The following is a 72089-nucleotide window of genomic DNA, read 5'->3' on the forward strand; positions in this document are numbered from 1 at the left end:
AGGTAGAGCTTTTGTATGGAGTCGGTTTCCTCTGGGTGCTCAGGTTTCATCGACTAAAAACATGGAGCAGTCTGGTCCCATCTGTGTGGGCCCAGGACTTTACAGGAGACTCGTTATGCAAAATTGACTTCAAAGAGCTTTAAACCATTTTATATTGTTCCATTTTGTCATTAAACCTCTCGAAGTTGTATTTATTTATTCTCCTGTGGACAAGAAGCCTTTGCTCCGTCAGCCCAGGCCTTCGCCGCTCCCACTTACTTACATACTTTAATGGCACACATTTTAAGAATTCCTTTGTTCGCCATCGTGAACTCTCTAAAGATGACGGAACGTAAAGGGGCCGGCGCAAATCAACGCAGCAGTTGGAATTGGAATTTAAGACGTCCAAAATTCATGATAATCCACGGGCATCATAGAGTAGAACTATTTAGAAGACAAAAGCACTCTAGGACCTTAAGCAACGTACTTTCCCTCTACACACAATAACAGTTGTCTGATTTTGTCACAGAGCGCTGCTTTCACAAGAAAAGAATCAAGTACTTAAGCTTAAAAGCAATACATAATGCTTATTTTACTGGTGCATTGGTGCGTTTCTAGCTCCTCACTCTGTTGGGCATGATCTTCCCACACAGCCACCGACCACTTCACACAAACACATTGATATTCCTCTTGTTTCTGGTGAATTGTGACAAACACCAGTTTGTGCAGATTTCCATGTGTGGCTTTATGAAGTTGTGTCGAGACATGAAGCAATCAAATATTCTCCTCCCACCCGCGGCCCAAAGGTATCAAAGCAGTGCAATATTAAGCTGCCCAAACTCAATTTCAAACGTTCCGATGGGAAAATGGCATTCCCTAATGGAGGAGGGAGTGAGAGGGGCCGATCCTCCGTGGCACAGCTGGAGATGGGGCCCTCCACTTGAGCGGCTGATTTGGGCGACGCGGGTGGGCTTGAGACAGGTAATCTGGTCCAGCCATTAGCGCCTGTTAAGTCCCTGGGTCTCCGTGTCACACCTTGTCCATCAGTCTGCATTTGGAGGAACATGCTAGACTTTCTTCTCTCGCCAAACCAATTCTTCTTTTGTGAGATGGTACGATGGTGGTTTAGATGAAAAGTAGGCTGCGTTTAAGTGCTGTTTAAACACAAATCAACTGAAAAGCGAGATGAGAAAATACAAACACACTCTAACAATCGCACAATCACCTCTCAAGCCTTTTTCTTTGTTGAAGAGCTGAAGATCTAGCAGTATTTGCTACTTTCAGAAGAATCCATGAGCACTGGCACTGCTCCAGGCCATCATGTTTTTGTTTTTTTTGGATCGGAATAGATTGTCAAGATCAAGGAGGTCCAATGAGCATGAACCCAGGCGGGGGGGCTACACCTTGTCCCACATGCCATTTTATTTCAATTGTATTGCTTCAAAAACATGCCTGGAGTTGTTTTGCTACATTCATACGTTTAAGCAATTAAATTATGCAAAAGTAAATAAATAAATGAACATTAAAACAACTACACAATGAGAAGGTAGAACATTAGACTGCTTATTCATGCGGGGAAATAAAACACCGATCCAGGAATTTTTTGATGAGGTGAAAGCCATGTTAGAAAGTTTAAATGATTGTGTAATACAGGGCCGTTAATTTCATTTCATTTGTTTTATTCATCCATGCATATTCAAACGCGCATTTCAGCAAAAAAAACAATTAAGACCATACGTGTGAACAGGAGCATGAAGAAGACAATGCACACAATTACACGCCCCTTTTAACCAAACAAAACAACTAAACATACAGATGGACACTACTCAGCCACATTAAACATCATTCATGCGTTTAATTAAAAGCTAAATCAATCATACAGTGTTATCATCGCTACAGCAATATGTCGATAGCTGACAAATGCTCTGTGTCACAGGCTTTTATGTCCTTGTCTAAACCATTCTATAGCCCAACCTATTTGGCCTCAGTCAGGTCGGGAAACGGCACATGAAAATGTCCTTTCCTTCTTTTGTCGTCAGTAATGAATGTATAGAGATTACACGAGAGCTCTAGTCACCTTCATCTTTCACATCATTATGAGGATTTTTAAATGAATGAGATTGTCCAATTTCATGATGCTTGACTTCCCAAAAAGATCATTTGTGTGCTCTTTATTACTCTTGTAGTTGATAATTGGAATTGCTTTCTTTTGAAGCAGATACACAACTGTATTATGACAATTTTAGGCATTGCCCCATACTTCAGCACAATATGAAAAATATGTCAATATAAAAAATTTACAAAGTCTATAACAGATGTAAAGAGGTCTGAGCTAAATCGTATCTTAGACCATGAAGAATCCCAATGCGTCTATTGCACTTTTTTTTCTTCTGTTTTTCTAATTTAACTAATGACGTTACAATAATACTCCCAGAAACGTTACTTTGACTACTTCCTCAATACAAACATCACTGATCATAAGATGTATTTCACCTTGCTGTTTTTGCACCAGAAATAAAATATTTAGTTTTCATTAATTAATTAATACATTCATTAATTCATTCAAAACATTGTAACAGAAATAATATTTTTTTTGTAGTTCCAGTCCCCATTTGAAGTGTGTTTTTACAGAGGAGGAACTAGGGACTGGGGCCACACTTTCAGGGCAGATGCTTTTCAGTCAGACCAGCAACATCTTTTTTACTCAAATGTAACTTTATATTTATATTTTAACATTGACTTTAGACTTTTAGACACTTAGACCAACTTTATTCATCCGTAAGTGACTTTGACAGAGTTGTTTCAAAATACAATTCTCAATTAGTAAATAGAAACACAAATTCTGAATACGGTAATTGTGTTTTAATGTTTATTTCATTGTTTGTTTGAACTTTTTGTGAATCACAGATTTATGTACATGGTTTACACTGCTCAAAACGAGAAGGTTGGACTCAATTTAAATGAATGTTATCGTCAGTTAGACCCACTTTGAGCCACTGTTGCTTTGTGAACATAAGTAAAGGGGAACTGGGTGGTTCCTCTGACTAACTAGGGACTGTGGGATTATAGGGCCTCTGTACTGTTATGTTAATGCAGCAGCAGAACCGTCAGCCACCTCTTTTCCTAATATTAAAACAGCTTTACGTTTCAGATCTGGGAACTCTTTCACCATGACTTTCGTACCTTCCCTGCTATGTTGTACTTTCAAATTGCCCTAGTCACTCCTGCGGTCTCTCGTACTTGTACAGCAAAGAAAAGTGGCTCCAAACTCAAAGTGAAGGAAACCCACAGGTGCTCAACAGCCTGTCATAACAGCCACTTAGCATCCAGGCAATTGAGCATCCAACGGCAGCGCGGCACGGGCTCGTTCACGCTCGGGTTTTTATTTGTGAGTGTTGCTAAATTTAGACGTAATCAGCCCCAGAGTCATGTAAACAGAGAGCTATATTAGGTGTGCGGTTCTGGAGCAGAGCCAAGTGCAATGAAGACGGAAGCTTCAGGTGCAATCACAGGAAGGAAACACATCAGCGCAGTCATCCAGAGGAGTGGAGTGGGGATGGATTTGATTTAAGGTTATGTTCTCGTTTTCTGTTTGATACTGGAACATTCATTCATATTTATGGGGTTGGTATCTTCATACTTCTTGTCTTTGCTCCACTTGAAGCAAACCCCGGTGAGCTTAAGAGGAAAGTGTTTTTGATTTGTGAACATATTGTACTATTGAACCTGATTTACACCAAACAAGCTGATTCTGGTCCACTTGAAATCAGAGGTCTCAGAGTAGTTCATTTCCAACCTGCAACGCTGTTATATGCATGAAGTTTCCAAAAGCATGTCAGGGACAACACCCTGGTAAAAAAAATTTGACTACAGACTATAAAACAAATAAATGATGGGCCAGTATTTTATTAGTATTAGTTATATTCAAATGCAGTTAAAGCTGAGGTACATAATTCATTCATTTATGATTGTATTATTTTTACATATAAACAGAATAATACACAGAACATGAGATAGGAGGGAACATACAATTTATACAAACACATCCAAATAGTCCTGTATGTTTAGCCTGGCATATGTGGCCCAGTAAATACTTTCAGTCCAGTCCTTGATCGTCAGTACATTTTGTCAACCATTTTTTGGGATGTTTGTGTCAATGGCAGGAGTTTTAAAGCCCAGTGAGATGGTAGAGTATCTGATTTCCAAACAGTGAAGTAGGGAAGTCTAACTCATTCCTAGCTCTCACAAATCCTTTGATACATCACTAGTATTCACACTGTTTTAGCACTAGCCCAACTTTAGATCAGCTTTTTCAGACACAAAATGGAATCAGGGGTGATATCCCTATACAACCAATCAGCTCGCATCCCAAAGCGTCACATGGCTCTTTTTTACATGGTTGAAAAGATCAAATGTTTGGATGAAGACTGTGTGTGAAGATCAGTTTTTCTTCATAAAGTTCTGTGGTGGAAACAGAATTGACAAAGTATGATAAAATAAACTAAAAAAGTTGGGTGTCCCCATTTTAAAGACCTGTTTGGAAAGATTAGTCCAATCGTTTTGGACTAAAGAGTCAGCCACATCGAAACCTGCATCTCTACAATAAAATCATGGCTCACTCTCAACTTCCTCAAACTGAACAGTGACAACACAGAGCTCCTCCTCATTGGCACCAAATCCACTCTCAATGAAACTGGTCCCTTTTCACTCAGCATCGACACCTCGACCATCACCCCCTCTACCCTGGTACGCAATCTCGGTGTCATCATGGACCCCACCCTCTCCTTCACTCCCCATGTCAGCCACATTGTCAAGACCTCATACTTCCACCTCCGCTGCATCGCCAAAATCCGACACTGCCTCACCCTCCCCGCTGCTGAATCCCTCATCCATGCCTTCATCTCCTCCCGCCTCGACTACTGCAACTCCCTCCTCACTGGCATCTCCTCCCATTCCCTCCATAGACTCCAAATGGTCCAAAACTCCGCTGCCCGCCTCCTCACCCACACCCGGTCCCGTGATCACATCACTCCCGTTCTCCGCTCTCTCCACTGGCTCCCCATCAAGCAGCGCATAAACTTTAAAATACTCCTCCTCACCTTCAAAGCTCTTCACCACCTTGCCCCCCCCTACCTGTCTGACCTCCTCATCCCCCACCGCCCCTCCCGAGCTCTCCGATCCTCCTCCTCTCTCACCCTGACTGCACCAACATCCCGACTCAAAACTTTTGGCGACAGAGCATTCTCCCGAACAGCACCCCGACTCTGGAACTCCCTCCCCCAACCTGTCCGCCACTCTCCCTCACTCACAACATTCAAATCCCGCCTAAAAACATACCTCTTCACCCAAGCCTATGACCTCCCCTACCCCAAGCCTCCTCTACCCCATTGCCTACTCTTCTACCCCCTGTTACATCCCCATCTTTTTCTCTCTACTTCTTCTGTCTTGTTCATTTTATCTGTATATTAATGTGTATTGTACGTGTTGTCCCCCCTGTCTGTAAATACCCCCCCTTTTTTATTATGTTCAGCGTCTTTGGGTCACTGAAAAGCGCTATATAAATAAAAGTTATTATTATTATTATTATTATTATAAAGTGATGTACAACTCTTTGCTCTCGTAACCCATGACCTTCGATCACGCTGGAGCATCATTTGTGAAGTGAAGACGTGTTTAAGACAGTATTTATAACACAACGGCTCCGTGCGCACAGAACGCCATGTGCTTTCTTCTCTTCCCTCGCTTTTTTTCATTTCAGCGACGTGAATCAAAGAGCATCTATAAGGACAGAACATGCATTAGGTGGGACTAATTGCGCTGACGTTTACACCATATTAAGTTAAAGCAGAGGAGGAGCTTGTGTGCATGCGGTGCAAATATCCTGAAATCTTGAATCCCTCAGCATAAAAGACTTTGGATATTATTGCCATTTCTCCTTGCATATCATTGCGCCGAATCACCAAAGCAAATATAGTTTGTGGAATGGATTATGCTCACTCACAATGGCCATGTCTAGCTTTTGTAAGGAATACTGTTTTGACTGAGACAAACGCTCACAGCTATTGTCAGGATGAGAACATGTAAAACTCCATGTTCGCGCTGGCTGCTGCAGTGTCTGTCACAAAGGCTGTCAGAAGGAGAGCGCTAATTGCACTTCACACTTGTGTTTGCAGCACAGTGTCTAATAAACTCAAGTGTCAATCTAAAAAGTCATTTAGAAATACTGCACTTCTGATTACATTCAACAATGGGGCTCCTCCAGAAGTGATCGGCTTATAGGAAATTATGGAGCAAATATGATTACTGAGTGGGAATGAATAAACTTTCCGACTGCAACAAGGCACAAGTGAAGGATTGTCTCTTTATGGTGCGAGCCACGTTTGATATGCAAATAAAACATTAAAAGATTAAACACATTTAAAAAAGACACTAATTAGTTATTTCAGAAGCTTAAATATACTATCTATATAGGATTTGTTTTTCAGTATGTCATAAACATCTGTGTTCCCAGGAAGTAAACACCTTCTAAGCCAATTATCCAATCAAAAAGCACTATGCGCCTCTCACTTTGGATTGTCATAGCAAAAGAAAATGTAATAATGTCAACTGGACAAATGTGTTTATGGTGAAGACTCATACAAGTAGCTTTTGGTAAGTCACAGTCTTACTCCTTACTTTAGTTAGACGACAAAGACAGAACCTCGTCAGATGAACTGAAGAAGCTGCTTGGACGAGTTGTTGTGACGTGCCCTCTGCTTTTGACCTATGATCATTCTACCGAACGTTACCTGTCACATTTAGTGGGTGTCCACGGTGCAGCTGTGCTATAAAGTAACCATTGGCCATTTAGATTCCTTTAAGTCTTGGACAAAACAAACAATTCAGTACATTCAATTTATTTGGGTAAAGCCCAAAATCACAACAGCAGTTGCCTTGCGGGCTTTTGAAAAACACACACAAAGGGTTAGAAAAGAGAAGAGAGAGAAGGTGAAGGGCAGAGGGGTCCAGGTCCACGTGTCAGGATCGGGGCAGCTACAGTTCAGTCATCACTGGAGCAGCAGCAGCATCTGAAAAAGTCTCCAAGGGGGCGTGGACAACATGTGAACACCAATGAACAGAAACAAGTGAACTAAAATATTGAATATTGTTGATAGGGAAGTAGTCAGAAGCAGAGTATAGTGCTCAAGCTGTAATACTTCCCCCAGCATAGTTACTCCTAGGGCAGCATTGCTGGGAAACTGTTTTTATTTCTGTCCCTAACTGGCCTGACCATAAGCAATTTCAAAGAGGAATGTTTCAAGCCTGTTATTAAATGAAGATACTGTGTCGGCCTCTTCAACATAGACAGGAGCTGATTCCATAACACAGGAGCTTGGGAGCTAAATGCTCTACCTCCTACTGTGCTTTTAGAGACTCTTGGGGCCACCCAAAGGCCAGCATTTTGAGAACAAAATGCTCTTTTTGGATGTCAGAACAAAGAGGTGTGCCTTATCCAGATCATATAATCCATATTCATATTTTCAAAATCAACTTTGCTGAACTTATAACCTTGTTACAACAGTGTGTCCTCATCATTAGTTTACTCAAAGTTGTATTTTGATTGATTCCTGCATGTTTGAGTTAATCCTGTATTGTCCTGCAACGGAGGCTTGAGTGCTCAGAAAACTCCTGTTTCACTTACCCCCTATCCCCTATCCCCACCCACATCCCTGTACTTGATGTTAGTTGTAATTATTTGACAAATTAAGACTGAGGGGAAAATGTAGGGTAATACAATAAAAACACATAAATGACAATCTGCTGCTCGTTACAGTCAAACGTCACTATGAAGAGGCGGGGTTTATCAGTTTTGAACAGGAAGTTAATGGACCTGTTTGTATAATACATCATTGGACCAATATTGTGATTTGCAATGAATACAATTTAAAATAACGATCTACATATGTTATAGTTCAATACTAAGCACCTGAAAAAGCATAATATGTTGCCTTTAAAACAGCGCAGCTTTCTGTTGCTATGAACAACACTAAGCCCTCTGACTGGCCAATTAAGAACCAATCACCAACAAAAGGTCAATGAGGACAAAACAGTTTGATGAGATTTAGTTAAACATGAGAGCTTTTTTAGTAAAGGGCCCTTCAATCACATCAGCAGTCATTCATTTTTTTACCACAAAAAAAACATACCGGTATTCAGCCATATTTGCGCTAACTAGAGACCAATTCCACTAGTCAGGATTAAAAAATATATATATATTTAATTTTGAATTTGTAGAACATTGCATGAAATAAAAGTAGAAATTGACCTACGCACAAAGATGTTTTTTACTTCACCAAATTGATTTATATCCAAAATAATAACTTCAGAGGTTGTTTCCCCATAAATGTCTCTCTTAAATAGCTGAGAATCAACAATTTTGAAGGTTCATTTAGGATTTTTGTTTAAATATGATTAATCTTCCGCATTCATCAGCAGTGTCTTGCCTCAACAATCATGTTGTTTGATTAATTTATGAAAAACTATATAATTATGAATTTGATGACTCCTTGATGTCACTTGTCACTGTCAATCCTGTGTCTTTATTGTCTCGCTTTTTATGCCAATTCCCCCTGAGATTTCCTACTTCTTTTGTGTCGAAAACTCAGTGACAGCTTGACAATTTTTCTCCCCCTTCTATTTTTATTTATTTATCTTTATCGCAGACTTGAGGATTCGTGTTTGGCTCGTTTTCCAATGTCCCTTGTAACGTTGTTGTGTGTGTTTTTCTGGCTCTTGCTCGGTAACATCTGTCACGGCGAAGCGAGGACTGAGCGCCACAGACTGAAGGTGTGGGAGGAAGACGCCCACGGACACGCTCCTCTCTCGTTTTTAGGGTGCAAAGGGGTGCAAAGGGAACGGGTGCAGGTTGAACATCAGCTGTCTGTGCCCCGGTTTGTGGAGGGCCAGATGGTGCAGCCGGAGATACATGGCCAGCCTCTCCACACGTCGTCATATATGCTAAATTATGGACGAGCAATAAAGTCCGCCTAATCAGAACTTCTTTGTGAAATGGGGGGCTTTTGTGTTGGTCAGAGCTTAGTTTAGGTTTGTGGTGTCCAATATAGAGACCTAAGCCACGTGTAACTGGCCCTGATCCCCCAGACTGGTTTCCCAGACTGGTTCCCCAGAACGTAGGAGCAGACTCCCAAACACACCATATGTTTTCTTAATTAATATAATCCTGAATTATACTTTTTCTTCATAAGGCCAATCTTAGAAATTCTCAAAAATGTGTTTATAAATGTGAAACTGTGAAACTACTTCTAGTTTTTTTTTCTTCACTTTTCTGGATTCCAGCATCCTGTTTATAGTGTCATTTTGAGCATGTTTCACGGTTTAAAAATTATACTTTTCTGTTTTGGATTCACTCTGAAATTATGAATAATGATTAAAATGCATTAATGCCGTTTTGACCAAACTCTTTTAGATTAGATTTTTTACGAGTGCGGACCAGTGGAGGGGAGAGATCTCGAGTTGAACAATGTGCACCACGTGATGAAAATTAAGGTCAGGCAAAATATTCCACCTCCAAAGAGGCGAGGCCAACCCAAGCGTCCGTCACCATGAAGGGCAAGTGACAATAACCCTGTACATTTACCTGAATGAAACGTGTGGCCAGATTTATTGTGAAATACTATGTCTAAACTTGTAACTAGTTGCACTTTAAAAAAGGCTAATTATTTAGAATTGTGGGGAAAATAGACATTTCTTAAAAGCTCAGTATCTTAACTTTTTGGCCAAATACCTCAACTAAACTAAAAGCATGTTGTTGTATTAATATTGGTCATTTTATTTAACTGAAAAAATGTTTTTTATTTTTCTTTACAATGTGCAGGCTTGCATCTCCACAAACCTGACTCATACTTGGCTGGTGGAGGAGCCTCCTTCTGCTTATTTTCATGGAAATGTTGTTCCTTCCGCAATAATATCTCACAGTATTACATAAAACATATATATCACCATGTAGACTGTTCAAAAGTATGGCTTAAAGGTTCTATTTCCATGGAATCATGCCAGTGACCTCCTGAAAGTTATATAATGTTGCTTTAAAGAAAATAAGTGTCATATTTAAAAAGAGACTTTTTTTTTATCAATTGACATCACTATTATGAACACAAACTAATCAAATAAACACATCATATTTGAACCCTTTCTACTACATACAAACTTATCTGAATGATGCAGGCCTCTGCAGTGGTGCTAGTGATGCGATCAGATGCACATTAACTGCTGTGTTAAGCTTTAATGAACAATAGATTAGCACATTAGCATGCACAGCACAGGCCGTAACAGGCATGATAAGGGATTTTTCTGCTGATCTCACCTCAACATGGCCGCTCTCCAGAGGGCTGTTTTGGCCTGCTTCGATGTTTACAATGCCATTCATCACCCAGACAACATTTGTGAGCAAACCAGCATGTATACACAGGCTGGCTTCCATGTGCACACTCCAACATACTTCAAAATTACATCCTTTTTTGAGTGGAGCATCTTGACCTTTGAACTCCCAATCACTCACCGCTGTAGTGCTTGAATAAGAATTTAGGTTCAAGTCCTCTTTATGTCTCCTAAATATGTCCGCTTGGCCAGGATTTCCCCCTTTTTCAGAGGTTGTCATTGCAAAATAGTTGCCTGAACAAAAAGCCACTTTACTGTGACTGAAGTGTCTTATACAGGGACACATTAACATTAACACCACCTAACGGCACAGAACGGCACATTGTTGTCCAGCCTGCCTCTTATCCCGCTGGAATACCTCGAGCGTGACGAACCGTGGGGCCAGGAGTAACTTCAATGACTTGGCATTGAGGAAACCTCTGTGATAAAAGCAAACCATTTACTTCATTGAAGAACAGCTGCTCTATTCCCCACTGTTCAACAACTATGAGCCAACGCAGACTTTAGTCAAATATTGTGCCAGATACAGACACAAAGACATGAAGAAGTGTAAAGTTATCCAATGACCTAAATGTGTATACTTTAAGAATGCTAATGGACAGAACAATTGTTTACTCTCTGGCAAAATGCCACTTCAACAGATGTCTTTAAGACTCAACTTGAATTAATTGTGTTTGAAATACACATAAACTGACATGAAGCATGTTTAAAGAAGGGTGTTTCCCATTGAATTGTGTTTTCCTCCATCATGACGCTCTGCTGTGGGCTGTCCGGATAGAAATGAGAGCGCTCCTTTGCCAAAGACGTCTGTTGCCGATTACACTCTGCAGATCAAGCAGACACACACTGCCAACAGGATCATACATTCCGCTGGTTTCCTACATGTGAGAGGCGGATTGGTGTGATTCAAACCATTTGCACATTGCAGGTATTACATCCATATTAAAGACCTCCAGATGACACTCCAGTTGATACAAGTATCAAATGCTTTAAGCGACAGACTGCATGATGTGAACTGGATGTTCACTGCCCCCTCACCAGTGAACATCCAGGGAAGGGACATTGAGAGAGTGGACTCATACAAGTACCTGGGTGTTCATCTGAACCACAAACTGGACTGGACTCACAACACAGACGAACTGTACAGGAAGAGCCAGAGTCGGCTCTACCTCCTGAGGAGACTCAGGTCTTTTGGAGTGACAGGGCCACTCCTGAAGACCTTCTACGACTCTGTGGTGGCATCAGCCCTCCTGTACGGTGTGGCCTGCTGGAGCAGCAGCATCACAGAGAGGGAGAGGAAGAGGCTGGACAGAGTCATCAAGAAGTCCAGCTCTGTCCTGGGCTGTGCTCTGGACTCGGTGCAGGAGGTGGGGGACAGGAGGGTCCTGGCTAGATTCACATCTATGCTTGACCATGAGTGTCGCCCCCTGCAGGACACTCTCTCCGCTCTGGAGAGCAGCTTCAGTGAGAGACTGATCCACCCTCGCTGTGGGAGGGAGAGGTTTCGCAGGTCTTTCCTTCCTGCTGCTGTCAGACTTTATAACAAACACTGTTAGTCCTACTGTGCAATTACTGTTGTGATTCATGTGCAATTACTGTGCAATTCATGTGCAATTCATGTGCAACTACTGTCGTGACACATATTCATGTGCAATTACTGTCGTGATCACATGCAATGGTATTTGTTTATTTATTTTTATCTTTATTATTTTCCCCTCCATCCCTTGTTGGGAAATGGGAGGTTTTTTTCTATAGGAGTTTTTGTTTATAGATCTTCTACTGAGAGTGTTTTTCAAACTTCCTATAAGTGATCTGTTCTTTTCTTCTGTATCTACCTCTGTATCTACCTGCGTTGCATCAATGAAATTTCCCCATGTGGGACAATAAAGGAATATCTTATCTTATTTTATCTTATGGTCTTGAGAGTCTCATACTCTCGCCAGGGTTTAATGCTGTGATTCTGAGTTTAAATTCTCCTCATGTGCCCTCCTGCGAGGTGTCTTCTGGGTGCTCCAGTTCTCCATCAACTACAACATGCATTTATAGACCAGATCGCCTCACCAAGTGTGGTCAAGATGTGGAGATAGTTCCCCAAGCACCGCAGCTGCCAAATGCACTTGCCAGGTTGTCCCAATGATATTGATGACTGGGTCAAATAAATATTCTCTTGCAAAAAAAATTATATGATTACCTTTACCTGTGTAACATTTCACACTATAATTCAAGCATTGTTTTTGTCTTGAGGGGCGGATAGTAGATCCCAAACACTCTGCAGTGTTCCTCTGTGCGCTCCACTCTTTAAAAACCTGACATGCTCCAATGAGGAGTTCTAAAGGCAGTTTACAGCTGTTTCATGTTTGGCATTTAGTTGATAGTTGGACATGGAGAACACCAAGAAAAGAAAAAAAATTGTCAAAGTTAAAAGAGAGCGGCACCGCGCCGAACACTATGCAGAACACTATGCCTTCTCACACCTTCTCCTGTGCGCACACACACAGACAGACACACACACACACACACACACACACAGACACCTACACACACACACACACACACACACACACACACACACACAGACACCTACACACACACACACACACACACACACACACACACACAGACACCTACACACACACACACACACACACAGACACCTACACACACACACACACGCACACACACACACAGACACAGACACCTACACACACACACACACACACACAGACACCTACACACACACACACACACACACACAGACACCTACACACACACAAACACACACACACAGACACCTACACACACACAGACACCTACACACACACACACACACACACACAGACACCTACACACACACACACACACACACACACTTCCACATTCCCATCGTTGCATCCGCTCCTTTTCTTCAATTAAAAAAACAAATCCAGTTAAATCTCTATCACACGGGACAGGCAGCAGGTGGAACAAGAGAGAGTGAGAGGAGAGACATTACGTTTAATTGTATGTGGGCAGGCGGTAGAGTCCTTACGAGATTGGGGGAAATGCACCGAGTGCCCAGAGTCTGGCGTGGGTACTCTGACCTGGAAAGGAGCAAGAGGAGCCGCTGTCTGCGCTGGACAGAGCAGCACTGAAGTGTCTTTTACATTTGAAGATTCAGTGTCACTGTCCCATGAGACAGCAGCAGTAGCAGGACAGGTCTAGTAACTCTTCTGTAAGACTCTCAGATTATGGTTAATGTAAGGCCTCTGACTGCCTGCACTTTGAACAAAAGTGGCGCCGCAGGTTTCAAAACAGACTACAGCCTACTTGACTGGTAAAGAAACTTAGTTTTTTATTGTAACAGTTTAGCTATGTCATGATTTTAAAGCATAAAAAGATAAAGGACTAGGACTGTGTAAATTACATTCACTTGTTCCTTTGGATTTACAACCCAGGTAATTTATTGCACTGCACTTATTTTTTTAAAGAAATCAAAGCCTACTTTTAAGTGAGGTAACATTGCACAAAGTGTCAAAATGTAGCATTAGCTGACCAAAACAAATGCACGTCATCCTCAAGTGGCAGAGCAGTGGCGTGTTATGACAGCAACAGTTTTGCATCAGTGCAGTTTCCTTGGTGATCAGTATATGGCGTGTGATGTGGAACATGTACAGTATTGCTTTAATAGAAGGGCAAGAACATACCCAGAAAACGTCTTATTTTTGGTGGAAAAGGCCAATAAAGTTTGCCCTTTTATAGCATTTTTCATTTATGGGTATTTGTTTTATAGATTCAACCCACTCATTATTCAATGCCAAACTAACATGAGCAGTGGGCCACAGACAAAGTGAGAGTACATGTTTAGGAACGATGAGGAAAATTGCCCACACAGACACACGGAGAACATGCTAACTCCACCGAACTGTCAATCAAGCCCTATATTTTCTGAGTCGGAAGTAAACACAACCATTTCCACATGACTTACACAACACCAACAACATTCTCCCCCCATCACATTTGGTCATTATTTCGCTTCAGAGCAAAACAAACACATTTCCGACATAATTCATTTGGCAGCATTATTCTTCATGGGCAAACAAAATCACTCCCATTGTGGAGTTATTTCCTATCATCCAATGTCTCCTGCTGTCAAACAAGCAAAGGTCACCACACACCTGAAAACACAAGTTCTCCAGTCCATAACCACGCCACACAGAGAACGACCACCTCCCTCCAAACCGGTCCATCAATGGAACAGGACCATCAGGGGGAATGTAGTGTGTCTTATTGGGACAAATAAAGAGACACAAGATGACACAGTCCATTGTCAACTGGACTAATGTTTGAAGAGTGAACACCAAAATACAGGACATTATTCATGGTGTTTTCAGATGTTGTCAAGGGAGAACCCCCAAACTCCTTTCTTAATATTGTGCCTGAATATGAAAATGTTGTTATGCAAGAATTGCAGATTCTTCCATTGCTTCAGAAATAGCATGGGTCATTGATTTTAAAATTACTGATTGGGGCCTCAAACTGTTTAAACCTTTCTTTTACTATATTACAATTTGCATCCAGGACCAGATTAAGGATCTTGGAGGCCTTTGGTTTACACAATGACTTTTCCCTTATGTGGGACACATTAATAAAATAATAACAAAGTGTATCTATCTGGGATATAATATAATGTATTTCATATCTGTTTTATATTCATGGAGCCATAATTTCAGATTTTTTGCACTATTTCCATCTCAACTCCAGAGCTATCCGAGCCGAGCCTTTCAGAGAGACATCCAGTCGTTCACTGCAGATGAATGAGAGAGGCTAGAGTACAATTGAAATGGGATTAGCCAAGGCAAATATTGTATGAGACAATACAAAAGTCTGGTGTGAATGTGCGAGAAAAAGAGAAGCATTTGAGCCGATAAGTACATTTCATAGTGAGCAGATGTAAGAAGTTCATTACATTCAAGTTGACAGAGCAGGATTTTGGCATTGATTATGGTAAACTGTTTTGTCTGCGCAAGGAAAAATATATTTTGTGTATGACCTATACTTGCCATGTGTTTTAATCTCAAATAAAGAGTTGAATGAATGAAGAAGTACTCATAAGGGAAAATATAAGGAGCAGTGAGTGGCCGGTGCATTGGAGACTCGGTCTCTGTCAGAAGGAAGGATTAGTATGCTGCATATGTTTTAGGGGAGACAGTGCAGGGAAATAGCAAAAAAGATGGGTTTAGGAACATCGATTTGAAAGTGCTCTCGTTACTTACATAAAAAAAAAAAAAAAAAAAAAAAAAAAAAAAAAAACGTTTTTTGGCATCATTTGTCATATAAAAATAAATAATGAATGTGTAAAAAATGTCAAAATGTATTTAAATCTTGAAAATGTAATTGAACCAGGTTTAAATTTCTGGCTTCAATATGTTGACATAATTATTAGCTACAAAAAATAGTGAGAGGATTTTGGATATCTGTAAATTGGTGTAAAAGGGTTGTGCCTCCTTTTTTCTTTTAGTTTAAATTTGGATAAATGCATCAGGCTTAGAATGAAATGTCAACAAATCCTTCAGTATGATCTGAAGTCCAAGAATTGTAAAGTTTGGTGTGTGTAGGAGCTTCTTTAAGGGCAGATCTTAATGTCACCGTGGGAGAAACATGCAATTGGGGGAAAAAATGCATTTTAATATATAACTAACAAATCTTTCAACATGAGAGCACCTTGAGATTTTGAAATAAAAAAATCAAATCAAAAGTTTGATTTGACCACAATTTGTACATAATGTAACCTTGAGACTTCATTGTGATTGGTTTAATCAAGGGGTGCCCACACATTTTCGGCTCACAAGCTACTTTTGTATTCGACAAAGCCCGAAGATCTACCTATAGATCAAAATTATTGTATCATTTAGTATTATTTTTAGTATCAAACAGGTTTTTATTTTTGTTTAATCATAATTAGGCTATAGAAACACAATGTAGGCTTTTATTAATAGCCTAATATTGTTTATAATGTACATGTGCAATCTCCTATAAAAAGGAGAGAGAAAATCTGCTATTTAACTAGACCATTTAATACAGCTGAGTATTTTGAAAATAAAATATACTGACCACAACAACGCTACACAACTACAACTAGAAGGTTGAGCTTAACCAGAACTTCCTCTCTCCTCCTTCCTCTGCGTTACACAGCGCGTACTTCACTAGCAAGGACCACGCCACAACAATGGAGAGTTGGCAGGGTAGAGACTCAGGATGGGGGCTCTGTCTCGGGTAATCAGCCCAGTCGATTCAGAACCCCCCCTCCATGGATGGTGATGTGTTAAGGTGAAGATGATAGAGACATGGGGTGGGAGGGTGGGGTCGAGAGAGCAGAGACAACAAGAGATGCTGGGATTGGCCTGAATATGTATAGGCCTTCTGGGTAATTAGAGGCGTGGTTAAAGAGTGGATGTGTGGTTACTGGAGAAGAAGTTGAGGCGTGGTCCTGCCCCCGAACCCAAGTTAACGAATAACGCCGTCAACTACACTTCGGCACTTTCCAGTGCTTTCCGGCGCGCTTCAGCGTGATCGACTCTCACTGCCTCTGCAATCGACCGGTCGTATTTGGCACCCCTGGTTTAATCCATCTATCACTCATTCAGATGATGATAGAGCCTGACCAATAGGACGAGTGGGCGTTGCAGCATCAAAAATTTGAGTCAGCTACAGTTGGAAAGAAAAAAGAAAGAAAGAGAGGAAGAACAAAAACATGAAGAAGGAAAAAAGAAGACGAAAACAAAAGTCAGCAACATGTCATAGTGTGTGGCGTGGTCTGCTGTGTGTAAAAACTCGATAGGAAATTTAACTTTTTCCCTATTTTAAGAAGTTTCCTGGACAATTATGTGTATTGTAAGCACAACTTACAATACAAAAATTCAAATGAGTCTTAATGAGGTTCTTGACCCCAGAATATAAAAAAATTAAATAAGTTAAATAAGGCTTCAGTGTGCAGGGCTAACATAGCGGTAGCATTCAGCCCAAAGCTGCCAACAGCAGTCTTGGATCTTTCTACAAATTTGGGCCATTGGACCACTTTATTCTTGTTTGTGTTTGCATTTGGTACAATATAACTCCTAAAGTCTGCATTTGCTCTTGCAGTTGTTGAACAGCGGGTGACACAGCAGCTTTTCTTCATTGAAATGAATAGATTGCGTCCCCCACAGAGGGCCGTTAGCTGGCGCAACATATAATAAATACACCAAAATAGCACATTGTCACAGCTAGGGGTTAGATCATGATACATTTGTCATTGTACTTTAAGTTTAGGGTTAGGCTGCATAGAGTAAAGGAAGTGATGTCACCATAAGACAAAAGGACCCTAAAGGTGGATTCTGGGGAGTGAGATTTCTGGGGACAGTGAAGGCGTGATGCTCATCGATGCCTCTGCAGCAGCTCTCACACACACACACACACACACACACAAACACACACAGACACACACACACACACACACACCCTGCCTCTCCTATTTACTGCAATGCGCCAGCAGTGGTTAGCCCAGACAGCACACTACAGACAAAAGCAGACACATAAAGAGCCGGAGGGGGAAAGAGCGGGCCAAAACGCTGCCTGCTAAAGCCTCCTGTTATGAAGCGTCTTCTCCATTGATCCTTCTGATACAGTTTTTAATACGTGCTCATCAATAGCACTGGTGGTCTGACAAACACATTTTTTTTACACTTGCGAGTCAATAGTCATTTAGTTTGTATATTTGTCCCTTGAGTAAAATGCTTGATCAATTGTGGTGATGAAAATTCATATAAATGTGAAATGCAGAGAGAAACAGAGCAGAAGCCAGTGGAGTGTGTACAAGTGGCTGTGTGAAAATCATCGATGTTCTTGGATATCTTTCAGTGGGGAAGTTTGGGCCGGATGCTGTTGAAGAATTGCCACCACAAGAGAGAGTTGAAGAACATGTGTAGACTTAATTATCGGAAGTGTGACGGTGAAGGAATCAGAGTTTAGGATTGAACTATCGAATATTGTGTTAAAAAGGCAACATCACAAAACCCGATGAAGTCAAATCAATAATCTTGTAGGGCTGCAAAAAATTTTGGGGAAAAAGTAACTGTGATTTTTGTCTGACAAGTGTTGTGATTGCAATCATATTTGTGATTCATGTTTAAAAAGTAGGATTGTGTTCAGCGTGCACATTGTGAATATGAACTGACAAACAAATACGAGAATCAAATCTCTACAAAAAAACAAGCTATTTTGTTCTTTGCAGAGGACATTCTGAAAATTGTTGTGGCAACTCAAATGGCAATTTCGATTTGAGCGCCCTATTTTATTTATTCAACCACGAGAGTCCTACTGAGATGTCGAATCTCTTTTGCAGCTGTTTTTAGTGGGAAACCAGAGTACTCGGGGGAAACCTACGTAAACACAGGGAGAGCCTGCAAACTCCCCACAACGCCTGGGAGTCAAACCCATGACCTTCTTGCTATAATCATTCATCTGTTCTGTCTGTAGCCCGATCTGCCCCTGATGTCCACATATATACATACTTAAGAGTGGTGGAGTAGACAAGGAAGTTCAAAATGATTTCACTTACAGGTCCCATAACATGCAAAATCGACTTTTCAGAGCTTTTAACCTTCTCACATTGCTATTTGTGCTTCATATATGTACCCAGTGTTTTTTTGATTGATTCCCGCAGTGTTTAGCTATATTACAGACTATCTCCTTTCCTCGAATCTCCAAACTGACGGGCGGTGGGGCAAAACCGCATCATAAGGGCAAGCACGCGTCATCATCCCCCCTCACCCTACGAAACGTGAAAAAAAGCATGTTATGGCACCTTTAAAGCATCAGTATAAACAGTACAAGGAATTAATGTCATATGATTTATAATTTTAAGTAAATGTAATTGAGTGGGTATTGTCATTTATAATCAATAAGTCTACTGTTACTTCAAAGATAATATTCAAGTCGGAGTAAAAGAACAGTTTGAACCTGGAGAGACTCAAATGAAGATGATATGCTTTGGAAGATAATGAATGAATTACAATGAGCGATGCAGGAGGTGGAGAGCAGCTTCACCACGGAGCCTTGACACTGGTGGTGGTGAAAATAAAACCTGACATAAAAAGTAACTCTGTCTTCCTCTTTGTGATGGTCTTCTTTTCTGTCGCCAGGTGTACGCTCAAAAGGTATCCATTTATTGTATCCATGGCAGGAGTTTTGAAGCGCAAATACATAGTTCTGAAATCGAGTGGGATGATGATGTCATAGACATTCTGCAGGGCTTTATTGATCTCAGTTCAATATTTCTGAGCAACAGGACAGTCCCAGAACACAGCAGTTGTTTGTCTCCTGGTGGCCAGTTTCTCCAACAGTTAGAATTTCCTTGTGAATATTGGGCACTTTGAGATGGTGTTATGAAAAAACATGTCAACTTTTCCAAAATAATTCTTAATTCTCCAAAATGTGATTTTGTGTTCCTCCACTGGGATGTACATATATTTTCCCATTCTTTGTCCGTCAAAACAAAATTACCTCTTTCCCTATTAAAAAAAAAAATGAGTAAGAGGGTCACAGCGGTTGTTGCTTTGTTGTTTAATTTCTTACTTGTAAATACCTATCAAAGTTCTGTTTCTCCAAGCCAAAGGATTCTTTCAACACATCAAAGCTTTTGATTATATTTTCTTTTACAATCTGGCAGCATTATTGCTTTCTCATGAAAGGCCATTGAAGCTGCTTGCGTAAGCTTCATAAAGTTGGAAAACAACTTTGAGTAATAACTATGAGAATTGTTCGCTAAAATCTCATAAGCAAAGGATTAATTGCAGTCTGCCGAATGACAAGCTTGCAATAATTTAAACATTTTTTGCACGTCCACTGGACATCCAAACTTTTTGCCAAACTTCAATTAACTTGAAAAGATGGCAGAAAACAGAATTATTTCTTGCAAGTGCAATAATGAAAATATTATCGGGCTAACATGACACAGGGAGTGACACATAAGCAAGAAATGAACTCAAATAAATCAATGCCAAGTCTTGAATATCACTCATCCTGCAATGTTTTCACTTCAACAACTTTTTAAAGTCTTCATAGTTGAACAATGACAGTTATATAGGCCACTCTTCAGACTGAATCAGGAGCACCACATTGCGCAAACCCATTTTTAATTTCTTGCATAATATTGTCCTCTTAATCTACCCATACTGGACTTTTTAATTGGACCTGAGGTGGTGAATAGAGCAGTGTGCTTATGACTGAGAATAGCAGTCCACTTTTATCCAGCAGATCCCACTGTACTGTCCCAGAACCACTTAAACTCTAAATTGCCGCACAATTAGGACCCATGGAGACCTCATTACAGCCAGGACAACGGCCCCGGCTTCTCCTATTAGACCGACAGAGCTCGTCCCCGGGGCCAAATCTCCTCTCCAGTTAATTATGCCATTATTCTATTATTCGGGAGTGACGGGTAGGGAGGGAGCTCAGTGACCTCCAGGACCTAGAGAAACGCAGACTTGGAGAAGTTCGACTGCTTGCTGCACACTTGTTCACTGTCACTGTGATTTCAAACGTGAGGTATGAGGAGATGGCTTTAGTCAAGGGTGTACCGATACTTTTCATGAACAATACGATGCATTTCTGTATAAGACCAAACAACGCAAATGCAAAACAATTCAATTTGAAACAACACAGCAACATAACTCTCTTTTCTGTGCATGACGTGGTTAAAAAAGAAAAGAAAAAGAAGCTGAGCGCCAATTGCTGTATTTTTAAAAAATATATATTTTTACACCCCTAGCTTTAGTTTAAATCAAACATATGTAGTATATTTAATGTATGTGTTGTGGAAACATATTGTATATAATTTTTTGTTTGAAGCTTGGATTAACATTTTTTAGACAAGAATTTTTTGGGGATTTTAGGGATGAAGATGATAATAAGAAGATTTCATACCAGGAAGAGGATTGAAGAAGATTTTTAATAATATGTCAGAAAGTATTGTTAAGAGAACGTGCACATACAAAGCCGAAAAAAATATCAGAATCAGAATAGGATTTATTGCCATTTGTCATGAACAAAATTCACAGACAGAGGAACTTGTCCTGGTGATTTGGTGCAGCACAAACAACAAAACATTGAATACTGAATTCAAAACAACACAACAGAAACATTGAAACAAAGAGCACCAAAACGCCGAGGCAGCCATCTTGGTGTCATCAAACTTAGAGCAGGAGGTGTTGAGTTGCCCAGCCAGTTTCCGGTCATCTGCAGCATGGGGGGTACTGGGCTTGTAGTTGGTGAGAACCCAGCGCCCACTTCACACAGAGGTGGGGTTGTTGTTGGAGAACTGCTGCTTCAGATGCGTATTGTACTGTGATCTAGCTCTCGACACCCACCTGCTAAATCCATACTTCACGTCTTTGTGGGGCTCTCTGTCATCGGCCCTTTTGCTGCCTTAACTGCCTCAGTTTTGGTGTGAACCAGGGTTTGTCGTTATTGAAAGTGACTTTGGTGTATGTTGGTTTAATGCTGTCCTCACAGAATCGAATGTATCAACACAAACTTGGACAAATACTTGGATGTGTCCCTATCTGCAGCTTAAGGCGACGACAACACAAGTTCAATTGTGATTGAAAACTCAACATAAATTTGAGCGAGACAAGAGCTCCACCGGCATAAATTAGACAAAAAATGCAGAGTAACACATTTTAGCAGTTTGGGTTTACCAATCAGTTGGAATTTTCTAGATTTTTTTTTTTTTTTTTTTAAGTAAAATAGTGTTTGTAATTAAAATATTCTTTATTAGCTTTTTATATTGTCAGCCTATCCAGCATAACATTAATTTCACAAATTAATGTTATGCTGGAGGTTCCTGTACATGCCCTACTGGCAGATGACAAAAGTCTGAGTCATTTGGAGGAAGTAAATACTCCCTGGGTAAAATCATGGAACATGGAACAAGCTAATCATAAAAACAAATAAATTAAACAAATAAAAGACTAAGCTGGTTGTCTTATGATCAAAGTTTTAAGCCAAACAGCACTGATCTGAGATTTAAGATTTGGATAACAAAAGGCCATATCTTTTACCAAATCGTTTAAGAAAATCAATTAAAAAGCTTTGATATGCTGAAGGAATCATTTGGTTTGGAGAAACAACACACTTTTATGGGTATTTACAAATAAGGAGTTATTATAACCAAGAAATAAAGCAAAGCAACAACTGTTGTCACCCTCTGACAGATTTCTTTATTAAGGCAGAGGCTATAAATCAGAACTTTCAAGGGGGAAATATAAAGTACATAGATGCAATGATAATTTGGACAGCCAATTTATTGTGTGCATTAACAAACTAATGTTATAGTCACTGGACTAAACAGGGCTTTTATTTTGGCTCTTGTGTGCCTTAACATTATTTTTTTTCTTTGGATGCCACACCTTCTTCAATTCTTAATTTCAATTTGACCTAATTTGTTTCTTTTTGGTCTTCCTCTGTTTATTTTTGTTGTATTATGCTTTTTTATTTTGAAAAATGAAAACAAAACAAAAAAAACAGTGAATTGCCCACAGAGGAACACATTGGCCATTTTCTCCATGGGCCATGAATTCAAGAAGATGTCAAAACTGCTATCTTGTTTCAATAAACTCAGCAAAACACTGGAAAACAAACCATTGTAACATTGGCCTGTTCTTGACTCTGTCTTGGACACGCTGGCTCTGTTGTGATGGATCCCAGCTCCCTCAGAGAATGATGTCACTCAAACTGTATAATGGATCTATAATGAACTCAAGTCCCAGGCCAGTCCATTCACACTGCATTATCCCGGACCGACCCCTGACCTCCCAGCAGACTACAGTCAAGCACTGTCTGCAGCTAATTCTCCCATTATATATTCACACAGACCACACACACACACAGACACTCATAAATGATCCATACATTTTAGTCTTATTATGGAGTCTGTATTTAGCGTTACTGCTCTTCCAGGATTTGAAATGTAGCGTACTATAAAATAGCACGCATTATGTGGATGTAAATATATATATAGTTTGAGTAAAAATTGTGGTGTGTTGTACTCTTTTGGGACAGAAAGATAAAGAGCCACGTGAACAAAGTTATGTTTTGAGAATAGGCTTTAATTTTTAAATTAAAATTAACATCTCGACTGTTATGACAAATTTGTTCAATATACATAATATACAAGAATTTCTTCATCACAGTACAATCTTTCAGTGTTTCCATAAAAGGACCCTGTGGGCACGTAAGGCACTTATGGATTTAAAAAGGTAAAAATATATTTAAAAAATATTTTGAATATAAAAGTAAGTGTAAAGTTACTTACACTAGCACATTATGCCACGTTTCCACTGGTACACCTTGGAGCTGGTTATCCAAAGCCAATCCTGAGAGGTCAAGCTTCCAAAGCAGTGGACAAGAAAGAACGCAGACTCAGAACCTCCGGGGGGAAACATAGTCCCTCCAGCGTGTCCTGGGTCTTTCCCAGGGCCTCCTCAAGGTGGGACATGCCTCGAACACCTCCCCAGGGAGGTTTAGCCTTTAACGGCTCGCCAGATTATCCTTTAGCGGACATTTAATGGCTGTGAGGCCTGGAAGTAGTGTCATGTGACACGGCCTATTTATTAATGCACAACACTCGCGTCAGGACCAAAAATATAATATTTCGAGTGCATAAAGCATCGGACATTATTCAAACGCCATACATAACATAAAGAGACATTCAAAAGTTAAAGGCAAAAAAAAGCTGACAATCAACCGGCAGTAGCTTTAGCCACATCTCACAGAATCAGAAAGGGTTTATTGCCATTATCAGTGAACACAATTCACAAACTAGGGACTTGCTCGTAAGGTGCTATATAAAAATATGTATAATAGTTCAAATTTACAGTAGGCTATGCTAAAACAGCTACAGCACCACAAACTTGTGAATTGCATGATTCAAAAGTATAGTTCGGGTACTTTGCCTTAGGGGGTTAGACTATGTTATGTCTATTAAAAAAGTCAGTGCAAGAGAAGAGAGTGAGGCTTCATCTAATTGCCTGATGATGGCAAAATAGTGACTCCTTCCTTCATTATAAAGCTGCTCTAAGTGTTATTGATCTGTGGAGGGGGGTGTCTGGGAGCGCGGCATTAGAGAACCCAACCAGGCCTATCATGTATTATTCAACAGGACTGGTTCAGGTGGACTGGGACTATACCGTAACTCCAACTGCCCCTCATAGACACAACTGCAACAATATGTTCACGACCTAACAACACACGCATGCAGTGAATTATAGGAAATGCGGTCCCCTGGCTGGCTTTTCTTCCCCTTCCTGCTGCTGTCAACTGAAGCTTGAAGATTGTTGTTTTGCTCCTTGGATCGACCCCGCACTTTACGGAGGGGTTAATCTATAATGAACTGAGTGATGCTCCTGTCTGCGATTCCCAGCAGGACGTTTGTGGACATCAAGTCTTCCCAGCAAACACGCAGCAGACAGCAGCCGAGGATAGAGACCGCACAAGAGACGAGGAGACGGACAGGGAGGGGCAGCAATATGGAAGACATTTGGAGGAGATTAATAAAAGGAACAAAGAGGCAAAACAAAGATAGCTTTTATTCTGGTGACAGCCTTCAAAGTGGGGCAAGGTTACTGTTAATCTTTGTAGCGTAAGATACTCTTATTGCTTGTTGGCTGTGGTAGAAAGTAACAAAGTGCAAAAGTAAAAGTACTGAATTTGTGATTTACTTGAGAACATTTTACATTGGATTCTTTTTACTTTTACTTAATTTTAAAGCAGGTATATGTACTTTCTACTCTATGACATGTTTAACTGTACGGGCCTGTACAAAGCCTTTTTCCTGCTGTTCTAAGCATGTTAAAGATGACTTATTGATTATTACTTATCTCTTAATTCTTTATCAAGATCAAATTTGAAAAGTTTTCAAATTAGTGCTAAATACTTTAGTTGATTACTTCTTCCACCACAGTTTCCACTCTATTCATAACTAGGCCAATCCCTTTTGACCAGAGTTTCTTTGTTTTTCATAGCTGATAATTTCAACAAGAAGAAGCAGGAAGAGGTACATCCACAAGTTCCACAACGCATTGAAAAAGGGCCAATATCCAACATGGGCAATACAAAAAGGAAAACAGCAAGTCGGAAATAAAAGAAACAAAACCAGATGAACAAAAACAAAACAGATAAAAGGAGCACAGGCCTGGTCTCATTATCAGGGGCAAAAAGTGCAACGGGAAATGAAAAAGACCCCCACCATATAAAAAACTCCAGCAGCTCTCCAAAGTGTGGTAAGACACTACTGTGCGTCTAGAGCTCTCCTCGGGAAATTACTTCTGTTTCAGGAATATATTATCAAATTTATATCCACCGTTGACACGAGAAACATCTCCTGCTTTTAAGCTCAAACCCAGCTGAAACACTGTTAGGGAGCTGCTATTTTCTATCCAAATGGAGTCTGTAGCTCTTTATGTGTCGTGTAAGAAGAGCTGTTGTGGGTCAGTTCTGGATCACTGGTCTTGGTTGCTACATGTAACATCTGCTTTTCCTACTCTGGTATAACGATACGTTCAGATCGAACGCCAGATGCCTTTGATGCCTGAATGGCATTACTGAATCAAGTTATTACAATTTCACAAAAACAGCATATTGTTACAGAAAACTGATCACAATTACATTTTATATTACAATGGCCAGCACTGCACGTGTATCAAATTCTAGACTAATGCTGAAAAATCAATTTGGCTTGCGCTTTTGCCTCTCAGAAGGTTTGACACCGTAGTGAGGCATACTGTGTAAAGTGTCTCCCGGCTCTCTGGTGCCCACACACATGCATAGGCTAATCCTGCAGCTAGGTAGTTTTTGGGGGAAATTATCCGGGTATATCAACTCGGTCCCCCACTGGTCCTGGCTGGTTGCTTGTGCGGCAATAAATGAACAATTTCAAATCATTTTTAGAGTTCATCTTGCCTGTTTCAGATCCCTGCAAATCAACAAAGTGTCATAATTCAACAGTTTTGTACGTCTAGACATTAGACATTACACTGTCACATGATAGTGCTGAAAGTGTGAGCTGTGATGTTTCCCAAGAGCCTCACCAGCGGAGCATAAAAGCACTTGTCCATTCATCATTGTTACGCCTGACTTGTATAAAAGGGGCTTGGTCTTATATAATGTATCTTTGTTTTCACTGATTGCAATTATATGCTCGATCAATGTATGTTATCAATACCTTACAGCAATTAACATTTAATATCCTTCCACAGCCACTTACTCCATTAATGGCTGATTGATTATGCAAGCTCAGGGGGAGCAGTGGGGAGCGGGCTGGATCCATTCTGTCAGACTGTCACACTTTGAAAGGTTTAGCTCTGCTCTGGACACAAAAACCTCTAGACTTCACGAAATGTTAAGAAACGTGTGATCGTGATCCAGGAAGCTGTTCTTTTGTCTAACCCTGTTTTATCAGAAATATTTGTTAAGTACAGTATACTTCAATTCAAGATTTGCTTATTTTTTACTTTATTCATATCATAGTTTTGTTTCAAGTTCATATGATAAAGTACTGGTTGTAATTCACAAATGTTTCTGAAGTTTATCTTTGCTTTTCTATGAATATAAATCCCACTTTCCCCTGCTGAGTGTTAAAGTGAATTGAAGCACCAAGGGACAAAAAAAATCATCATCCAGTTTTGCTTGTAAAGACTTCATCTGCAAAAAATATTTCACATCTTTGAGGTGTCGACTAGTTTTGTCGCCTTTTTGGACTCTATTAGACACGCTATTATTTAGTACATTGTCCTAACAAATCTCATCACTTATGAGCCAAATCAAACCCCTTGAAGTTTAATAACTTTGAATTAATGGAGACATGTTTAGCTTTTCAGTTACTATTGATTATGACATAAATAGATCATCATTTATACATATTGTATTATGTATTTTTTTTGGGAAATGATTTGCTGTTACATTTTTAACAGATACAACAAAAAAGGACCCACAAAGCATAATAAGACTGACAATGTTATGCAACATGTTGTTATATATTTGCCTTCTTCTCCACAGCAGCAGCAGAACCATCAGTCCCCTAAACCTGGCCACAATCTCTTCAACAATTTAACTTCTTCCACTTTGACTGTTGCTTGCTTGCATTTTCGCTCCCTCATACATAGAGTACGCCAGCCTCATTTCTACCACTGCAGTTCTTCATAATCTAATCAGTTATGATGTATTTTCAGGGCAAGAAGGCACTACTTTCCATTTCAATCAAATTCTGTCCTTTCAGAAGACGCCATAATGCAATCGTTCGGCACAAAATTCGGGCCCAAATTGAGCCCCGTCGAGGGCAGATGACAGATAAACACTGCATGTCGCTCTCCTCCACGTGGCTTTACTCTGCGGCACTGCATCACCAGAACCACAGGCGCTGCTGACTCTGGAGGACCTAAACAACTTTAAAGGTCTTTCAAACTACCTTTAGACACACAACATGAAATGAAATGTTGCGCCTAAATAATTATATAATGTCACCTTTTTCCATGTAGTTATTCAATGTTTTCATCAAAAACACTTTGAAGATGATACGTTTTTAGATGTGGTCATTTTTTCATTAGAAAATATTACTAGAGCGTTTGTGAAGACATTCAAGCTGAACGCAATGATATACAAATGTAGTGGCTCTCTATTAAAAGGGCTCTCCAGCGCCCTCTCCAAATTTGATTTAAATAAATTGATAAAAAAGACAGGTTATTCGTCATAGACAACTGAAATAATGTATTATGACTTATTTTGTGATCGGTCACAATGTGACAAAGTTACGTGACTCCGGCTTGAGTTTTAATAGCTGAAAAAAAATGGTTTAAAAAAGAGTTTCCGTTATCATCGTTATTTTTAGGACTGAGCCGAAGGAGGAGAAGGGGGCAAGGTACTTTATTGCAGCGCGTGGCAAGCTCGTATATATACATTTTGTGCAAAATGATGAGCTGAATGCAATGATATATAATACATGTAGCTATATTTTTAAAAGGCTCTACAGCGCCCCTTTGAACATTTGAATTAAGTCAAAAACTTTGACTTAGACAAATAAAATTTGGCACAGACATACCATGCTGATCAAAAAGCCAACAATGACATACCTCTATCTGCAAGCGTGTTACCATGGCATCCTGACAAGTATTGTCATTGACTTACATGGGTTTTGGTTTACAGGCATTCTGGATGGGATTGAATTTGTCATTAACAGTTAAAATCTGGCACACTTATTTTCCACATCACACAGAACATAAAAGCCAAATGAAATCTGACACAATCATTCTTCTTACCATTCTAATAAAAAAAAGCCAAGGATGGCATACCTCTATCTGCAAGCATGTTACCGTGGCAACCTGACAAACACTGGCATAGACTTACCTGCGTTTTTGTTTACAGGCATTCTGGATGGGATTGAATTTGTCATTAACAGTTAAAATCTGGCACACTTATTTTCCACATCACACAGAACATAAAAGCCAAATGAAATCTGACACAATCATTCTTCTTACCATTCTAATAAAAAAAAGCCAAGGATGGCATACCTCTATCTGCAAGCATGTTACCGTGGCAACCTGACAAACACTGGCATAGACTTACCTGCGTTTTTGTTTACAGGCATTCTGGATGGGATTGAATTTGTCATTAACAGTTAAAATCTGGCACACTTATTTTCCACATCACACAGAACATAAAAGCCAAAGGGGACATAACTCTATTTTGAACCCTGCAGTCGTGAAAATGTTGAATAAAGTAATATGAAGTCGGTACTGTTTGTGAAGGAGGGGGATTTAGGCCGGGGGGATTAGTGGGGTGCTCTTCGCGGTGGCTCGTACCCCGCGGTCGAAAGGGAGGGACGAGGGCCTTTATTGCTGCACCCGGCTTTAATTATTTTTATTTTAAAAAATCTCCTACAAACAACCCCCATTCTCACCCCCTGAACGTTAACAAAAACTCCATGCCTCTATTTGCAAGCATGTTACCCTAGCAAACTGACAAATATTGCCAATATTGCCAGAATTACATGCATTTTGGTTTACAAGCATTTTAAATGGGATGAAAAGATGTACTTTGACGAAGACAAATTCAATTTGGCACAAACATCCTTCACTAGCAAGGACCACATCCACAGCTAAGATGCAAAGTGTTTATTGTCATAGGAGTAACATGAACAACACGAGTCTACAGAAATGGATGCAGTTTTGGGGCTTCAAGTGATGACGGCTGTAGGCTCCCGGGCCTCGATACCCCAATCTAGGACATCAATTTGAATAATAATTAGGAGAGGGCCGGAGGGAGGGGCACGAAGTCACAAACGCTGATGTGTCCCCTCTAACCCGAGGGGGCTAAAGAGTCATTTTATCAGCTTGCCACTACACTTACATATCATTGCGTTTAGCTTGGAAATCTTCACAAACGCTCCAGTAAAATATTTTTTTTGTTGTTGAAATTTTCACAATGACCATACCCGAAGGCGTATCAGCTTCAAACTTACAACATTTCTTTGCTCATGGGTTTTGTATTTTGTGGAGTGTTTTCAATGAAAACTGTAGGAGGAGATGCCAAAAGTACGACGAGGTGCCCTATTGTCAGCGCTGTGTTTGATCCAATATGGCCGACTTCCTGTATGACATGACTGCAATATATATATTTTTAAGTGAGCGTTTTACTGCAACTATTTTTGGCATCAGGCTCCCATTGTCCCCATGTTGATCGATTTTTGAGGTGGCACTACTGAGTTGTCTTTCAATATTTATTCACGGAATCTTCACTCAAAATTAGATCTCACTGAGTTCTAATTTTTGATACCACTCATTAGCATATCCATATCTTTTTCCTACTCGATTTCTGCGTTTTCCAGCCCCCGGATACAATTTTAATAAGTCTCTTGTCAGAACTATTCTCGTCCTTCGGCTCGGACCCAACAAGTTATTCAATTTTATTATTATTTCTGGACTTTTTGGGGAGCAAAACTACACCGACCCATGATAGGACCCAATAGCATGAATAATTCAGCATATTTTTATGCTTCATTCTTGTGCTCATTTTTTTTTTTTATGTCCATCCATCCATCCATCCATTTTCTACCGCTTGTTCCCTTTCGGGGTCGCGGGTGACTGGAGCCTATCCCAGTGACTTCGGGCCTTAGGCGGGGTACATCCTGGACAGTGGCCAACTTGTCGCAGTTTTTTTTTATGTATTGTCCTGTATTGTTTTTATGTGCTCTCGTGTGGAAGACAAATTCTATCTATGTTTTTTTTTTTTAAATAAGCTTTTCAACAATGTCTCTGTAGCTGAAAATATGTTGGGAAAACAACCTCAAAATTAAACAAGTTAAGAGATAAACACAGACAACTGATTTTTTCACAGCGCGGCAATTTGCACTGTCCCCAATTGAGTTTGCAGATTCTTTAATAGGCACAGCATGTTTCAGGTGATAGTGGACAGAAGAGTGAGGACTGCTGATGTACATGTGTTTGGCTCTGGTGTAGACAGCAGAGTGAAGATCGAGAGTGACGATCGGGAGCAGAGCCTAGGATACAGTGGTGGATCGATATGCCTGATTTGTTCTGGTTCTCCGTGTTCATCAGAGCCCTACCTCTCCCCAGGGGGCACAGAGGAGAGGACATATGAAGGAAGACGACTTGAAATGGACAAATGAAATAAAACAGCAACAAAAACCTATTATTACTATGAGAGTAAAGCAAGGCTGCTCTCTGTAACTGGGAAAATATTGGTGTTATTCAAGCAAATTAACATGTTTAGATTCAATTATTGGTGAAAACAACAGCATAAAACACACAAATTATGGCGAATAGAGGAAGCTATTCATTGTGGTATTAATCTAGACAGTGGTTGAACAGTTGATCAGTTTTCATAAACTCTTAAGCAGCGGTGCCCACACGTTTTTGGATCTACCTATAGATCTAATTATTGTATAATTTTGTATCGTTTTTATTTTCAGGTTTTTATCTTTGTTTAACCATAATTAGGCTATGGAAACACAATGTAGGCTTTCATTAATAGCCTAATATTGTTTATCATTTACAAATGTGCAATATAAAAAGGGGAGAGAAAATCTGCTATTTAACTAGACCATTTAATCCAGTTGAGTATTTTATTAAAGATACTGGCCACAACTACGCTCAATGATAAAAGGTTGAGCTTGAATAGCACTTCCTGTCTCCTCCTCCTGCTTCTTATCTTAACTCTCTCTCCTCCTCCTGCTTCTTGCCTTTACTCTCTCTCCTCTCTCCTCTCTCCTCTCTCCTTTGACAGCGTGGGTTACACGGTTCGCACACCTCGGCTTGCGCACCTGGGCTCGCATTCCTGATGAAATGTTTATTTTCCCTGCAGCGCCCCCTGGAGAGAGTGACACACCACGTGTCTACTCCGCTAAGCGATATTTGGCGCTTTAAGTTTTGCTTCAATTATAATGTTAATTTATCATATTTTGTTGCATTGATGAAAATACAAAAAATATAAAATTAAGAAATCAGATTTTTGGTGTCATTTTTATTTTGAGGATTTGAAAAAAATCAACGCAGTTCTCTTCAAACCTCAATAACAACACAATCTTCTTCTCTTTCCCCCCCATAAATAGGCAACAGTGGAATTGAACACAGTCTGCATTTATATATTTGATACATTTCTTCTTATGGCCCCTCAGAGTTCACATACCTGCATAACAGCGCTGCCTGTTCGATATCGATCGAAAACAAACATGCAGGAAATCCTTCCACATTGACAATGAAAGCAATTCATTCTTCCTTGAATCCTCAGTTCTCATCATTTCTTTCGTTCGGGTTTTTTACAAAAGCTGTGCCGCCCATATGTGCTACGCTATGTGTGTCGCAGGCTATGACGCTTATCTTCATTGACAGAAATTTTGAAACGTAATCTTTTTTATAAACATTTTATCAGCATTGGAAAATGTTACCTGTGTTATCGACGGGTATCGGCAGGCCAAGCGAGCCACGGCTCGTGCTGTCGCAGAGGCAAAAACCCGGGCCTGGGAGGAGTTCGGGGAGGCCGTGGAGGAGGACTATCGGTTGGCACCAAAGAAATTCTGGCAAACCGTCCGGCGCCTCAGGAAGGGGAAGCAGTGTCTCACCAACACCGTTTACGGTGCGGGTGGAGGCCTGTTGACCTCGACTGGGGATGTCGTCGGACGGTGGAAGGAATACTTTGAGGATCTCCTTAATCCCTCAGTCACGTCTTCCGAAGAGGAAGTAGAGACCGGGGACTCGGAGGCTGGCTCATCCATCACCCAAGCTGAAGTCACTGAGGTTGTTCGCAAACTCCTCGGTGGCAGGGCTCCGGGGGTGGATGAGATCCGCCCTGAGTACCTAAAGTATCTGGATGTTGTAGGACTGTCTTGGTTGACACGTCTCTGCAACATCGCGTGGCGGTCGGGGACCGTGCCTCTGGACTGGCAGACCGGGGTGGTGGTCCCTCTGTTCAAGAAGGGGGCCCGGAGGGTGTGTTCCAACTACAGAGGGATCACACTCCTCAGCCTCCCAGGTAAGGTCTATTCCAAGGTACTGGAGAGGAGAATCCGACCGATGGTCGAACCTCAGATTCAGGTGGAGCAGAGTGGTTTTCGTCCCGGTCGTGGAACACTGGACCAGCTCTATACCCTCCATCGGGTGCTCGAGGGTTCATGGGAGTTTGCCCAACCAGTCCACATGTGCTTTGTGGATCTGGAGAAGGCTTTCGACCGTGTCCCTTGGGGTGTCCTTTGGGGGGTGCTCCGGGAGTACGGGGTCCGGGGCCCTTTGCTCAGGGCTGTTCGGTCCCTGTATGACCGGAGCAGGAGCTGTGTTTGCATTGCTGGCAGTAAGTCAGACCTGTTCCCAGTGCATGTTGGACTCCGCCAGGGCTGCCCTTTGTCACCGGTTCTGTTCATAGTTTTTATGGACAGAATTTCTAGGCGCAGTCAGGGGTCGGAGGGTGTCCGGTTTGGGGACCACAGGATCTCATCTCTGCTGTTTGCAGACGATGTTGTCCTGATGGCTCCATCAAACCCGGACCTGCAACATGCACTGGGACAGTTTGCAGCCGAGTGTGAAGCGGCTGGGATGAGAATCAGCACCTCCAAATCTGAGGCCTGGTGGTTCTCGACCGGAAAAAGGTGGCTTGCCCTCTTCAGGTGGGTGGGGTGTCCTTGCCCCAAGTGGAGGAGTTCAAGTATCTCGGGGTCTTGTTCACGAGTGAGGGAAGGATGGAGCGTGAGATCGACAGGCGGATCGGTGCAGCGGCTGCAGTGATGCAGTCACTGCATCGGACCGTTGTGGTAAAGAGGCAGCTGAGCCGAAAGGCAAAGCTCTCTATTTACCGGTCGGTCTACGTTCCTACCCTCACCTATGGTCATGAGCTTTGGGTAGTGACCGAAAGAACAAGATCGCGGATACAAGCGGTCGAAATGAGTTTCCTCCGCCGTTTGGCTGGGCGCTCCCTTAGAAATAAGGTGAGGACCTCGGCCACACGGGGGGAGCTGTCCTGTTCCTGTGCATGAATTATGCTTTATAAATAATTTGCCTTGCCTTCTGGTCCCTGCATTTTGGATGGAATTTTGTGCATTGATGAAATGGTTAGAGGGATTTATTTTTAGAACTGCAGTATATTTCAACTGTTTCTACTTTTCTTCAATATCTGCCTCTGTCTAAAAGAAAAACAAAACTTGTCATAAGCACTTTAAACAGAAGTTACTGGATTCATAGCGCTATTGCCATGATGCAGTGTCAGGGTCAAGCTGTAGTGAAACATGTATAAGACAAGAGGCAGGAGGTGAGTGTATTGTAGAGAACAGAGGGGGGAAAGTGCAGGCTGCAGCAATTGTAGCGGATTGAGAGAGGATTTAGGTCTGAGGGTAAAGAGCAGAGGTAAAGACTGAAGAGAGGAGGAGAGAGCTACAAAAAAACAGGGAATCCGCTTTCTGTCTGCACTGGATCACTGACTGGACAATCACAAATGTTACAACAAGAACATCTGAACCCAACCATGCCAGCTCACAACTTTAACCTTATAGAAATTGTACTTTTCTTCCTTCACTTTTGAAGGATTTTTTGGATTAGGTTTCTGAAACTTTGTGCTGACAAACTGTGAAGCAAAACCAAGCAGCAACCAAAATATGATACTATACAATATAATAAACGGTGTAGGCAGTGAAATGATCAGATTCAGCTCAGAATGGCTCGTTTGGACTTCTGGAACGTTTTTGCATGAGGTGATAGGAAAAGATAAAACACAGACTCAGCTGAATACAAAACACTAACTCGATCTTGTGATAATTCGCCACATTTCCAGTGTTTATCCACGTAAGGCTCATGACAAGAGCAAAAATATTGCAGTGCATATATATATAAATATCCAAACCCAATGTATTACAAAAAGAGATAAAACACAGAAAAGTTAAATAAATGCAAAATAACTAAGGAATACTGACTGAATAAGACACTGAATAAGAATTAATCATTGACAAAAAAAATCATAATTTACATATGTTTAATCATCATTAACTAGGGTTAGGATTAGGGTACAGGTTAGGGTTAGTGTCAATGATTGATGAGTTCCTGTCGTAAATGTGGTAAATTTCAAACCAAGTTGAAAACATTGGCGACGGCATAACTAAGGCTGCCCCAAATAAATTGTCTGTTTGCTGTAACCCGACCCACCATTTTTCAAGTGGGTAGGTAGGAAGTCAAATTCTTTTTTTTTTTTTACTTTAAAGCATAAAAAATTCCAAATTTGTATATAGAATTTATGATAATTTGCCTATGAAATTAAGTTAATGTTATCATTTATCAAAAGAGATGCTACCGTAAATGTACAAAACAAAAAAATGAATAAGTCCACCCAATAAACTATTTTTGTACAGGACAAATTATTTTATTTTTTGGCCATTTTCATGTCGTAGAATCGTCGACGTCTTGGTCATCATATATGACAAATTCTGCATATTTCAGCCACTGTCAAATCTCGTTTTTTCTCTTCTGCCAGTGACACGCAGTGACCACCAGGGGTCAGGCTTCAACAGACAATGACTTGAACGTTCTCCGCTCGTGTTAAGTTTAATTTTCATTTCGATTTCGGCTTTGTAATATTTTGAGCGAGTTCCAGTGATACAAAATTATTCAACAAGGCGCTTTATTTAAAAAAAATGGTCGGTGAGTTGGCGAAATATAAGAAAAATAAAAGAATTTGGCATAATTTCAACAAAATGCTGATATTTTTTTACAGTCGGCTATACTTTGTCGGGTTACGGCAAACAGACTTATTATTTTGCTCTGCCTAATGTGCAAATGTTTTTCCATCACGTGCTTGTCTCGTGAAAATGTTTCACAAAACTAGATAGATAACCAAAATATACTTTTCAACTCTCACTAGCCAACTATCACCTGCTGACGGCTACATTTGTCAACAGCATGAGGCAGATCTTAATAGCCAATGCAAAAATCTTCTCTGTCTTTATCTCACTCTGGGGGTACCTTTATTCCAGGAGGTGCTGCTGTGAGGAGGCAGAGTGGGCGGGTGGATAATAGCCAGGCAATTTAGTGTCTTCTGCACAAAAGCAGAAGAGAGGGGCCCGGTGCAAAATGGCAGACAGCTATTGAATTTGCTCATCTCCATGGCATTACAGATTTCTTCATCATTGAAGAAGTCACTGATGTCAGTCAAAAAGTAGTATGACTACTACTTTTTTTTTTTTCTTAACCTAAGGCTTTATTTCACAGGACAGTTGTAGCATGTGATGGAAATGAGAGAAGGGAAAGACATTCAGCAAATCAACAAGGCCGGAAATCAAACCCACAATGGCGCTGTTGTGTGCAAGGCTCTTATCCACAGCACCAAAAGCCAAGCAGTCTTTTAGAATCAGAATCAGAAAAGGTTTATTGCCATTGTCAGTGAACGACATTCCCAGGCTAGGAACTTGCTTTGGTGATTCTGTGCAACATGCAACAATGAACAATGATAAAGCAAAATGTGTTATGTTTTTCTTCTCAAATCTTTTCCACAAGCTGCCACATGACCGATGTTAAACTATGATAAATATTTAGCACAGGTGATATCCCACCAAACAGTCATGATAACAAAAAACGTGAAAATCTGTCATATGGAATGTGCCTCAATATGGCATTAAAATTATCTATTTTGATCTAGTAATTTACATGTTTTCATAGCTGAAAACACATCTGAATAACATACATTCTTAGTCAGTCAGGGCACCTCTCCATAACTCTGGCCTGTAACCTCACCTGGTGAATCTGTTTGTCTTCGTGGATATAGACAAATGTAATGCCATACTACGGAACATTCCAGAGACAGCAGATGGCAATCCCACCATCAAAAAAATTACATGGTGCACCTTTAGAATTTGGTACACTTGCTATTGGAATAGGGGCAGTACATTTAATCTATTTCTGTACCAGTTACACTGCAAATATATTAGACTACGGCAAAGACGTGATTTACATCTGTCGTCATAAGTCCAGTAACACAAAAGAAAACACATTTACATTTGCCAGAGCCACCAACAATGCGTTACTAGTCAAACTAAAAACATACATTGTAAATTCTGATTAGTATTCTTTTCTACACTGAAAGTAGTTATTCACAGAAAAGGAGAAAGGTCAAATGGACTGTTCTCCTTTTCTGTGAATAACTACTTTGAGGCAAATGAGTTACTTTTAAAAATAACACTACCAAACACTACTACATAATTTGTGCTGGCTTGTAGTGAAAGTAGCAAGGAAAGCACAGGTTTTCCAATAACAAAATGTTGTCAATGCAAATTCTCTTGTCCATTGGAGAGCATTTGAGCAGACCAAATGTGAGTTAGCTCCTCCCTTCAGACTGATATAAGGCAGTAACTTACGTAGTTATTAAAAAAAAATCCAGTTTGCAGAATTTAAACTATCCAAGATATCAACCAAACAGTGATTCACTTTTCCATTGCACACATTTTTATGGAGGCTATGTTTTCAAATAATAAAACATTGCCCGCCTCAAAATCTTTATGGACATTGTCAAGTTCAGGACATTTTTGATTTTAAGTGAGAGTATTTACCCCATGTCAACACGATACAAAGTACGTACATTTTATATATGAAGGAGATTGATGTATACGAAAACAAGGCAGGGATCTGATAAAGCCAATATGTAAATAAATATAAAATGTTTGGCATGCAGAGTGTGAAGTTCTGCCTTACTGCCTTAGGATATGTTCACAAAATTGGCTTCAACACATTCTAATAGCCCTTATTTTCATACACTGAAGATTGCAATCAAAAAGCGATTATAGTTTTTCCACTTTAATAACTTTGGCACCGTATAGAAATCCAAAGTCCGCAATCATTTCCGAATGATTGTCTTTGCAACATACGCTAAAAAAATAAAATCAAAATCAAAACTTTTCCATCAGCAGTCCGTTTCTGCTGCTTCCATCTGCACCTCCCTGGAGCTGTTCTGCACAAGGTGAGAATGGGAAAATGAATATGATAATAATAATGCTCAAATACATAAGGTAAATGAGAAACACAGCCAGGGGTGAACCGATAAAGACGCCAGCGCACAAATGAAAAGAGTTGAGGTATAACGGTTTCACGGTGGCGTGTATAAATATGTATTAAGGACATAGAACCTAGCTCTAGATGCTGGATGTGTGAGCCAATCAGACATGCCCTTGGGCAAGTGGACTGTGATGCTCTGAAGAACAGTGATCTGGACCTTTTCGTTTGACTGTGACAGTGGGAGGTCATGGAGGAGGAGACGCCAAAGTCACCGTGGCGATAGCAGACATGGCCACCAGCTATAAAATAAATGTCAAACTTTTCTGAAAACAAATCAACTCTTCAGCTTAACAGACGTGGCTCGAAGTTGGAATTCAAGTTGTTTCGGGCATAATTTTATTTATAACAAAAAAGGTATGAAACAGAGGTTGTGACTTGGACTATAAATATAGGCTTCTGTCACTATTTGGATGACTTGGGTCTTGAGTTGAACTTGAATACGAGTGATTGCTGACTTCATTCAGACTTCAATGACAGTGACTCGAAACTTGAATCCCAGTGACTTGGTCGGGACTCGACATAGACTTGAATATCAGTAACTCAGGACTTGACTTGTACTTGACTTGGACTTGACTTGGACTTGACTTGGACTTGACTTGGACTTGACTTGGACTTGACTTGGACTTGAATGCCAGTGACTCAGGACTTGACTTGGACTTGACTTGGACTTGACTTGGACTTGACTTGGACTTGACTTGGACTTGAATGCCAGTGACTCAGGACTTGACTTGGACTTGACTTGGACTTGACTTGGACTTGGACTTGAACGCCAGTGACTCAGGACTTGACTTGGACTTGACTTGGACTTGACTTGGACTTGAACGCCAGTGACTCAGGACTTGACTTGGACTTGACTTGGACTTGACTTGTACTTGACTTGTACTTGACTTGTACTTGAATGCCAGTGACTCAGGACTTGACTTGGACTTGACTTGGACTTGACTTGGACTTGAATGCCAGTGACTCAGGACTTGACTTGGACTTGACTTGGACTTGTACTTGAATGCCAGTGACTCAGGAATTGACTTGTACTTGACTTGGACTTGAACGCCAGTGACTCGACACATGAATGCCAGTGACTTTGTCGTGATTCGACTTGGACTTGAATGCTAGTGACTTGAGACGACTTGATGCTTCTCTAACAATTAGATGTGTTTGAACTGTATTCTCTTCACATTTGATAGTTGGATGTCATTTTAGTTTAATTAGAACAAACTGAAACATGTCCTTCAGCTCTTCACCAACAAGTCAACAAGGCACAGATTCCCTGGGTGGCCCGAAAATGTCTTTTTAGTCTGTGTAGAACTTGTTTTCTCTCAAGGTCGGCAGCCCTGTGTTAACTAATACAATAGATCCATGATGGCGGCATCCAGACGGGCTTCCTGAATAAGGTGTATAACGCTTTTCCACCTTCTAGGCTCTCAAGCGTTTTACTAGGCAGTGTGGGTGAAGTGTCCTGCCTAAGGACACAAAACAAGATTTACTCAAGCACCCCACTGTGGCACCTGGTGTTGCAGCGGTCTTCCATCCAAGTACTAACCAGGCCCTGCTTAGCTTCTGAGAGCTGACGAGATCGGGCATTGGCAAGCAGCTACGGCCACAAGAACTATTCACAACAATCCTATAAATTGCAAAAAAAACAAGCTGTATTCTGTGGTATAATGACTTATGCTTAGGATTTGAATCTCAATGCACAGGACTTGGAATTGACATGGACTTGTGTGGGCCGTTGATTTGGACTTGGGACTTGAGGCCAAAGACTTGAGACTTACTTGATAATTGCAAAATTCGGATTTGGTCCCACCCGCCTCAAAAAGAGAACTGAAAAATCTTAATTGTGACCAAAAAACATATCTAAATACGTGTCACAGCACCTTTATTTTATCATTCAGAAATTGAGAAATTCTGATCTGTTATCTCAAGTGAACTAAATGATACTTCAGTTGCTTAATACATCATTTAAAAACATGATACTTCTTACAACAATCATAACACTAAAATTGGATGTTGTAACACTCCTAGAAGCAACGCAGAACTGCTTCCAGCCCCTATAGCAGCTACTGACACAATCCTTTAGCCACACATGCTACATCCATGTTGCACTGGATCAATGGTGCATGGTCCACTGCTGGCACTTAGATAGGCTTCAGTCCCCCAGTGACATGCTTGCATTATTTATAATTACCAATAGTGGTCATCCGTTACCCACCTCTCAATATGTGGCACACTTTGATGGATAGTTATCTTGTTAGGGGCCAAAGTTATTCAGAGGCACATTACACAATTTTAATGGATGGTTAGATAATGCTGAGCTACCCACTTGTTAGCTGCTGCCCCTTAATTAACATCGATATCCGTCTGATGTGGCCATGGACGCAGGACACGCAATGCAGCGCAATGGACAGGGCAGAGGGCAGTTTTAGTTTCGATATAAGTTACGGTGCTTCAGATGAGTGTTACTTTCAATTATTCACAGTTGGACAGGTTTCACTGTTGTTTTTTTTTTATCACACCAGAATTTATTTTTAACAAAACCCAAAAGTAAGGTTACTCTGCTACCTTTACTGTTGTAATCTGTTACATTTCAAATTGCTGTTGCTTTGAGTATAACTGTCCATCTTACCAGTGTCGCGCGGTGACTTGTCACGATATTACAAGGAAAATACTTGATTCTATAGATTTAAAATGCTCTTTTTACGTGAACAATGGCAGGGCCTTTGATTAATTTAAAACATGAATGAAATTGGCTTACACGGACAGCGTCAACTCAGTAAGGCTCTGCCAGACATACAGTATGTCTCACAAACTTGTGTTTTCACTCACAAAATTAGCCAACTCACCGAATCAATGCATCAACAGATTGACAGATTCACTTATAATCATGCCTCATTTGCCACAAACATAACCTTAAAAACATCTACGCGTTACAAAACTCACCTGTCACTCCCAAATGCAAATCAAATCACGTCTTTCCTGAAAAAAAGTCTTATATTTCCCTGAAGTGGGGTTGGTTCAAACAGCCACCAATTTACTCGCTCTTCATAAAATGTGTCCTTCTGTCATTTTACTTTTTAGCCTGCGATCCTCTATTGCACACACAACTAGCTCACTATGTCATTAAATCACTGCCTATATTTCTAACTAACTTCTAAATCATTCGAAACGCAGATATAGCCTTAGCTACAAACAAAGTTGTTGTTGTTAAACTATATTATTTCTTTGTAAGTCACTTGTTGAAAGCTGCGTTGTCGTCTTCCTGCTGCATATGTGTAGTTTGGGCACAGATCACAATCTCTGTGACTTATCTGGTTTTCATACAGGTTTATTCAGCGCAGGTTAAGATAAGATAACCTTTATTTGTCCCACAATGGGGATATTCCAGTGTTGCAACACAGATTAGGTACAGAAACAGATTAGGCACAGAAGTATAATAATAAAAAAAACAGATAACTTATTTTAAAAACTCTTGTAAAAAGAGTAACTAAACACGAAAACCCCTGTTTAATTGATGTAAATGGGTCTAAAATATACTTTTGGGTCCAATGCTGTCCCTGCTGTCCTTTTGGATTCAGCTGTGAAGGACAAGAGAGTTCTGGTGGGCTCGGCTCATTTAACCCGTGTGATACTTTCACAACACCTTATTGTTAAAAATGCTATTGGAACAACAGTGGTGTGAGTTGAATCAATGTCTGCATGTGTTCCGCTGTGCTTTGTACTAGAAATTTATTTGGCCATTTATGCAAATGAGAAGAGACGCCTCAAGGGTTCATGATGCCGTTAATGTCCGTGGATAAGTCCTGAGGACCGTGCTTTTTACGCCAAGCAGTCCCAGTGCACACGGCTCCAGCGCAGAGCCGCGATGCTCTGACGGGGCTTGTGGCCTGGACCATGCGTGTCGTGGGCAGTGCCCTGTCATTATTATGTATAATTAACCAAGTATGCATACGATATTTAACTGCTGATTTATAGGCCCAGCATAACTGCCTTTATACTGTGCATTTTCAGAGTGCAGACTGTACTATGAGGATAAATGACAGAATGTGACAGTGATACCAAAGTCACAAAAAACTTAGTGATTTCACTGGGCCCACTAAAATCCAATCCAGGTAAATGTATGTATTACTGTATCATGAATGTTTCTGTCAAAAGATTATGAATTGAAACGTCTACAATATTTAGTTTTTATAAAGTCTATGGCAGTTGTTGAGGTGGTTCAGGAGGACGTATCTCAGCTCGTTCCTGAGGAGAAGTGGAGAGCTGCGGAGCAATACCAGGTAAACTGTTCTGTACATTTAATTATCTGTATGGTGTCATCGTGTGAAGTCATTATATTTTAAAACACCTATGAAGAATGCTATACAAAGTGTTAGGAAGTAAATACATGTAACCAAATATTTGAGCATGTAATTTAGGCTTCAAACTGCACACACTGTTTGTGAGTGTGTGGTTTTTCCGTCTCTAATCAGAGATAAATTAATGAAGATCAAATATTGAACCAAAAAACATAAAGCTGTTTAAAGTCATGTTCTACAAATTATAAATATTAAGTGTGTAGGATTATAACAGCTTTATGTTTATGTTTGACTGTTTCTTATGTATTTATTTATCAGATAAGTATTTTTTATACCTACATTCAAGTTACTTCCTAAAACTGGGAATACAAAAAATACATTTTAATGCAGGTATTCAATATTCTGTAATTGAATACATTTTCAAAGTATCCTCCTCAACACTGGGTATATATTGATCTATATTGTTGGCACAGCTGACTGTTTTCAAAAAGCATAATTTGCTGCTAAAAGTATCATCTCTTTCAGATTTGAAATTAAGGAGGAACCAGAGCTCATCTGGTGTTTCTGAAGGATGTTCTCAAGGCCAGATTGTGCACATAATCATAACGCCATAATTGAAACGAATGAACAATTCAATTTACCAAAAATAAAATGTAACAATACTATGCAAATGTATTGTAAAATGAACTCAAACATATTGGCATGAATGTACAGACAGACTAAAGCGCTTTGTGTCTCTGCTGAGAAGGTGATCGGCTGCAGACTGCCAACTCTGCAGGATTTCACTGACTGAATAAGTAATAGTATAATCATTGCAAAGCCACAAGTCTTTTTTACATCTGCCTTTCACAGTAACATATTGAGACTTGTTTGAGTTAAATTGCTGTTGATAATAATAATAATAATGAATCATTACATTTAAAAAATGTTCCTGTTTGAAGCTTGGGTGGTGTATTTATTTGGTTTCTTTGCAACATAAACATTATAAGCACAGGGACAGTGAGCTGCTGGTCAAATGGCCCATCTAAAAGCAGCAGCCATTTCTGTAGTGCATTTGATTCAGTCGAATCACGAGTAAAATACCTAATACATTGGGAAAACACTGTCACTGCCTAGGCTGCTATGGCTTTCAAGCGACCTGTCCAGGCCCCACTGAGGAAACGCTGAGGGCCGCTCGGCCCTGCTTGGCCCCGTTGGGTCTGAAGAAGAGGGGAAAGAGGTAATCCAAGCACAAACGCTATGTTTCCTTCTGTCAGCAGCAGCTGTCAATCGTCCGTCTGTCCGTCTTTGTGTCCGTCTGTCCGTCTGTGAGAGTCGGATCTCTCCTTCACTGGAACTCCTCCAGGTTTCTACGGTTTTTTCCCAAAGAGGTTTTTTTTTGTAGTTTTTCCTGGCCGAGAAGGAGAGTCTAAGGACAGAGGACCCTGGGACATCGTCCCTCGCCACCACAGACATTGTCTGACTTCATCGCCACCACAGACATTGTTGATTCATTTCTCCCTGTGGCCCTCAGAGGCAACTGTTGTTGTGATTTTGGGCCTTACAAAAATAAATTGATTTGATTTGATTTGGCCAGGCTAGAGCCCGCCTCCTCACCTGCTCCTCTCACCCCCATGCCCCTCCCACTGTGTTAAGCCTGTGTTGTCGTCAAACCTCTGAAAGAAGCTGCTCTCCACTCAGTGATAGACTGAGCCGCCGTGGAAGGAGGGGAATCAAGCTTCCCAGTTCCCACAGTGAAAGCTTCGGCAGCAGAAGTGAGGGGGAAACGCGTTTATTTTTTATTTATTAGAGAAATTGTTTGTTAAAAGATTAGATAACTATGTTGAAGTTAACAATATTAAGTGAGCATCAGTTTGGGTTCAGACCACACAGGTCTACATTGATGGCAGTTGTTAATCTGGATGAAAATGTTTCCCAATCATTTGATCAAAAACTCCATATAATAGGTTTATTTTTGGATTTACAGAAAGCATTTGATACAATTGACCACATAATTCTATTACAAAAATTGGAAAAATATGGCTTTGGGGAAAAGCAAATTACTTATCAGATAGATTCCAATATGTTCATCTAAACTTCTAAAGGGAGTAAAGTCTAGTTGTCAGAAAATTAGTTGTGGGGTGCCACAAGGCTCGGTTTTGGGCCCAAAATTATTTTTATTATATATAAATGATATCCATAAAGTATCTTATGTTCTTAATTTTATCATGTTTACAGACGATATCACAGTGTATATATTACGTTAGATTACATAGATTGCAAAATTACATGGAAAACACATTTACAAAATGTACTGAAAAAAGTGTCAAAAACTATTGGAATTTTATTACAAATTGCAGTATATTTTGAACAAAAAATCTTTATATTTACTTTATTGTTCTCTCGTCACACCATATTTAACATATGGTATTGAAATTTGGGGAAATACATACAAAACTAGAACCAAACCAATTTTCATACTACAAAAAAGGCCATTCGACTGATCAATCATGCATCTGATAATTTGCAGAGTAACCCTTTGTTTATACAATCCAAGCTATTAAAGTTTTATGATTTGGTAGACCTGTATACTGCTAAGTTTATGTATTTAGTTAAATATAATCAAATCCCTAAACCATTGAAGATAAAGTTTACCCAGAGGGAAAGTAAATATAATTTAAGGGGAGCGTGTATGTTTGACAGATCTTATGTGTGAACCACGCTGAGGGAACATTGTTTGTCTAGTAAAGGAGTTAAATTATTGAACAAATGATGCAACAAATTAAAAAATGCCTCTTCTTTATTTCTGTTCAAAAGTAAGAAAATAATCACAGAAAAATATTTCTCAGAATAAAAATGCATTTTTGTTGTTGTGAAACTTGGAATGCTTGTGGAGGATACTTGTGAGCTACTGTCCAGTGTTATGTAGTTTTGTTTTTGTTGATGGACTGTCCGCTTGTGTACTACAAAATGACGAATGTCCACCAATGTTGAGAGTTCTAGAGAAGGGTAGGCACAAAAAGCCTTGGCTTCTGCCTACACCTGGTCAAATAACAAATCTGTACCTCTAATTTTGTTTTGTGCTTGAATGTTGAGTGCTTTTTGTTTTTGAACAAACTACAATAAATCCAATTTTTAAAAATTGGATATATTTCAGAACAATAAAATATTCTATTGGTCAATCACTGATTGCCTTGATTGCCTTGTTGGCATAGTAATACTACTATGCCAACGCCTTGATTGCCTTGTTGGCATAGTAGTACTACTATGCCAACGCCCAGGCTACTACTACTACTACTACAACTACGATAAGACACAATCAAACAATCAAATCAATGAGCAGGTGGGCAGAAGCCAAAGCTTGTCACCTTTACTTTGAAAATCAAAACTGCGGAGCATTACTGGACATTCATAAATCAAATACAAAACAAGTAAAAATTGTATGTACAAAACATTGTCCAAAAATACTATGCCGCGCAAAAATACTATGTCACGCAGTTCTCCATTACCAGTATCAGGTAAGGAATAAATACTTATTTATAGACTCTATTTTCTAGAAATAGAGAGAGTAAATTGGCTGTAACTGATGTTTGTTCAAGGAATAAACCAAAGTAAAATGTGTTTTGCACCTGTACAGATATATTGTAAAAGCAGCCACGGGGGCATTTAAGACCACTGTGTCCTGTCTATATCTCATTATAAGGGGTTTTATTGCCTGCAAAACAGGAAGTAACGCTGTTGAACTGTTAGCATGGAAGTTGTTGTTCGGACACCAAAACTCCGCACTAGCCTTTGTAAGTTGTAAAATATCCTTATAAACATGCATTAGATAAATTGGGGGAAAGTTTTCAAACAGTTTGAACACGTTTTTAAAATCACTTTCGGCGCCTTTAAGCCTAAACAAAAAAATATCCAACTTTCTCTTCTAAAATTCTTGAAATATGTGCAGCATTTGTATTAGCATATCTGGCGTCCTCTCTGATGCCCTTTCTAGTTGTGTTTCCTCAGGGGCATTGGGCAATTGTCTTAAATGTCAGAGAGAGCAAGGAACCAGAGCCAGGACCGAGGCAGGGAGCGCAGGCCACACACATGCTGCTGTTTGTGGAACACACACACACACACACACACACACACATGCACATGCATGCGCACGCACGCACAAGTCATTCTGAGAGACACTGCAAAGAAGGAGTCCATGCAAAATAACAATTTATCAAAAATATGACTCAATAGCCCACTCTCAATTAGCTTTCTCTTCCTATGCTCTGCTCTAGCTCATCGCAGGCCTGGCCCTTCATCAGCCAACAGAGCAATGCTGGACACAGGAGCGCCATCCCTCAGCCGCAGTCCTTATATTCTCATATTCACGTAATAGTTCTGATAATGTTTAGACAATTAAAAAAAAGCATTGATTTCTGTGCAGAGCAATCAAAGCGATTTTCGTAGCCGTGCTCATCATGCTGACATGATCGCAAAGGAGCAAATACCTACCCTCAGAAATTACACGAAACATGAGTTTAGAAGTGCAAGTCTGTGAAGCCTGATGTTTTTTTTTGTGATAAAATGTGAATATATGAGTATATTTCTGTGATGTATTTTATCTGCATAATAGTGATATTTTATCTGCATCATTAGTCTAAGAGAAGAACGGGTGTGTGACAAACTGCATTTGTTTGTGAAGGTATCATAAAGATGGCCAAAGGATGTTTACCCGAGGGGGGGTGATAACCCAGAGGAGTCTGGGTAATGTTTACCCAAGGCTTGATCTCTACGGAAAAATACCAAGTGCCTTGATGTGAGGCTGACCAATGAGAAATGTGACCCGCCTATTCCAGAATATCTAATAAAACCAACCAGCATGGGAAAAAACAGAGTGAGACGCGGGGGTGAGACGCAGGAGGGTCAGCCAGGCTCCTTACAACGGCCTGGCTGACACAGTCCCCGCGTTTTCTCCCATGCATGCCACACAAATGTCTGATGTTTCTGTGTCGTTTCATATTCTAGGTTGAATTGTGTTCTCTATGTGTTAAGGAATAGCATCGATGTATGTCTAATTCCATGACATTTTCTGGTCCTATCGAGCCGGACGACAAGCAGCCCCTTCGCGGAGATTGACGGGTGAATCGGTGAAGTCTGTGCACAGCTGAAAGAAGTCCACTTTTCCCGTGGCCGCCCATCGCACCTCAGTCTCCGCGAGGAGAGCGCGTCGTTTCGAAGCAGCAGGAGAACACAGGCGACAAAGAAGGTCAGACAAAAATTTTGTGTGTGAAAAAGAGTTAGCCATAAAACGTTTTTATGCATTAGTTTGATATTTACTGGAAAAATATTGTAGGCTTATGGACGAGATAAGTTTCTCACATAAAGCAAGGCAGTTAGGTATTACTGAGGAAATACCCAGTTTCATATTACTGAGGAAATACGCAGTTTAGGTATTACTGAGGAAATACCCAGTTTAATATTACTGAGGAAATATGTGTGAATGTAAGCGCTGTGCACGAGCGAAGTAAGTAAGAGAGAAGTGTGAATGTGTGAATGAGGATTAATAGTGATTAACTAACGAGTGTGAGAATCACAATTAATCATACAAGGGTCACAAGGCGTTATTCTGAGAGATCTAAAATTTGCAGTCACGGGTGAATCTTAAACACCACGTTTATGTCCGGAGGAATCTAATATGGAATTTTCTCTAGAAGCTTGACATTAACCGTGACTGTAAAGCAAGTAGCATTTCTCTCAGACGACCGAGACCAAATAATGCCAAAATTATCACCCCAAACTGTAAAAAGACAAAGGAAAAGTCATAAGAGGATTTTGGAGGGAGACTTCCAGTGTGCTCAGATGACGTGGCAGAGAGGGGGAGAAAAGGGGGGTCAACAAGACAGGAGGAAGGGAAGAAAGCAGTTCAGAGGATGCTCTGAACTGATGAAATAAGTAAAACTAAACTCAGCTGGTTTTAAATATTAGTATTTGAGAGCTCTGTAGAACAAATTTAAGGGTTTTGTTTGATTGACAACAGTCAATTATAAAGATTTTATTAAACTTGATAAGAGATGAAGATGAATTCAGATTTTTATAGATGGCCAATATTTTGGGGAATGTGATCACAGACAGGACACTTCCTGTCCCCGACATAGAAGACAAAAGTTGTGTTTTTACGGTATCGTGTTTTTTGAGTGCACAGAACAAAGCTACGTTTTGTTTTGTTTTATTTTTGGACTTGACAAAATTATCTTTTGGACTTATTATGTAACCATAATGCATGACTAGATGAAAGTACAGGACGAAAAGACAGAAGTGTTTTTAAATTTAGGATCAAATGCAGGCACAGGCCTGGGAAGTGATAATATGGTTAAATGAGTGACTACTGAAGTTTTTGGACATAGAATGAGTAGTAAGTAAAGTGATAGTAAAAGTTATATCAGTAATTTATTTATTTGTATTATCATGAGGAAACCTCGTATTGCATGTAGACGTAAGTGAGGGAATAAGTTAAATAGTGACGTCCGATGTCCTCCTTGGAAAGACATGAATGGGTTATTAACTAAAGACAACAGGACACCAAGTCATAAAAGATAGCCAGAGATAACAGGGGCTATTGACTGGCAAATAATCTGGAGAGGACTCAGGATGGAGCAGATGTCGTTATCTTTACGTATCACAGTGACAATTAAGAGCAACACCACCTCAGGGGGAGGGTTGACGTGATGGGTAATAAGGAGAAGAGTTAACATTAACAGCGAAAGAATTTGACATTCTAAAGGAATTACCTGAAGGATTGTGGAGATTCAATCAAGAATTGAATAGATTTAAATAAGACAATATCATCTAAATTTAGACGTTATAGAAGTTATGAAAACCAGTGATAACAGGACTTAAACATTATAGGACTCAGGTCGGAGCCAAGAGGGGTTAGACTACAGGAAGGGCCTGGGGGGAGTAGAATAAATTTTACGAGACCCGCAGATTACCTGAAGATAGTGAAAACTATAACCAGGGGAAGGTTTAGAATCATTTTGATTTTTATACACATATAGACTTGCTAGAACAAACTAATACACAATGTTTGTAAAGCACCACATGAGCAGGTGTGAGAGATTGAGTTTGAAACTCACCTGAAGCACATATAGAAGATTAGCACATATTACATTAGATGGGTGATTTTATTCAGGCCACACAAACAGAGGAGATGTGAAATTATTAATTATGTGAAGAATTCTAAGTTGTGAACTGACCCTTATGGCCAGCTCAACGGGGGAATTATTGAGACAATTATTATTGTTTGATGTATTTGTATTGCACACACACACACACACACACACACACACACATACGCGTGCACACGTGGAGACCAAACATTTAGAGTTTGAGACATTTAGAGTTTGAAACTTTTAGAGTTTGAAACATTTAGATTTTGAAACATTTGGAGTTTGAAACAAATGGTGGTAAAACAGGTTAGGGCAGTGTCGGATAACAGACACATAGACGGATTACAGACACACAGGGTGGGGGCCCAGCGCCGTGGAAGGGGGGCTCAGCCAGGGATGTGACCACTGAACTGTGAAAGGTCAAGAGGTGACATTGCGGCGTGGAAGACAGACGCAATTCCATCTCTTCCTTGATTACATCCTGGATTAGTGAACGTTGTAAACTATCTGGATTATTGAATTTTGTTTAAATGTAGAATTGTGTAGAAGTTTGAGAAATGGGCAAAGCCATTTATCAAATGGAGGGATATACGTGTAAACAAATATTCCGAATCAATAATTACTAAAAAAAAAAATTCAAAAAAAAATTGTAAACAAGAAAACTGTTTGAAATACACTGAACTGTCGAAAAGACTTTGTTTATCACCACAGCAGAACGTGTTGGAGATGTGGTGTTTACAGAGACGAGCCAGGTGGACGAGCAAAGTGGACGGAGCCACACCGCGTCGTCCTCACGCCGACCATTGGAGGGACGAGAACATGGGTGCTCTCATGGGAAAGTGAGAGAAATGTCTGGACAACACAGCGGCAGATCCATAACATCGCAGACGCAGGACTTCGTTTGTATGAGTTTTGTCCAGAGTCTACAGTAGAGTACGATACTCTGCTACAATGGACGGGAGACAGATTCTACAGTACGCAAAGTACTATACTCTGCTATGCTGAACGAGAGCCAGAGGCTACGGTGCGCAGAGTACCATACTCTGTGGAAAAAGAATCAACAGTTATCATCATCACAAGCGATGACGGTAATATGGGTGCTGAACACCTGTATTATGCACCGGACAATCGGGACAATCGGGACAATCGGGACAATCAGGACAATCGATCAACATACACAACTGTGTATACCGGTAAAGGGAAAATAGAGGGAAGAAAATAAGTGATCAACTTGAAGGAAGGTTATGAAATGTATAATGTATAATGTACAATTGACATGACAGAGGCTGAAGAAACACAATGGCATATTATACAGCCACAGTTGTTTGCACTAACTAAGAGAGTTTTTTATCTGCTACAACATAACTACATGTAATGTTAATGAGATTATGAATTGAGATGGGAAATGTACCAGTTCATATGTGTCATAGGTGTGAACGAAGCGAGCAGCGGGAGGAGGTCTCTTAAGGAACCAAGAGAGAACGTATGGTGATGTGGGGACACTTGTGGGACGTTGTGCCTATGTATCCCTTTTGTGGCCAGCCATGGTCATAACAAAGACCAGCATCACCCAGAACCATACCGCAGGGTCAAGGTCGAGAGGTTAGTGGACAATCTGGTCCCAGTAGCACCTGATACTACGTATTTGATTCTATTGGGGTGTCCAGAGAGGTCCCTGACGAGTCAAACTGACTGACCAGAGAGCAGCGGGTTTGAGGGCTTTCCGCTTGTACTTCTATATTTCCCATCACACCGCACAAATTATAGACAAGATAAATTGTCTGTTCGTCAAATTACAGAGATTGACCAATCTGACTCAAAATTTAGGACAGTAATGCTGTAGAAATGTTGTGGGCCGAGAGAAAAGAAGTGTGTTCAATGTTGAGGAATGTGCATAAACTTTTTGTGTGTAAAAGTGTCATTTTAACACCAATATGAAAGACATGTTGAAAACTTGTGATAAAATGTAAATATATGATTATATTTGTGTGTTAAAAGTTATCTGCATCATTAGCCTGGGGGGAGGGAAAGGCATGTATTTCTAATAACATGTGTGAAGCTGTTGTAGAAGCAGCCGTGAGGAATGTTCCTCCCATCCTGGGGACCAGATGGGTAGAACATTCACCAAGGTTTTTATCTCTAAAGATAATACCAAAGAGTCGTAAAAGACAAGTGCCTTAATGTGAAGCTGACCAATGAGAAATGTGACCCGCCTCCTCTTTTCTATGTGTGATTTTAATAAAATGACTTGTAAGAGGGAGGAACGCTGAGAGTGATTTTGGAAAGTCGTTCAGGTTGCTTACAACATCTTGACTCGGCTAAGCCTTCCTCTCCCTTGCAAGCCACACAAAAGACTGACGTTTCTGTGTCGTTTAATATTCTAAGTTGAATTATGTTCTCTGACTGTTAAGTAATAGCATTGATTCATGTGTAATTTCTTGACATTTTAGTGGTCCTATTCGAGCCGGACGACAAGCTGTTCTTCGTGGAGAGTGAACTGCAAATCGGTGAAGTCTGTGCACAGCTAAAGGAAGTCCACTTTTCCCGTGGCCACCCATCAGCGCCTCATTCTCCGCGGGAACAGCCCGTCGTTTCGAGTCAGCGGAGAACAGACGACAAAGAGGTCAGAAAAATGTTGTGTGTGAAAAAGAGTTAGCCATAAAACGTTTTATGCATTTAGTTTGATATTTACTGGAAAAATATTGTAGGCAGTTAGGTATTACTGAGGAAATACCCAGTTTCATATTACTGAGGAAATATTGTAGGCAGTTAGGTATTACTGAGGAAATACCCAGTTTCATATTACTGAGGAAATATTGTAGGCAGTTAGGTATTACTGAGGAAATACCCAGTTTCATATTACTGAGGAAATATTGTAAGCTTATGGACGAGATAAGTTTCTCACATAAGCAGGGAGTTTAAATTGCTCACCACGAGATAAGTTTCTCACCGAAAGTGATTTAATGTATGCTTTGTGTATGAGTTTGTTACTGACATAAAGACGAGTGAATGTAAGCGCTGTGCACGGGCGTGGTAAGTAAGGAAGTATGAATGTGTGAATGAGGATTAATAAGTGATTCACTAACGAGTGTGAGAATCACAATTAATCATACAAGGGTCACAAGGCGTTATTCTGAGAGATCTAAAATTTGCAGTCACGGGTGAATCTTAAACACCACGTTTATGTCCGGAGAAATATAATAAGGAATTTCTCTAGAAGCTTGACATTAACCGTGACTGTAAAGCAAGTAGCATTTCTCTCAGACGACCGAGACCAAATAATGATGGACCAAGAATTGTCACCCCAAACTGTAAGACCAAAAGACAAAAGAAAGGTCAAAAGAGATGAGGATCTGACAGATGCTGAATGGATGCGCAAGTATAATCCAGAAACTGTAAAATTTCTCCAAAAATGGAGGAAGAAATACGGGTTTAATGGGACTTTAGGAGTAGAAGCGACAGAAAGATTAATGGGAGGGTTGATAACTCATGATGGCATGAAGGGAAGAACTAAACAAAACCCAGGAAAACAGATAATAGCCGCTCAGGCCTGGTTAAAAGAATCCAGATCACGAGCAGAAAGAAAGGAAATACTGGAAAAAAGAACCGGTATTTTTGCAGTTGCTAAAAAAGAAGATAATACTGGGGAAAATTGGCCGCAGCGACGACCCCCACTGCTGGTGCCGGGGGAGGAGGCGGGACCAGGACCAGGGGAAATCCAGGAAGCAGTAGAGGCACATTCACATGACGAAGAGAGTGTGTCAACTTTTAAACAACAGCAAAGAGCTCAAAATTGGGAAGCAAAATTACTGGTAGAACAAAGTCCTCCTCCATATAATACTTACCCAAAGCCAGTATCAAAATTGTATCCAGCACTACCTACGTTAAGTGTTCCCGTAGATTATGCCCCAGAGGGAGCAAAATTAGTGCAGGCTGATCCATTTAAGGAAGGATCGAGCAGAGTGTTGCGGGATCGTGAAAGTTTAAAGAAACCTCAAAGATACTGTGAGGAATATTCAACAGCAGAGGCATATCCAGCAATTGAAGTCCCAGACGGGGCGGGAGGGACGACATACGTGTACAGGACATGGACTTTAGGTGACGTTAAGGCCGCTCTAGAGGGAGTAACGAAACCAAATGTACACATTGATAGATGTCTTAATGAATTATCACTCCTGATAACACAGTACAGACTAAATGAGGCAGAAATACAACAGGTCCTAATGCAACATCTGGGCCTTCATTGGATACAATTAAAGGGGAATTGGGATCCGTTCAATGCAGGAGTAGCTAGACCATATAATGATGTACCGGGGGATGGGGCTACGACAATGGCCAGATTGCAAGAAGGAGCAGGAGGGGGAGTTTGGGGCAGGGCAAGGGCACATTTTACGAGGCCGGCGGATTACCTGAAGATAGCGCAAACATGGAGACCAGACATTTAGAGTTTGAGACATTTAGAGTTTGAGACATTTAGAGTTTGAAACTTTTAGAGTTTGAAACATTTAGATTTTTAAACATTTGGAGTTTGAAACAAATGGTGGTAAAACAGATTTACAAGTTACAGATCGCAGAGGCAGTGTCGGATTACAGACACACAGGGTGGGGGCCCAGCGCCGTGGAGGGGGGGGGCTCAGCCAGGGATGTGACCACTGAACTGTGAAAGGTCAAGAGGTGCCATTGCGGAGTGGAGTGACAGACGCAATTCCATCTCTTCCTTGATTACATCCTGGATTAGTGAACGTTGTAAACTATCTGGATTATTTAATTTTGTTTAAATGTAGTAGTTTGAGAAATGGGAATTCCATATCTCAAAAAGGAGGGATATGTACGTGTAAACAAATATTACGAATCAATAATTACAAAAAAAAAAAAAAATTGTAAAACAAGAAAACTGTTTGTAATACACTGAACTGTCGAAAAGACTTTGTTTATCACCGCAGCAGAACGTGTTGGAGATGTGGTGTTTACAGAGACGATCCAAGTGGGACAGCCAGTGGACGGAGCCACACCGCGTCGTCCTCACGCCGACCATTGGAGGGACGAGAACATGGGTGCTCTCATGGGAAAGTGAGAGAAATGTCTGGACAACACAGCGCCGGACAACACAGCGGCGGATCCATAAGATCTACAAGACGCAGGACTTCGGTGTATTCTTCATTTTTGTATGCAGTGAACACAGAGGCCACAGCGCGTAAAGTGCTACACTCTGCTACAATGAACGGGAGCCAGAGACAGCAAAAAGACGTACGTGTTATCATCATCGCAGCGACGGCGGTAATATGGGTGCTGACACCTGTATTATGTATCGGACAGTCGGGGCCACGTGAGAGAACAAACAGCAAGCCAAAGGTACTCTGGGCACCCAACCCATGTTCTAATAGATCAGCATCCACTTGGATGCCACAATTGTGTATACCTGTGAATGAAACATACATTTTTGAAATTCCATACGCAGATCTGAAATACAGGGGGAAGAAAATAACTGATCAAATTGATGTAGAAGAGTATGAAATGTATATGATGGTGGGGCAGCAAGATAGTAGCTGGGAAAACACAATGGCATATTCAGGAAAATCATGGGAGCCATACGCTACTACAGCCGCCGCACAAAGATGGAAAGGTAAAATAGAAATGGCTCAGACTAGTGGTAATGTGTTAATAACGGTAAATCTACACAATCATCAAAATAAGACAGAATGTGAAGTATTCAGACTGTATTGGTGGGTTCCAGGACCAGCTCTGGATCCATTCTGTCATATTCTTGTATGTGTTGTAGCGATCTCAAGCAATCAGGCCCAGGCTCAGACACTAGACACAGTAGGAAGGGCAATGCGGGGATCCATAATAGTTACCAATAAAAAGCAATTAACGCCAGACACCTTTCTATACATGGCAACGGGTGCACATATTGCAACAAATATGTGGATACAAGAAGCATTAGCAGTGGCAAGACCTCTGCGAAAGGATTGCATAATATGCATGACAGTACGACCACAATTATTATTAGTAGATGCGATAATAGTAAACACGACATGCGTCCAACACCTAGCCAACAGAACCATGAATAATAAACTATGTGCCAATTATGACAGAGCATTTCCAAAATTGACAAATAATATGCAACCGCCATTGTTTACATTACCTAAAAGCGCCTTTTTTGTCTGCTACAACATAACTACATGCAAAGTTAATGAAATATGCCTTAAGATGGGAAATGTACCAGTTCATATGTGTAACCTAACTGTGCAGATAGCGGGAGGAGGTCTCTTGGATACCCAACGCCAGGATGTATGGTGGTGGTGTGGAGACACCGTGCTGAGAGGACACTTGGAAGCAAAGGGAGTAGGACTCTGTGCCTATGTATCGCTCTTGTGGCCAGCCGCGGTCATAACAAGCATCACCCAGAACCATACTGAAAGGTCAAGGCGAGACGTTAGTGGACAATCTGGTATGCTCCCAGTAGCACCTGATACTACGTATATAGATTCTATTGTGGTACCCAGGGGAGTCCCTGATGAGTATAAGCTGGCTGACCAAATAGCAGCAGGGTTTGAGGGCCTTCCGCTTGTCTCTGCGATATTTCCCATCACGCCGCACAAAAATGTGGAAAGAATTAATTATCTGTCTTTCCAATTACAAAGGTTGACTAATCTGACTCACAATTTAGGACTTGCTCTCGGGTCACAGTTGCATCACACCGCTTTAATGGCGTGGCAAACTCGAATGGCAGTAGACATGTTATTAGCTGAAAAGAAAGGAGTTTGTTCGATTTTCAAAGGTCAATGTTGTACATTCATTCCTAATAATACAGCCGCGGACGGCTCAGTCACAAACACTCTGTCACAATTGAGAACTATGTCTAGAAAAATGAAAGAACACACTGGAATAGACAATAAAATCTCAGAATGGTTAGAAAGCTGGTTCGGCAGGTGGACTGGTATCGTGGTTCCGGTACTGACCTCACTGTTGGTAATAATTGCCTGTTTTGTGTTTTGTGGATGTTGTTGCATACCAATGTGTAGACACACTATAGAACGTACAGTGGAAGAAGCAATCACAAGCCGAGGGCATCATAGTTATGCCTTAGTAGCTATAGAAGAAGATGAAACTGACAAGTATTAATGTGCATGACCCTTTGAGTGTAAAATGTATTATGTTCACACCAATATGAAAAACATGTTGAAAACTGAAAAGAGTGATGTGTTCGGATATGAGAAAGTGGGCTAATGCTTTGATAAACAGGAGGGAAATGTGATAAAATGTAAATATATGATTATATTTGTGTGTTAAAAGTTATCTGCATCATTAGCCTGGGGGGAGGGAAAGGCATGTATTTCTAATAACATGTGTGAAGCTGTTGTAGAAGCAGCCGTGAGGAATGTTCCTCCCATCCTGGGGACCAGATGGGTAGAACATTCACCAAGGTTTTTATCTCTAAAGATAATACCAAAGAGTCGTAAAAGACAAGTGCCTTAATGTGAAGCTGACCAATGAGAAATGTGACCCGCCTCCTCTTTTCTATGTGTGATTTTAATAAAATGACTTGTAAGAGGGAGGAACGCTGAGAGTGATTTTGGAAAGTCGTTCAGGTTGCTTACAACATCTTGACTCGGCTAAGCCTTCCTCTCCCTTGCAAGCCACACAAAAGACTGACGTTTCTGTGTCGTTTAATATTCTAAGTTGAATTATGTTCTCTGACTGTTAAGTAATAGCATTGATTCATGTGTAATTTCTTGACAAAACTGAAAAGAATAATGTGTTTGGCATATGCTACAGTAGACTAATGCTTTGATAAACAGGAGGGAAATGTGATAAAATGTGAATATATGAGTATATTTCTGTGATGTATTTTATCTGCATAATAGTGATATTTTATCTGCATCATTAGTCTAAGAGAAGAACGGGTGTGTGACAAACTGCATTTGTTTGTGAAGGTATCATAAAGATGGCCAAAGGATGTTTACCCGAGGGGGGGTGATAACCCAGAGGAGTCTGGGTAATGTTTACCCAAGGCTTGATCTCTACGGAAAAATACCAAGTGCCTTGATGTGAGGCTGACCAATGAGAAATGTGACCCGCCTATTCCAGAATATCTAATAAAACCAACCAGCATGGGAAAAAACAGAGTGAGACGCGGGGGTGAGACGCAGGAGGGTCAGCCAGGCTCCTTACAACGGCCTGGCTGACACAGTCCCCGCGTTTTCTCCCATGCATGCCACACAAATGTCTGATGTTTCTGTGTCGTTTCATATTCTAGGTTGAATTGTGTTCTCTATGTGTTAAGGAATAGCATCGGTGTATGTCTAATTCCATGACATTTTTACCCCAAAACCTTTAGACCACCGCTGTTCACTGCGGTGCCCCATGTCCGGGGGCGTTTCTAACAAGCACACTCTGGGACCAGTAACAGGGGGGACCAAATGGAAACTTATTTTTTTTAAATGTAGTAATTCAGTTTGAATAACAAAATTTGAATTTTTATGCCAATTCAAAATCAATAGTGACATAGTTCTAGCATTGTTTTGTTTTAACATTGTAACAGGTTGGCTTGTACCAGGGGTCTCAAACTCATTTTGGGCCGGGGGCCTAACAAATACGAAATAAAGAGCTTTATATAGAATTGTAATAGTTCTATGTGGACACTGCTGCATAAATCTTCATGTGACAAATTATCAATGTAGTGAATCAAATGAGTGCATTGTGTTTGTACTCACAGTCACATTAGTGTGGACACAGTCAGAGCTCACAGCAGCTTCACTCTGTCATGTTAATGCTTTATTAGATAAGATAACCTTTATTTGTCCAACAATGGGGAAATTCCAGTGTTGCAACACAGATTACATACAGAAACAGATTAGGCACAAGTAATTACACTCTGACTTGTGTTTTTTTAACTCTTGCTCCTGATCTGTCCACGTTTGCATCGGTTTGGATGTTTTCATCAAAGAGCATCATCATGTTTTCTTGTTGTTAGCTCCACATTAGCGCCGCTTTTAGCGCAGCTCTAACATCCTCAAAACCGCCTCTTTCTTTCTTCCATGTTTCCCAAAACCACACGTCTCTTTCCTCGCTCAAACCTCTGCTCAAGTCTAGTTTAGTGCGCATGGACACTTCCCTCAGTAAGACGATCCAGCAGCACACACAGCAGCACAAGGGAGGGGCAGCTGCTACAAAGAACTGTGGGACTCATAGTTCTAACGATTAAAAATGCTATATCAGAAATTAATAAATATAAATTAGAAATGTTTTGCAGGCCAGATTATACTGTAATCTTAAAAATATACATCCATAAAGCATTAGGGTGTGAGTAACAATAAATTGGGCCAAATTTGCAACAACAAGCCATGCTAAGCCCTACTAAAAGACGTATATCATGCGAAATTAACCTGTTCTAACATTGTTCCCTCATCAAAATTTACCTGACCAGCCAGTCCCTCCTACATTATGTTCAAATGCGGAAGGGTCTGGATTCGGACCATTGGGGGGGTCAAAAAAACTCTCCAGCATTAACCGGTCCAACCACCGCCGCTAATTTGTGTCAAGTGTCTCTCAAAAGCGGAAGACTTTATGTCACGTGTCTCTCAAATGTGGAAGATTTTGTGTCACGTGTCTTTCTGACAGTTACGTTAACGTAAGTTAAAGGTGGTATGGACGATTTTTTTCAGCAAATTTTTTATCATATTTCCTCGTGGCGTGGATAAATCATTAGTCCTGCCACGTATCCAGGGCCGGCCCAGCCTATAAGCGAACTAAGCAGCCGCGTAGGGCCCCGAGGCTTTAATAGGGCCCCCAATCTGGCAACCCGTTTTATGCGAAGTGCAAGCGCAGCGTGCGCCACTAGTGTAGTAGCGCTGCTGGCGCGGCAGCGCACACAGCGGTAACATTACGCACAAACCGCATTTATTTGTAATGACAATCTGGCAACCAAGACACCAAACCTGCGCTGATTGGGCAACTTCATTGTGCGCGAGCAGAACGAGAGCAAAACATAAACACAACAGAACGTGGTCGCTGCGTGGTCTTCATGTCTAGAGGAATATATCCCCCCGAGCTCTGCCCCGCGCATAATATGTCTGAATGAAAGATAATACGCTTTACATTTACACCAGCCCGGTAGTGTTAGCTGCAGGTGAGGCCGGTGAGGCGGCGTCTATGCCCCGGTCACTAAGAGGCGGAGATCCGGTCCGGACGAGCGCCGTCTCGTCCAGAACCTCTGACGTGAAACTTTGGAGTGAACAGTGTGCGGCCCTGTCCCGGGCCCCTGAGCAGGGCCCCTATGCAGCCTCAGTTAGAGATGAGCGGTTTGAGTTTGCATCCCTCTCTCCCACATCACCATGTGTGAGATCAATCGTGACTCGTGATGTCTGTTTTACTTTGACTTCTTAACGTGCAATAAGAGGAACGTAAAGGTTTATGCACGTAAGGTCCATCAGCCAATCACATCGCAGCATTATTTCATGCAGAGGAGTCCAGTGTGTGATGTTCTGATCAGAACAAACATTTATATTGTAATTCACTTTTAATAGAGCAATAAAACATTTAAATTTATTTAAAAAGCATCATTAGACTATTTGTTATAAATTATAATAAATTGAATAACCAGACATTATGATTACGTCTGTTATAGAATAATACTATATATTTTTATACAAAAGTGGCAAAGTTGCAGAAACGCAGTCGCTTCACAATAGCGAGGTTTGGACCTTCACTTCTCATGCTGTTCATTCTCTGGGAATAACATGTTTGCACTGTTTTATCAGTGTTAATTGTTCATCAAGCAATGCTTATGCCATTTGTTTAATTTAATATAACTTGTTTTGTCACTTTGGCAAGAAGGAACAGTTGGGAGCTGTAAAAGATAAATTAGTAAGGATAACTATTACTTTTACATTTTCAGTTAAAATGAAACAATTTGACCATAATTATTTTTCATAGCCAATATTGTATTGAGTAATTAAGTACACTATTGTATTAATAACTGGCTTTAATCATTTTCTCCTGGCACAGTTTCATCACATTATCATTTTATAGCATTACAACCTCAACATTTTACTCTTACTTTAGCCGGCTGGACCACATTAAAACGCAGCAGAAGACCCAAAAAAGGCCTGAAAATCTCTGGGGGAGAGCCCCCAGACCCCCCCTGTTCATTAATTTGAACTAATGTGCTAATGTGGCCGTAGACCCTTAACGCCCACAAATACGCCCAAAAACATATCTGGGACGTGTGCTATTTGTACAGGGAGTAGAGGTGATGTCAGCGGAATACCAAGTTGCATTGTGGGATTTAAGTTATCAATATTTGAGCTTGTGAGGTGTTGAGAATAAACTAACTGGCAAACGGATGCCTTGGAGTTTTGGTGCTTTGTTAGCGTTGAAGAAAGTTCCCATATGTGAATTGTTCACTGACAATGGCAATAAAACTGATTCTGATGACGTGGTGAGGGGCCCCCAAAAATGTTTTCGCTTAGGGCCCCCTGAAGGCTTGGGCCGGCCCTGCACGTATCAATCATAAAACGCACCTACCGCTCACCTGCAGCCGCGTCAGGCTCGTCCCCACGTTTCCGCGCGCCTAAGCGCATGGATCTATCATAATATAGTTCCCTCAGTGTACGGGGCAAAATGAAGACGGAGAAAGACAGTTCGAGCTGACAGAAATCTACGGGAGACGAGCGATGCGATGCGCTCCGTTGCGCTAATAAACAAACGCACGTGTGTGTTGTATCAGTCCGCACGGGGGAGGGCGCATGCGCACTTCCGCCTGCGTTCTCAAATCGCCGAAAAATCGTCCATACCGCCTTTAAGATAAAGCAAAATATCAAACAACTGGTTTTAAGAAAACTGAAGGATTTTGAACCGTAAAAAAGTTAATCATCTGATAAAAGGCATTATTTTAGTAGCGCCATGGTGCACACGGTGCGAGGAGTGAGCCCGTTGTCACTGCGTAATCATAAAATCAAGCCGGTTCATGGACCTATTAAAATACCGGGTTCACCATAAAGTCTAGCTCATGGTCTGGCCTAATGCTGTTGTGCCGCTTCTTTACTTTTACAACTTTTACAATATGTCGGTGTAATCCCTCATTCTTCCAGAAGTGCTCCATTGTTGAAAAAGATTCAGTTGTAGTCATCTGGACGTTTCGACTGTTATCCGAGGGTCATTCTCAATCTGATATTTATTCTACTCTGAGTAGGCCCTGCCCACCGGGCGGTGCCTCCCGATACAGGGTGTTTTTGGTTTCACCAGAAACTAAACCTCTTTGTTTTCTATCAAACTAGCCTCTTTGTTTACTATCAGTCCTTTAATGGGCTATCAGCCTCCTACTGTTACATGGCTCACTCTCTCTCCTCCCTGAGTGCCATGGGTGTCCTCTCCAGGGATTCAAAATCCCATTATAAATGACCAGAAGGTTGAATCCGTTTTTTCAAGTTTTTTTCTTTTTTAACAAAGATTGCTGATGGAATAAAATGTGAATAAAGCATAGGTTTTATCATTTGTATTGATACATAACCATGAAAGTATAACCTCATATAAGTGTGTCTCTTCTAAACCTTGCAGTGAAAGATGGTCAGAGAGGATCCATCTTTTTAGACATTAAATCAAGTTTGGGCAAAATATATATGCTGTTTTAGCTTGACATGATAAGAAGCTGATGTTAATGTTTAGACAAGGGCTTGTGAAAACTAACATTGTGTGTGTTTATCTTGAGACCATTAAACCACATGTGTGAAGTGTCTTGTGAACTTTTGACCTGCACTGCTAAACTCTCAAACCAATAAAACTAGGAGAGATGCGGAGGGAGCTCAGAGGATGTTTTGCGACTGGCTGAATAAGACCTTTCCAACATTCTCTCCTCGAGTAAAAACACTGCCTCCTGTGTCGTTCTTGTTTTTGTTTGAGCTTAACTCTGACAATTGCCTCTTCAACTCTCAAACCATCTTTTTGGCCTTCCGGTCATTGGATTAAATTACAGATTTGTTATCTGCCAAATGCCTATCATTCTGCAATATGTCAAATGTATTCAGATGACATGTTTATTCATCTAGATGCAAAACGTGCTAAAAGTCATTCAAGGTTTTTAGGCTGGATAATACAGGCAACAACACTGAACGGAAACATCAATTATTTTATACCTGGCTGGCAAAGCATTCCATTTCCTTGCATTTCTTATGCTGGGCTAGAGCGGCGCGCTAGAGCGTAGCCGAAGCTAAAGGCTTAAAATGCGTTTTAAAGCCTACTGAAGAACTGAGAAAACGTTAATGACCCAAAAATAGGTAAAAATTTACGCTATATCCAACATTTCTGCAAGGTGTAGGTGCCTTGTCAGCCGAACACAAGCAGTTTTTTGTTACATCGCGCTGTATGGAAAAAAAGCTTTCTGGGTCACATGATTATTTGGGCTGCAGTACCAATTGACTGGCCACTGGGGCTGTTTGCGACATGTTGCGGCTAGCCATACCCTATCCAGATAATATAATAGATCCATGGGCTACCATGGCTAGAAAACCTAACAGGGAAAAATGCAGTTCTTCCCCCCCGGAGACGTTGCCTGACCCACCATCCCCGCCCACATTCTGTTCAAATGCGTCTCGGTCTGGAATCGGACCATTGAGGGGCATCAAAAAAAAAGTTCCAGCATTCACCGGCCAACCACCGCCGCTAATTTGTGTCACGTGTCTCTCAAATGCGGATGACTTTGTGTTACGTGTCTCTCAAACGCGGAAGAATTTGTGTCACGTGTCTCTCAAATGCGGAAGACTTTGTGTCACGTGTCTCTCAAATGCGGAAGACATCTCTCAAATATGTTCGGAACGTTCAGAACAAAATATATAACTTCATTTACCTCAGATTTACAGAGTTTAGTGCTTCGCTTGTTGACTCAGCAGAAGTCGGCAACGTTTCTCAGTCTGTGTAATTTTTTTCCTTTCCTCGTAATCCACCATGTTTGTTTAGACACGAACGGACAATGCGTTTGTCTGATTGGTTAATCCGCCTGTCAATCACTCCCTTTGGAAATTGGCGCGACTGGGTTGGATCCCAGACCTTCAGGTTTTGTAAAGTAGTAGTAAAGGCTGGTCAGGCAACCGGAGACGCAGGGTCCCGCCAGCACAGATGGAGTTATTGCTCATTGTCCAACATAAGACGTTAAATGCAGCGTGATATGGTGTCTCTTAGAGCCAAAATGATAGCTGCCATAGGTCCGGCCATATCTGCTGCAGTAGCCGCTGAGCTGAAAGCAGGAGGAGTAACCGGAGCAGCGTGTTTCAGATAATACCGGTGATCTGCAGACAGTAAGGGGCTTGAGGGCCAGGGTGACACCACACCACACTGGAGTCGGAAAACAATAATATGAAAAATAAGATCCAGGATTTGGAGTCCATATCACATCGTCCTAACCTGAGGATTGTGGGTGTAGAGGACGGAGAAGAAGGAAAGGATAAAGAAAGCTTCTTGGAGATTATTCTTGAGCTCCTTGATGGCTCAGGAGTTGAAGTCCCTATCATCACAATCGAAAGGGCACATCGCCTGGGCAAACCAAGACCAACCGGTGATAAAGCCTGATAATGATGTTTCTTAAAAAACGTGTGAAGGAACGTGTCTTGAAGGTCGCATGGTTTAAAGGAGACCTCCAGTATAAAGACAAGCGCTTTTTCTTTGCTCCAGAAGAGATTTGTCAGCAACTGCAAAGGTCCAAACACAGCTCAGGAAGAGAAAACTGAGACATGGGTTCTCTTTCCCCCTCGACTCTTCTGGTGACTTTTGAATGTAAGATCATATGGTCAGCACACTAGGAGAAGCAGGGGTTCTCCAAAGGAAGATGCAAAACACAGATAACTAAAAAACAGAGATGGAGCCACTAACGCGGGGTATGTGAGTTAATTTGAAGAGATATGAATCAGACTTTATGCCTGAAGGGGATACCAAATATATTAACTTCACTAGATGGTATTACCAACTATATTAACTTTACGAGACTTTATTATACTATATCTTGATATACGCTGAAACTAAGAAGGGTTTAGTCCTTACACGCACACACAGACACACATATCCCATTGTTCCTCTATGACACACTCTTTGATAAGAAGACATCTGTGCAGGAGAAACTGCAGACCTCAAGGACAACTGTGTGTGAAACGACGGCGAGTGAAAAAATACTGAGAGAGGCGTCCCATATTACGCCCTATATCAAAATGTTGTAAATTGTACGAACGCATAGGGAAAGAAGCACGTCCGGACTACGCCCGTGTAAGTTGCCGTCACATTTTATTGGGACAGATGGAAAGTGCTCTGTTGATCTGTATTAGAATTGGGATTAAATATTTGATTCATTCTAACTATTCCGATTCTTGCCCTTTCTTTCATAAACAAGCGCCCCATAAGGAGAGAAGGAGAGAGTGGTATTGTTTTAACAGACAAAAGTGGGAATATGTTTGTAAATTCCTGTGGGGGAAAATCACATGTTTGAAGAGAGTTTTGTTGAAAGAATGTTGCATGTTTTTTTAATAACATCATGCCAAAGTGCCCATTATTCACAGGGAGGTAAAGACTGTTGGAGAAATATCACATCTTCTGGGAATGTCCTGTTTTTCAGAAGTTTTGGACTGAAATTTTTTACATTGCCTTTCCTAAGTTAATGGATACCTATGAATTCATCAATTAAATTTTAATTCAGTTCAATTTATTTGAATTTATTTTTGTAACGCCCAAAATCACAACAGCCCATAGAGAGACAATGAAACCAGATAAGACAATGTTCATAGAAATGAAGCAATGTCCCAGGTTTGCTTTCCTTAAATGAAGGAGACCTTCACACCTTCCCTGGACAGAGAAAGTATCTTCTTCTTCTTCTTTGGTGTTTCATGGCGGTTGGTATCCAAGTGTTACATTACCGCCACCTACTGTAGTTGTACGTCTTAGACTTTATTTTTTGGACTATTCATTAGCAACGTCTGCTATAGTTGTACATCTTCTGTATTTGTACATCTTCAAGGAATGTGTTTTACGCTGTACGGTAAAAAAGAAGAAGAAAAAAGAGAGCGAAAGAGAGAGGAAAAAAACTGCTGTCCATTAGGCGAGAGTTTTTTAATAAGTTGTTTCGCGAGCCCGTCTACGTCAAAAACAAATATTCTAAAAGAAATATGTATATTTATTTTTCCTGTTTTTTGCGGATTTTCCGCCGTTTTTTGGGCCAAAACCTCAATATAAATAAAAATGTATTCTGCACCATCATCTTCGACCTCCGACCATTTCTGTACGATCCTGAGTTCGTCCGAACGTCAGAGCTTTAAACCTCTCGCAACTCAAGGCTTGACCATAGATCCATGAGATCAACCGGATTAACATGAAGCATGTGGGGTGGGCGTGGCTTTGGCTTGGGCTCCCATTCATTGAACTCGTGTTCGAACGAGGAAATTAAGAATATCTTGACCGATTATATCAGAATCATTTTGTTGTTGCCATTTAAGTAGCACAAGTCCTACTCATGTCGACATGTCCAGCTCGTCTGTGGAGTTCTCATCTGATCGCATTGTAAGGACGCTACTTCCCGATGAGTTGATCTGAGCTGCGTGTCCACAACTCGAGCGTGTGAAAAATTATTACGCCACAGCGTTGACATTAGTGTGTGGCCAAATTTAAGCTAGCTCAATAAGACATTTTCATTCATTGCACACTTTGTGTTCCTGTCAAGACTCAGTAAAGTATATCAAACCCTTTGGTCACAGGATGATTCATTTTCTGAGAAACTGTCAGTCTGGGACTACTTTCTGTCTGATCACTGAGTTCCACCTTTGATTAAACAGCTAGTTTATGACATTAAAGGTATTTTTGTACACCGCAGTAAAATAAGTTATTTTCAATGTCTTGCATTGATAACTATAATTGTGTAGATAATGTAGAGAGGTGGGAGTTGGGCCCATACTAAGAATCCAAGAAAATTATTTTGAATAAAAATGTATTTTTAAATTCAACTCCGACTTTTGGATGGTAGAAATGTGATTTGATAATTGGAAAATAAAATTGTCTTTTTATTCCGTCCTCCCCTTTTTATAAATCCCAAGGAAAATCCGTGAAACAACAAATTAAAAAACTCTCACCTTGTCCAAAGGCTCATACGTCCCCCCTCGCAGAAAAAGTTGTTGTTGTTGTTGTTGTTGTTGTTGTTTTATGGCGGTTGGCATCCAAGTGTTGCATTACCGCCAGACTTTATTCCTCAGACTTTGTCGTAGTCCTCAGACTCTGTCGTAGTCCGTAAAAGTACTCCTTCCATTGCTTTGGTGTTACAAAGCCCATGAGGTCATGATATGTCTTTGTGACTAGAATAGTTGTTGTTGTTTCAGAGACCAACCGGCTTTATTCCAGGGAGACTCTTCTTCATCTTCCTCTCCTTCTTTGACGTTCGGTGCTTCCACCGTACAGCTTTATTCTTTAGGCTTCATTCTAAGTCTGGCGGTAATGTAACACTAGGACAGGGACGGGAGATGGCGGAGGAGAGTGGATCGGGGATGGAAGACGTTCTAGACGGCGTGGAGGAGCAGCCTTTTCTGCCTGCACGTGCCTGGAAACGTAAAAAGTCCCTTAGCTCGTCCGAGGGTTCTGGGAATGAGCAGCAGGATGAGGCTGAAGCTTTTGATGTCCGGGGTGAGAGCAGAGACTGTAAGGTGATCATAAAGCTTGCACAGGATAGTGCATCCTTTAAGGAGTGGAATTCAGTGGCATTGTCAAAGAGCCTAACTGTAGCTGTGGGAGTGATCAAGAGTGCGAGTGTCCTTAGAGATGGCTCGCTGCTGGTCGTGTGCAAGGACGCGGCTCAGCAACGGAAGGCGATTGGAACTAAACGTCTGGGTGGAAAGGACATTCTTGTGTCTAATGCTGAAAGAAACACGGTCAGAGGAGTTATCGTAGGTGTACCTACGGCGACGTCTGTGGATGAAGTTAAGGAGAATTTGACGGGAGTTACGGTGGTGGACGCTAGGCGTTTGAAGGTGACCCGGTTTGGGGTAAGATGTGACAGCTTGTCGGTAATGGTAACACTTGAAGGGAGGTGCCTGCCTAGTAAGGTGTTCATTGGGTACATGTGCTATAGCGTCAGGCCATATGTTCCGCCGCCCCTGCGTTGCTTTAAGTGCCAGCGCTTTGGGCATATTGCAGCGGTCTGTAGAGGGAAGCAAAGGTGTGGTAAATGTGCAGGAGATCATGAGTATGGGAAGTGTGACGTGGGTGCAAAACTGAAGTGCTGTCACTGTGGGGAAGAACATAGCTCTGCCTACGGGGGATGCAGGTTTAGCAAAAGAGCTGCTGAGGTGCAGAAAATAAAGGTCTCTCAAGGTATATCCTATGCAGATGCAGTCAAGAAAGTTTCAAGTAACGAGTTTAGAGTAAATACAGAGAGAGGAGCCAGCGCTGCTCCCAGCCAGGGCGAAATGAGAGAGGCCAGCGTGGCTCCCAAGAAGTGTGAAGGTTTCAAGAGTGGAGGTCCCAAGTGTGCAGGTTCCAGAATTAATGAGAATACCCTGGTTGTGGATAGAGAGGATTTTGTACTCTTTATGGTGGATGTTGTAAACTGTGCTGCTCAGACTCAAAGCAGAACTGAAAGGATCAGGATCATTGCTAAAGCTGCAGGGAGATTCCTTGGAACAAAGGAGCTTGATTGGGCAGATATAGAAAACAGGCTAAAGGCGCTAAATGGGAGTCGGAGTGATGGGGGTCTGCTTGTGGGGAGTCAGAGTGATCAGAGTGACGAGATGGGGGTGGGGGTGGTCTCCTGTCCTCGCCCAGTCTCGTAGATGCACGGCTACCAAGCGGCGACATCAGTGGACATATTAAAGCCTATAGAATGAAGCCTGAAGAATAAAGCTGTACGGTGGAAGCACCGAACGTCAAAGAAGGAGAGGAAGATGAAGAAGAGTCTCCCTGGAATAAAGCCGGTCACAAAGACATATCATGACCTCATGGGCTTTGTAACACCAAAGCAATGGAAGGAGTACTTTTACGGACTACGACAGAGTCTGAGGACTACGACAAAGTCTGAGGAATAAAGTCTGGCGGTAATGCAACACTTGGATGCCAACCGCCATAAAACAACAACAACAACAACAACAACAACAACAACAATGGAAGGAGTTCTTTTACGGAATACGACAGTCTGAGGACTACGAAAAGTCTGAGGAATAAAGTCTGGCGGTAATGCAACAATTGGATGCCAACCGCCATAAAACAACAACAACAACAACAACAACATTCTATAGGCTTTAATATTTCCACTGATGTCGCTGCTTGGTAGCCGTGCGTCTACGAGACTGGACGAGGACAGGGGACCACCCCCACCCCCATCTCGTCACTCTGATCACTCTGACTCCCCACAAGCAGACCCCCATCACTCCGACTCCCATTTAGCGCCTTTAGCCTGTTTTCTATATCTGCCCAATCAAGCTCCTTTGTTCCAAGGAATCTCCCTGCAGCTTTAGCAATGATCCTGATCCTTTCAGTTCTGCTTTGAGTCTGAGCAGCACAGTTTACAACATCCACCATAAAGAGTACAAAATCCTCTCTATCCACAACCAGGGTATTCTCATTAATTCTGGAACCTGCACACTTGGGACCTCCACTCTTGAAACCTTCACACTTCTTGGGAGCCACGCTGGCCTTTCTCATTTCGCCCTGGCTGGGAGCAGCGCTGGCTCCCCTCTCTGTATTTACTCTAAACTCGTTACTTGAAACTTTCTTGACTGCATCTGCATAGGATATACCTTGAGAGACCTTTATTTTCTGCACCTCAGCAGCTCTTTTGCTAAACCTGCATCCCCCGAAGGCAGAGCTATGTTCTTCCCCACAGTTACAGCACTTCAGTTTTGCACCCACGTCACACTTCCCATACTCGTGGTCTCCTGCACATTTACCACATCTTTGCTTCCCTCTACAGACCGCTGCAATATGCCCAAAGCGCTGGCACTTAAAGCAACGCAGGGGCGGCGGAACATATGGCCTGACGCTATAGCACATGTACCCAATGAACACCTTACTAGGCAGGCACCTCCCTTCAAGTGTTACCATTACCGACAAGCTGTCACATCTTACCCCAAACCGGGTCACCTTCAAACGCCTAGCGTCCACCACCGTAACTCCAGTCAAATTCTCCTTAACTTCATCCACAGACGTCGCCGTAGGGACACCTACGATAACCCCTCTGACCGTGTTTCTTTCAGCATCAGACACAAGAATGTCCTTTCCACCCAGACGTTTAGTTCCAATCGCCTTCCGTTGCTGAGCCGCGTCCTTGCACACGACCAGCAGCAAGCCATCTCTAAGGACACTCGCACTCTTGATCACTCCCACAGCTACAGTTAGGCTCTTTGACAATGCCACTGAATTCCACTCCTTAAAGGATGCACTATCCTGTGCAAGCTTTATGATCACCTTACAGTCTCTGCTCTCACCCCGGATATCAATAGCTTCAGCCTCATCCTGCTGCTCATTCCCAGAACCCTCGGACGAGCTAAGGGACTTTTTACGTTTCCGGGCACGTGCAGGCAGAAAAGGCTGCTCCTCCACGCCGTCCAGAACGTCTTCCATCCCCGATCCACTCTCCTCCGCCATCTCCCGTCTCTCCAGACCGGGTGTTGAGCAAGGTCTCCTCACAGTTTTAGTCCAGGGCTTGTTCTTCCTCAGACAGTTGTTGTTGTTGTTTTATGGCGGCTGGTATCAAAAAGTATCAAATAGAAGATGCTATATAGGAGGGTGGGGGTGGCAGTGGGAATAAAGAATAGAATACTAAAGAATAAAGTCTAAGACGTGCTTTGAAGCTAAGTCTGAAGAATAAAGTCTAAAGAATAAAGTCTGGCGATAATGTAACACTTGGATACCGGCTGCCATAAAACGCCATAGAAGAAGAACTACAATGGTTGGCGGTAATGTAACACTCTGGATACCAACCATATAACCATAAAACACCAAAGAAGAAGAAGAATAAAGTCTAAGACGCACAACTACAGTAGGTGGCAATAATGTAACATTTGGATACCAACCGCCATAAAACATCACCAGGAACAGTGAGCTACATTTCACAATCTCTCCTCAACGGTTTCACCAAAAACTCAATTTAAAGCAGCCCGAAGCTTTAAAAACACTGTTCTCACTAAATGCAACTGGTGAAAAAAACTGTTCTCACTAAGTGCAACTGGTGAGTAGTCCTTTTCATCCTTTTCAATCACACACACATCAAACTTCCTAGTTAAACCAGTTTTGGTGATTTTTAGTTGACTTGATCTTTATCTTTTACTTTAATTTACAGTTTTGTACCCAACAAGTAGGAGATTGCAGCATAGAGGAGGTTGAGAACATAGCAGTTATCAGTTTTCCAAAGTTAAATTTGTGAAAATAAGTGGTCTTAGATTGAAATAAACAATTGAACAGGGGACAAAATAAAACCTTTAAAAGCTTTATGGGTAAATGTGATTTTTTTTTACTTTTGGATATTTTGGAGACAGACAACTTTAATGCAGAATGTATTTAGACCAGATTTCAAAGATTCTAGTGATGGAGCAGCTCTGATATGCAGATTTTTTTCTTCCCACAAATAGATAAATAATCCATTTATGTTTTTACAGTTTTCAAAATATCAATGGAGTCAGGAAGCACGACGGACTTCTTTCTGGAGGACTTCATGAGTCTTTTGGAAAGAGTTCAGGAAAGTGGAGATTCCGCATACGTCGATCTGGTGATGCCTGTGACTTCATCTTCTGCACCAGTGGAACAAGCATCACGCGATATTCTGGATTTGGAAGACTTTTTAAGAACGGAGGAAAAAATTGCTCCACTCGTGCCAAATGAGCTTTCATTAGAGGAGGAGAGCTTTTTAGATACTCTAAAAGACATAGAATTTAAGGACTTTTTAGTGAAAAGAGGACAGAGAACAAAGCGGTTTGCTTCTGAGCCCAATGAAAGGGACTTATGTCTCAGTCCCAAAAAGAACAAAGTGTCAGATTGCCAGCCAAAAAATAATCAGGACAATGCTGGCTCTTCATGTGTGCCTCATTCTATTGTAAGTAACAATGAATATAAATAATATGTTGGGTCTTACAAGAAAATCCAAATCAAACTATAGGCATGGCAAGTTAAGTTTATTTGTAGAGCACATATCACACACAAGACAATTCAAAGTGCTTCACACAACAGGAAAAATGCATTATCTGTCTGTGCTGAGCGTATGGAACTGAGTCTCTCGTCTACGCCTCCACTTTGTGTTGCGCTTTGTATCTTTAACAACGGACCCAGTCTCGTCTGCCCCCTCCCTAGATTTAGCTTTCACTAAACTAATTAATTGTCCCAGACAAAACTCAACCAAAGCTTTTAGTAATGAAACTGGCTATTGGTCAGTGGGTAGGTGCGCCAGGCTCTTCCTGGTCTTTACAATAGGCCTAGTGCCGACCGACAACCTAACCAGCGAGTGTTCTAACCCACTCCCCAGGCACCTGCTCTGCTTCTGCGCTTGGACACCGACACAATGGGCTATTGTGTCCAGCAGAAGTATTTACATGTTAAATCTGAATTGTATTTAAATAGTAATAATTTAAAGGTGCTATTTTTAGGATAAAATTTAAAGGTGCAGGGTACTACCTCAAAATAGTCCCAGACCCGTATTTTAGTGT

This window comes from Eucyclogobius newberryi, unplaced genomic scaffold (assembly GCF_026437365.1).
Source record: "Eucyclogobius newberryi isolate DKJ021-1_F unplaced genomic scaffold, fEucNew1.0.hap1 SCAF_2, whole genome shotgun sequence".
NCBI lineage: Eukaryota > Metazoa > Chordata > Actinopteri > Gobiiformes > Gobiidae > Eucyclogobius > Eucyclogobius newberryi.